This window comes from Rhinichthys klamathensis, unplaced genomic scaffold (assembly GCF_029890125.1).
Source record: "Rhinichthys klamathensis goyatoka isolate OS25496 unplaced genomic scaffold, OSU_Roscu_1.1 h1tg000223l_1, whole genome shotgun sequence".
In the NCBI taxonomy this organism is placed as follows: domain Eukaryota; kingdom Metazoa; phylum Chordata; class Actinopteri; order Cypriniformes; family Leuciscidae; genus Rhinichthys; species Rhinichthys klamathensis.
In genome coordinates, this window is record NW_026606747.1 from 4,914,088 (window position 1) to 4,986,176 (window position 72,089).

General features: G+C 41.5%; 1 protein-coding gene across 3 annotated transcripts; it reads left to right on the forward strand.

Annotated features, from left to right (window-relative positions):
- The first annotated feature begins 12,775 nt into the window (after nt 1–12,775).
- ppm1lb (protein phosphatase, Mg2+/Mn2+ dependent, 1Lb) lies at nt 12,776–53,964 on the forward strand. Of its 3 annotated transcripts, XM_056264701.1 has the most exons (5): nt 12,779–13,253; nt 13,302–13,490; nt 36,407–36,566; nt 37,506–37,667; nt 53,511–53,964. In XM_056264701.1, the coding sequence occupies exons 1-5, from the start codon at nt 13,071–13,073 to the stop codon at nt 53,858–53,860; spliced, it is 1,044 nt and encodes a 347-aa protein (XP_056120676.1). In that variant the 5' UTR covers nt 12,779–13,070; the 3' UTR covers nt 53,861–53,964. The 3 variants fall into 3 exon arrangements, with proteins under 3 accessions (XP_056120677.1, XP_056120675.1, XP_056120676.1); XM_056264702.1 differs by lacking the exon at nt 37,506–37,667 and having other exon boundaries at nt 12,776–13,253; XM_056264700.1 differs by having other exon boundaries at nt 12,778–13,490.
- Nucleotides 53,965–72,089: the final 18,125 nt, after the last annotated feature.

A 72,089-nucleotide genomic window follows, 5' to 3' on the forward strand; every position in this document is an offset into this window, starting at 1 on the left:
TAAAAAATGTGAGGGCTGCTTCTACACCCGAAAGTGAGTCTTACTGCGAAATAAAATTTTGAATTCCATCTGACGCCGAAAAGTGGCCAGTCTGAAGGATGAATTGGCATAGTCTTGAAAGCATCTGTAATGTCAGCTTTTGCTAACCAAGCACCCTGACCGGCTAGCTTAATTAAATGAATGGCATTGTCAACTGACGCGTAGTGAAGAGAAAAAGGTGGAAGAGGAATACATTCGTTTACGCTTGCTGTGTAAGAGAAATGCGGTGAAGACAATGCAAAAAAGAGGCGTTTTTTACCGGAGTATTTGCGTGTGGCTACACCGATAGAATTGATCCGGAAAGGAGAAAAAGGGGGAGAAGCAAAAGGGCCAATAACATATCCTTTATTAACTTCTCTCTCTAGCAAGGTGGAGACCACATCTGGTTCATTTGTGGCTGATTGAAAATTTTTTGCTAGGAAAATAGAAGTGAGTTGGGAAAGGATGCCCACCCGAAACCCTTGGGACAGACCGGAGATTAGGTAATCAACGAAAGTCGAATCGGGGTGAGAAGAGAGGTAGCGTGATAGAACTGCAACATTAATAGGAGTAGAAGGATGTGCGTTAATGAGAATTTTTTCCGATTTGGGGCTTTCCCGCGGGTAGTTGGTCTGTACCGGCGTGGGCAGACGGATTTCGGGTCCTTGCAGAAGCTACAAATATGAGTAAATCGACAGTTAGGAAATGAGCATACAGATTCATTAAAGTTCACACAAATAGGGACTCCGTTGAAATCAACGATTGCGGCCATCATGAAAGGGCCTTACTTTTTCAGCACCACGGACAGCGTTCGTCGTGTCGCTGGTGAAAGCTTTAGGGCAAAATGGAGCAGAATGTCCGTGAGAGCTACAAATAGAGCAAGCCAGATTTTTTTGACCGCCGAAATGGCGAATGAGCAGTTCGAAGTCAGTGACAGACCAGTCTAGTTTTGAATTGTACAGCGTGATAAAAGATGCAGATTTAGCGGAGAATGACTTGTGGTATTCATAGAAGAGGGTGCCCCCGTACCTTTAGTTAAAGTCAGCCATCATAGCTAAATAAAGGTCGAGCTCTTCCCTTCTATCGGGAAATGTCTGACACAGAATGTCTCTGAAGATGCTAAAAGCGATAACGAATTCAGAAAAAGAAAGATTGCGTTGCAATCTGGGATCGGATGTCTTGAGAAAGACTGCCACGTCACCGCAGTCAACCATTTTCCTGTCTGCTGCATTTCTGGATGTTCCTGCTCCTCTCTCAACTCCAGCTTTTAATCTCGCTACGGCATCACCAGCTCAATCATTTGGTAGGCGATGTGTTTCACCAGCCTTCTTCTAATGTCAGAACCAATATCATTCAAGGTAAGGACATTCATTTGGCTTCTCTACTACTTCATTCGCCTGCAGCAGACAGAAAAAGAAAGATTGCGTTGCAATCTGGGATCGGATGTCTTGAGAAAGACTGCCACGTCACCGCAGTCAACCATTTTCCTGTCTGCTGCAGGCGAATGAAGTAGTAGAGAAGCCAAATGAATGTCCTTACCTTGAATGATATTGGTTCTGACATTAGAAGAAGGCTGGTGAAACACATCGCCTACCAAATGATTGAGCTGGTGATGCCGTAGCGAGATTAAAAGCTGGAGTTGAGAGAGGAGCAGGAACATCCAGAAATGGATTTTGGTTCGTTGAAGGAAGGGCTTGCTCGCTGGATCCGGCAAAAGAAAGACCGGCCTGAGGAATGACTGAAACGTTTATGGCGGGGCTTGGGCTGATGAGAGGATTAACAAAAGTATTTTCAAACTTCGCCATCTTTGATTCTAATCTTTTGACGGTTTGTGAGAGGCTTTGTACTGCTTGGATGAGGAGATCGTTTGGATCTGCACGATCAGCGGTGTCAACAGGAGAAGAAGCCCGGGCTTGCTGCGAGGATCTTTTTGCTGGAGGGGTTGAAGAAGATTTCGCTGTTCTTTTCCGGCCTGCTTGTTTTGGCTGAGTTGACGGAGTACTTGTAGAAGAAGATTGATCCGTTGGATTAGGAGGATTGCCCAGAGTATTCTGGGCCAGGAGAACCAGATCCTCCCTTGACAAGTCGTGGTTAAAGGGAATACCAGCTGCTTCGAGGGAGTTGGTTATGATGTCCGAAGACGAGAGTGTCCATAGAGAGTTACGGCGCTGAATACGTGTACTGCGCCGTGCAGTAGTAGACGGTGGCTGGACGAATTCGTCGTCAGATTCGGAATAGTCACAGACAATTTGAGTTACCTGAGACATGGCGGTACGCAACTGATCGCGAGCAAATGAATGGCAGCGTCAGCATCTGCGAACTCAGACAAGTGCATACCTGCCAACATGTACGCATTTTTCGTACTCGGCACGCATTTTGACCCATAAGTACGCTTGTACGATTCGCTGCTCTCTAGGTACGCATTTTGTTGCTTCTCGCATTTCGCCGATTTCAGTTTCTATGCAATCTATGACGCTGATTCTGCCGCTGAGCCACAGCGTTTAAGTGGAGTGAAAAGCTTTCGGCCAATCAGAGCGCTGCATGTTAACCCGCCGCCCACCTACCCCTCCCATCCACATGCTTCGCGCTCAATTCAATTCAGTGCTTCATGCAAACCAGACTAGCCGGATAAGATACCTAGGCTTTCATGCCATGGCTGAACCGCCACAAAAAAAGGTTCGGAAAACACAAAGATTTTTAGACCGCTATCGTGAGAGATGGCCTTGCCTGCAGATGTCCAGGCTACCTCATCATGCGTTCTGCAGCGTCTACTAGACGGACGTTGACATCAGTCACCAAGGGGCAACAGGTAACGAACACACAGTCTCACAACACAAATAAGTTACTCCATATCCCCAGAAACATAGCCTAATTATTTTAAAAATAAAAGGATGATGACTTTATGAGTAAAACATTTTTATAGTGTCAATAGGCTAACGTTAGCTTATCACACCGGCCATCCTTTCCATTAGTTGGGGAAATTAGTTGGCAGTTAGAAAAGTGGCTAGAAATCTAGAAGGTTTTAGACAGGCCAGGTGCTGATTAACGTAAGATAAAGGTAACAGTTAGGCTATTTTTAGCCTAATTATGAACATTAAAAATGACCTTGACATCATAACGCAGTCCAGCTGTGACGAGCTCAGTTCAGTTCACGCGTTCATGTAGGCTAACATGTAAGGGTGGCGCTACCAATAACGCACATAAAAGATGTCGCAAAGAACCGGCAAAAGTAATGATTATAAATAATGTAAAATATAGAAAGGAGACATTTTACGTGTTTATTAATGAACAAGTGTTTCCTGGCTGTATCAGTGTCGTGAAATCATTAAATCGCTTGATGAAAATTGCTTGATGAAACATTGATTACAATTAAGATAAAATTTATACAAAACGAAATTCACTTTAAAGAAAGACTTTGTCTGTCCTTTCTGTTTGAGGTCTTTGTGAAAGTTTTAAAGCGGTTATTACCGCTTTCACAGCGCTCAAAACAACAGTAGAAAAAAAAACAATAAAGGAGCTAAGGTAAACAGAATCTGAGATAGCCCATACTTTTTCCACTTACAAAAAAAAAAAAAAAACGGAACTAGGCACCTCTTGCAACAGTGTTTATTAAATCAAACAACAATATTGTTTATGATCAATTCAAAGTAAAAAAAATTCTTTTCAAAACACCATAAATCCATCCATCCCCCCCCCCCCCCCCCCCAGACGCTATAAATCCATCCATTGTTTTCCCAAAAATTGATGGTTTGTCTTTTTAGAAAAGTATTTTGTCTTTTATTTTTCGTGTTTGCATTTATGAGGAAAAAACAATATTACGTGACACTTCTCCATTATGGACGCGAGCGCTCTGAAAGCGGCACTAAAATACTTTCAAACTTTCACAGAGACATCAAAACAGAAAAGCACAAAGCCTTTTTTTAAAACGAATTTCGTTTTGTATTAATTGTATCTTAATTTTAATAATTTTTTCATTAACCAATTTTCTGGATTTAATACATAAAAAGTAAATATAGGCTAGCAATCACATAAGGTGCTTGAACTGGAGATTATGAACCGAACCGTAGCTTACTCGCCTCACAGGCCTAAAAAATGTGAAACATATTTACAGAAAGATGGTTCTAAACAAAACCATCCAAAACAAAATAAAACTATGTAGCCTGATAAATGTGCATTTCTCCGGTGCTTCACTAGCCTACTGCGAAGATCGCGAGTCAATAGCCTATCGTCAACTTCATCTTTGCACCCGACACAGAAATGAATAAACAATTAAAATGTCTTATTGCAATGTGCGTTTTTGACGACACGGGACCATGGGCTGGGCCAGAATAGTACTGCCTTACAGTATTAAAATCGCTACATATAATTGTTTAGAAGGTTATAGTGTGCGTTATGTTTTCTCTTTAATAACTTTCAGCTCTTTTCAGGTTTGGGGGGTCGGATTTTACAAATAATGAAATATTTGATATCCCAATTTTGCATATCATCCAGACAACAATTTGGTAATTATCGCCCACCTCTATATGGGCACAAAATATTGGACAGGATATAAGACAACATTTGTGTAGTTTCAATACATGTACAGCCATTCATCCACTCCATTCCTCTACACAATAATAATAATTTATTGTAATCTAGAAGGTACAAGTGATGAGCCAAACAATGTATTTTAATGTAAATTACATGTATCCTTTGAATGAATTTTGCATGTTGATGTGTGTGTAATGTAATTCATAATATTTGTAACAACATGCAAGAATATAATCTCCCTCCTCTCCACCTACATTTTCAGATTGCAGACGCCATGTGGAAGGAACAAAGCACAAGAAACTGGAAAGTGCCATTACCTCAGTCCCTAAGATCACTACAAAGTTTTTTGGAGATCAAGATCTACGGACCATCAGGGCAGAAACACTTTTCTCAAACTTTATTGCTGAGCACAATGTGCCAGTGTCTATAGCTGACCATGCTGGACCATTATTTAAGAAGATGTTTCCAGATAGTCAAATTGCCCAGCAGTACGGCTGTGCCCGAACCAAGACAGCAGCTATATTGAACACACTTTCCTCAAATGATGAACAGGTCATCAGTGACCTAATGTGCCATTCCCCATTCAGCATTGCAACCGATGGTAGCACAGACATGGATGATGTCAAGCTTTATCCTTTGGTTGTCCGTGTCTATGATCCCAGTGTTGGAAAAATAGTTGTAGTACTCCTGAAAATTGTTGAGTGTAGAGAGTCTACTGGCGAAGGGATATACAATCTCATTGACCAGGAACTAAACAAAAGGAAAATACCATGGGGCAATTGTGTAAGCTTTTCTGCTGACAACGCCTCTGTCATGCAGGGGATAAGAAAAGGTGTCGCAGCATTCATTAAGTCACAGAATCCCCACATTTACATGGTCGGCTGTGCATGCCACCTAATGCATTTAGCTGCGGAAAAGGCTTCAAGAAGTCTATGTATTGACATTGAAGACATGCTCATCCTGATCTACTACTACCTTGACAAGAGTAGCAAGAGGAAAGCTTTGCTGCGTGACCTACAAATGCTGTGCGACACTGATGTGAGGAAGATTTTGAAATTATCCTCGACCAGATGGCTTGCTCTTGGCAAATGTGTCAATCGACTCCTCCAGCAGTGGGAACCTCTGACTCTGTTTTTTGCTGAAGAGGCAGCAGGGAAGAAGGCAGCTAAACCTCTCACATCCTCAGCTCATCCTTCTCTAAAGACCCCAGCTGCCCCTAAGCCCTCAACTCTCACACCTACCTCGGGTAAGCTTGCTGTCTCAAAGACTTTGTCCTCCAGCTTTTTGAAGACCAAAGTCCACCAGAGAAAGTCCAAGACCGGACCAAGCTCCACACAGCAACAGGCAGAGCCTACACCAAAACGGCAGCAGACAGGACCTACAACCAAACTGCTGCCGACAGGACCAAGCACTCCACGGCTGCAGACAGGACCTACAACCAAACAGCTGCCGGCAGGACCAAGCACTCCACGGCTGCAGACAGGACCTACAACCAAACAGCTGCCGGCAGGACCAAGCACTCCACGGCAGCAGACAGGACCTACAACCAAACTGCTGCCGGCAGGACCAAGCACTCCACGGCTGCAGACAGGACCTACAACCAAACAGCTGCCGGCAGGACCAAGCACTCCACGGCAGCAGACAGGACCTACAACCAAACTGCTGCCGGCAGGACCAAGCACTCCACGGCTGCAGACAGGACCTACAACCAAACAGCTGCCGGCAGGACCAAGCACTACACAGCAGTCAGCTCAACCACCTAAGGGGTTTGACTTAAACCAATTTGTTTTTAAACAAAAAGAAATGGGGAAAAAACAGAGGGATCTGTCCAAGAAGAAAACAGAAAAGGAAAAGGAGATAGAAAAAACAGAGGTCACAAAACCACAGAGGATGTATGCTTTCTTGACTGACCCACAGTCCAAGCTGTATGCTCTTTTTTTAAAGAGAGCTATACCTTTATTTGAAACGGCAAATCAGAACCTGCAGAAAGAAGAGCCATGTGTGCCCATATTGCTGCAGATCTTGGAGCTACAGTTGTAAAAAATGCTTTTGGCCTTCTGCAAACCTGACTGTGTTGTGGAAATGATGGAAGAAGTAAAGAGAGGATGCCAACCCACTCTGTACAAATCCAGTGAACACCAGCTGCCTGATGATGAGCTGTCAATTGGACATGACACAAAGACAATTATCAAAAGTCAAGCTAACTTACCTCTTGGAGCTTTCTTCAGGGATATAAGGAAATATTTCTCTGCAGCTGTTGAGTATATGCTCTCTAAATTCCCCTATGGGGATGAATTGCTGCGTCATGCTGCCGTAGATGATATAAGCAGACGGCAAACAGCTAAATTCTCCTCACTGACATACTTCATAGACAGGTTCCCCTGCATCTTGGGAAATGGTGTTACAGTGGATGAAGTGGAGGAGGAGTTTCGGCTCTTTCAGTCCTCCACCTTGAATGATGTTTTTCTTACCAAACGGGTGGATGAAGCTTGGAGAGAATTAGGTGTGATGGAATCAGGAGGGAAGAAACTTTTTGCAAATCTCTCCACTCTCCACTTCTCTGGTGACAAGAAAAGTCATGATTGCCTCCAAAGGCAGCATTTGTTACAAAGAGACTTTCACTGACGGACTACTTAAAAAAGCCAAATCTGCAACCTTTAACAAGTTAAACGATACAAAAGTTTAAACTATGCTTGTAAAATTATAAATTTTGTTGTTGTTTGCTTTTAGCAAACTGATTTTGATATTGATAACTACTGGTTTTGCACATATATTTAATGTTTTTATTTATTTAATTATAATTTAATTATATCGTCGTGGGTTGTCATACAATTTCTTCAAGGTTGGCAGGTATGCAAGTGTAAGTACCAATCTTATATACTGTGACTGTTAACACCTGATTGGATAGGGATGAGGTAATACATGGCGTGCTGATTGAGTCTTCCTGACAGAACTTAAGCTAAAGCTTCCATATACAGATTTTCCGCGGAAGGAATGTCTTATCTTTGTGAACTTCTTGAGCCGCCCATAACAAATATGACTCGTCGAAGCCATGCACTTACTGTACCGCAAATGGTATGTATTGCGTTGCGTTTTTTTGCAAGTGGTACATACTTGTATGCGGTCGGTGATGCAGAGAATCTAGGGAAAAACACGGTCTGTCGAACCATTCGCAAGGTGGTCCTCGCTCTGCAAGGGTACATAAATAGCTTCATTGTGTTCCCTGGACATTTATTGACCATGTCCATAAAAGAGGGCTTTTATAAAATTGCCGGTAAGATATCTTGATAGGGTGACATCACATGAACAAATTGAACCTTTCACACTAATTTTTTCTTCTTAAAAAAAGCATATTTCACACTTAGAAATCTATTATACAATAGTCTGCAGTAGCTACCTGTTAAGAATGATTTTAAATACATATTTTTAATTCCTATGATAGGATTCCCTAGAGTCATAGGAGCAATAGACTGCACACATGTTGCAATCTCCACAGCTCTAGGAGAACATGAGGCAGATTATGTGAACAGAAAGTCCTTTCACAGCCTTAATGTTCAGGTAGGGCTATTATATAGCCTATGTGAAATGATTTTTATTTGCATTGAGATCAATCTTTAAATAAATAGTAACTAACAGATAGGACAATTATTTACTGTACATTTCATCTGCAGATGACTTGTGATCATGTATGCATGATCACAAGTTTGGATGCCAAATGGCCTGGCTCAGTGCATGATTCAAGCATTTTCCGTGAGTCTATTTTGTGTCAGCGCTTCGAGGCAAGTTAAATTTGGAACAGTACATTTTAAAGTTTTAATTTTAATAGCAAAACTTACACAATTTTCCCCTTTTCTGTTCTATGACAGGGCTTTTTGATGGCCTGTTGGTATGAGATCGAGGTTATGGATGCCAGAGGTTTTTGCTAACCCCCTATCCTGACCCTCAGACAGGGCCACAAAACCGCTTCGATGTGGCCCTCAGTAAAACCAGGGTCAAGATCGAGATGACCTTTAGCATCCTAAAGGCACGTTTCAACTGCCTTAGGCGCTTAACTGTGCGTTCACACCGGACGCGAATAGCGCGTCAAATTCGCGTCTACCGCGTCTAGTTTGACGCTTGACCACTTTGTGTTAATTCGCGTGTCAATGGCGAAATTGACGCGCGTAAAAACAAAAGTTTGAAGCGAAATTTACGCGCGTCAGAGGCGAAATCCGGAGGCGAAAGTTTCGAAACCCGTTGGTGGCCATCTTTTTAGATGTTTATCGAGCATTAGCATTATTCGAGAGAGTCACCGCTCGTATATGCTCTGGAGAGCAGAAACAGCTCCGTAGGGGACATCGTCGCTGTACTCGGGTCCACCAGAACCTCCGGAGGGTTTCAGGAGTTTCACAATTTGCTCCAGGAGCTAGGTTTGGTGGACCTAATGGTGAGGACGCTGACGAGGACAGCGTAGGCTGTATAAGCCCTCGGCCTCGAGTGGTCTATGCCTGTCGAGCCCGCGCTCTACAGCCCGGCGCGAGGTTCACCCTCGCCCGCATCCACCTAATCTGTCATTTATTTTTGTTTTGATAATAAATGAAGCCAGCCTCCAAAACTGATTAATCTGTCCTGTGATTTTTCTCTCTCTCTCACACATCACTGTCCAGACACGAACTTATATGTTGGTTGTCTTTACATTATAATAATATTTCATATAATCTAGATATGGAATAAATAGCATTCAATGCAAAATGAATCTGTCTCATATATTGAAATCAAGTTTTATGTGATAAAATATTTGCTTTGTTGTGCATTAGAACCACAGTCATATATTACAAAATAATTTATTGAAGCATCCAGATACTTCACCACGTGACAGCAGCAAGCAGCTAGGCTCCTGATTGGTTAACGCGGCGCGAATTGACGCAGAAGTTCAGATTTTTCAACTCGGGCGGCAGACGCGAATTCGCGTCAAACGCGTGAATGCACAAATAGCACTAACTAAATCATTCGCGCGTAACGCACTTAACGCGCCAGACGCTCAATTCGCGCCATTCGCACGAATGAGGCGTATTCGCGTCTACCGCGCCGCGCTCTACGCCTCATTCGCGCCGCAGGAATTTTTTACGCGCGTAACGCGTCTTTGCATTGACTTAACATTGAAATCACTCGCGCCTGACGCGCTATTCGCGTCCGGTGTGAACGCACCATAAGAGTGTCACCAGAGCGGGCATCACAGATAGTGGCTGCATGTGCCATTCTGCACAATATAGCCACTATCAGAAAGGAGCGAGTACCACCACAAAACCAGCTTCTCCCTGATGAAATTGACCCCATCACACTTGACCACCCAGCTGGCGCAGCTGTCAGAGATGCAATCACAACACAATATTTTACTTAATGTAAGCACACTGACACTGCAGATCGGTCTCAAACTGTTTTATTGGTCATGTGGCTAGGGAGGAAGAAAGAGAGCAAGAAAAATTACATTAATAAACATTCATAGTGTTCATACTAAAGGGTTACTTGGTTAAAAAAAAGTTCACATACTGAGATGTGTTTTTTCCAGCTGTTTGATCTCCAATTTAATTTATTTAATTTGGAGCCTCCTCAGCTCACAGTCCAGCTCGTGTAGAGAACAGTCTAGTCCGAGACTCCTGTTGTAAAGGGCCCTGACTGAGTCTGTTTCCACCTGAAACAATTCCACCACAAATAATCATTACACGTTTTCTGGAGGTTGATCAAATCACAAAAAGTGGCATGACTTTTTACAAATGTAATTTATGTCAAGGGTTTAAAGGCTTGTTCACATTCCTTCTGTAGCCCATTGAGGTAGAGGCTTCAGTTTCTGGGGCAGGTTGTGAAAAATCCTACAATAAAAGAGATGTGTAAGCGCCAGTCACTTAATTATGACATTCAAAAGTGTGCCATAATAAAAAGCCCACTGCATTCACCTCAGCAACTGTCTCAGAACACACAGACAGAGTGTCTTCATCATTTGGGTTCACCCTAATAAATAAAAGGCCAATGTAAAGCATAACTGTTGTAAAACAGGTTATGTTCATAGTGTTCTGTCTGTTGCATACTGACCTCTGTGTGGGAGACTGTGTGCATGTGTGCTGGCAGGGACACTGTATTTCCCTCTACTGCAGAACAGAGTCAGCCATATTTAACTATTTTTAAAACATTAGTAATGCATTGCACACACATACCCAGTGTCACTTGCTTAGAGGAGCCAGCACCAGGGTCAGACTGTACAGCACTTGCAATCCCATCCATAATGGGCCGCCCCTTATTGTTACTCAGCGCCAACTCCTCCGCCACAGTGTATTCTGCAGGAGGTGGCCCTCCCCCAATTTTCCTCACTTCACACTTTTTTCTGTTTGCTGCAAACAAGTGTTTGTGATTAAATGTTCACAAAAATAATGAAAGGTTTTGGTAAATACTCACCACTTTGAATTATATTTTTATATTTTGTCTTGATCTGCTGCCAAGAACATTTGGAGTTGGGGTTGCATCTAAAAATCAATGAATATCAATCTTTCTTAGGGTGGAAGTAATAGCCTATACATTCACATTTTACATACATCTACACACACGCACTCATGTATATATCAGCACGAATAAACACATTTTCATTTTAGCATTTAATAAAAAATGTATATGATAGCCTACATAAATTTACATTTACAATTGTTTAACTTAGCCTACGCATTAACGCAATCAGCAATCTTCCTCCAAGATTGTTCTCTTGCTTTGGCAGCAGATACAGTGTTACTGCGTGCTTGAAAAACACTTCTATATTCTTCATATTTCTGAAGAATAATCTCTTGCTCCTGCGCGGAAAAATATATAGCTCTCGCTCTATCCATTTCGAACGCGATTGTTTGTTCAGTGTCGACGTCACTCTTTTATGTGCACACGCGCGTGGAGTAATCACAGCTTAAGGATCAAAGCCTGAGTTGACAGAGAAAGTTGATGAGCTGCGTCATGGTACCAATAAAGCCTGATTGCATCGGTTTGGTTTTGTCGACTCAAAACCAATCCTGTAACCCCGAGTTTGTTCAACTACCATCATGGTACAGGCCCCAGAAGCGACACACAAGCCTTGAGTTTCAGAGATACTCTGACCCAGTCACCTTGCCATAACAATCTGGCCCTTGTCAAAGTCACTCAAGGCTGCGTTTCCCAAAAGCATTGATCAACTTAGGCTTACGATGCTTTGGGGAAACGCAGCCCTGCTCTTTATTCCTGCCCATTTCTCCTGCATCCAACATTATGAGAACTGATTACCATCTAATCTACCCAAACATTATTATGTGGCCTTGTTAGGAGAGGAATAACATATTTGCTTCACCTGTGATTGGAAATAATGTTTTGGCTCATCAGTGTATCTGACATGGCTACTAGTGATTGAATAATCACTCAAGACACATAAACCAAATGGCAGTTGACTCCTAGTCCCAGGTTAGTGATTTCCTTAATAGTTCTACCAGAAAGACTCGGGAGATATAATGGTATAACAAAGCATACATTTATTGACAGCCCAGCAAGCAATTATTTATAAAGTTCTTTGGCGTAGGCCCCGTCCGTAGTTCATGATCCGAGGGTAGCGGATCTGCATTTCCTGCCTGAAGATGAAGGCAGGGGCGCAGCAGACCCCCCTGGGAGTTATGGACGGGACCATCCTGGTGGTGGTGGGGAGGATGGAGGTAGTTGTCGCGACAGCATCTGCGAACTCAAACGTGTGTAAGTACCAATCTTTTATACAGCGAGTATAAGGACGTGATTGGATAGATGTGAAGGTAATAAGTGACGTAATAATTAAGTCTTCCTGGCAGAACTTTATGCTGAAGCTTTCATTTCTTTCATGTCTCTTATTTGCACCCATTTCTCACATAGTTAAATAATTACAATTCAAAAAAATATTTTGTTCATTGCCTATTTATTTGGTAGGTAGGTGAATAATAATAGAGATGGAGTAATTTACAATCCATTTTTTTTACCACATGGCAATTTTAGGTAAACTTTGACAACTATTCTAGCACAAAGTTTGGACTTTTATTTTGACAGGCAGTTTGGTTTGGTTTAGTGTATTTTGTAAGAGTGCTGTAGCAGAATTAAAAATAAACATTGGAGAAACTGATCATCGTCGTGTCTGTCTCACAGACAACAACCAGCAGTAGTACTGATGAAGAAGGCCTGTCTGTCTGGCATCTGGTTGTCAAACACGGGCTGCAAGCACACAGTATACAGAACACCCGCACAGAGCCGGAGGACTAAACAAACACGCCATTTATTTACCATTTTTAAAGGAAAGAGCGTTGCATCTGCTTATTATTTTTTGCAAAGGGAAAGTCTTAAGATTAACAGATGTTTGATGTGTGCAGTCATTCTGCTGTCATTAGCGCAGAGTGAGTGTGTGCCGGAGGAGAGCATGAGTGTCTGATGTGCATAAGTTGAGTGTGTGTGCGCGTGCTCGCCGGAGGAGGAGAGCATGAGCCTCTGATGTGCATTAGTTGAGTGTGAGTGTGTGTGAGAGCATGAGTGTGGTGTCTCTGCTGGCCCGGATCATGCGCTCTCTGCTGCTGCGGCCCGAGACTCTCCTCCTCCTGCTCCTGCTGTGTGTGTCTCTGGCTCTCTGGAGCTTCTTCTTCTTCCACACGGAGGAGGTGAAGACCATCGTGCGGTCCAGCCGAGACGTGGTGCACATGATGAAGGGCAGGGTGAGGGAGATGATGCTGGATGAGCAGATGAACGTGATGAAGGGCAAGGTGAGGGAGATGATGCTGGAGGAGCAGATCTCCTTCTCCAGGACATGGCAGTTCAGGAGCAGCTCTGCTGCGGTGTACTCGATCCAGGGCAGGAGAGATCACATGGAGGACCGGTTCCTCATCCTCACAGACACACTCAACTATAGCCATCCGGACATCTTCGGCATCTTCGACGGGCATGGGGGAAAGGTAAACATCTCTCTCTGTGTGTGTGTGCATGCTTCTATTTGTATGTGTGTGTGTGTGCGCGCGCATGCATCTGTGTGTGCGTGTACATGCATCTGTATGTGTGTGTGCATGCATCTGTCTGCCTGTTTGTCTGTGCATCTCTCTCTCTCTCTCTCTCTCTCTCTCTCTGAGTTTGGGGTGTGTGAGTTTCTCACGGGTGAGAGGAGCGATTTAAATGTTTTTCCTTCTTTTCTTCTTTTTTTTTCTCTTCTAGTTTTTTTCTGATATTTATTATTTGGTTTTGTTTTTTTTTCCCTTTACTGTTTGCAAAGTGTTTTTCTTTCTGGTTTTCTTAAGAAAGCTTTAGGTGAGTGGTTTTTCTTGGTTTGATCGCGTGGCGGGTGTTTGAGATGGAGGCTCGCCCGAGAGGGTGTGACTCCTCTCTCTCACTCCGTCATGGCGTTAGATGTGTACCTGAGGCCGGCGTTTCAGTGGAAGAAGTGCTCGTGGCGATAGGCGAACAGGTGGGGTACGACAACGTTGTTTCAGCTTCACGGATGAATAAGGCCGTCGTGGTCTTTCTAAAGGAATGGAACCTTACTAGTCGGTTGGTTGAGAGCGGCATTTGGGTGAGTGGCGTTTATACTGTCATTTCCCCGCTGGCGTCTCAATCGAGCCGCATAACAATCTCGAACTGTCCCCCTTTCATACCAAATCATGACATAGAAAAGGAATTGTTGAGATTTGGGAAAATAGCTAGTGGAATTAAAACGGTTCCACTAGGATGTAAAAACGAGTCACTGAAACATGTCATGTCTTTTAGACGTCAAGTGTTTATGTTTTTAAATTCAGCGGTTCTTGACATTTCCTTTCGAGTTCTGTATGAAGGCAAGTCATACATGCTTTATGCAAGTACCGGGAGTTTAAAATGTTTTGAATGCGGTGAAATTGGACACAAAAAAAATGCGTGCCCTAATAAAACGAACACTGAAAACGAGTTAGACAATGAAGTAGCAGGACCGAGTGGGTCAAGTGGAATTGCTGGGCCGAGTGGGTCAAAAGAGAATGATGGTGAGAAGGACAGTGTAGGAAGGAATTTAGATGAAACGGAAAAGAAGGGAGATGAATCAGAAAGGAATGATACACAGAATAATCAGGATGTAAGTTGTGAAGAAACAATTGGAAAAAATCGTGCTGAGAGAGTTGAGGTGACTGAGGTGATTGCTTCTCAATGTGAAGATGAATCTGGACACAGGAATGATCATGAAGGTGCTGGTGAGGTTGTTGATATGGATGATGAAATGGAGGAGATGGGTGATGAAGACAGTCTTTCAGAAATGTCTGACTTTACTTCTCAGAGTGGTGATGATCAGTTATACACAGTGAATGAAATTAATGACTTCTTGGATGAAACTTTTGGAAAGACTTTTGATGTCAAGAGTTTTTTCCCTGATGTTGAAAGATTCGTGAGATCAGCAGTTAAAATACAGAAGAGTGTGGGATTTGAAGAACTGAGTCGAAGGAAAAGATTTAGACTGAAGAAAATTGTGACAAAATTACGGAAAGAGAAAGAATGGGTTAAAAAGCAAAATACGTAATGGTTAAGTCACAACGGGTGGTTTTCTCTTTTTGTTCTCTTCTGATTGTTTGTCTTTCTCTTTTTTCTCTTTTTATGGAGAGCATAAAAATAGGGACAATTAATATCAATGGAGGAAGGGATTATAGAAAAAGAGCCGCTTTGTTTGAATTGATTCAAAACAAACATATGGATATAATTTTTTTGCAAGAAACCCATAGCGATCTAGGTAATGAAGTAGAATGGAAAATGTGGTGGGAGGGTAAGATCTTTCTAAGTCATGGCTCTAATCTAAGTGGAGGTGTTGCAATTCTGTTTTCAAAGAATCTCAATATGACTAATGTATCTTCTTATGAGATAGATAAGGGCAGAATTTTGATTGTACAGGTGGAGCTAATGGGGTTTCCATTTCTTTTTATGAATGTTTACTCACCAAATAATGGAGCGGAAAGGGTAGAATTTTTTACAAAATTATCCAGTGAATTTAAAAAAATTGATAATGCATGTATGGTTCTTGGGGGTGACTGGAATTGTACTTTAGATTTTACATTAGACCGAAATGGTGAAGAACCATATCCTCAGTCTGCTAATTCATTAAGCAGTATCATAAGGAAACACGAATTATCTGATGTATGGAGGGAGAAACATCCAACAGTGAAACAATACACATGGGTTAAAGCCTCTCATGATCATATTAGTGCTGCGAGGTTGGATAGGTTTTATGTAAGTAAAAATAATTCTAATAGAGTTTTAAAAGCTAATATTTTTCCAAATGGTTTTACTGATCATCATTTGTGTATGATTGAAATGAGTTTAAAAAAGTCACAGCGTTGTAGTTATTATTGGCATTTTAATTTGAAGCTGCTACATGACTCTATATTTTGTGAAAAGTTTGGGTTATTTTGGTCTAAATGGCAAGAACAAAAAAATGACTATGAAGATTTAGTGCAATGGTGGGAGATTGGAAAAGCACAAATAAGAATTTTTTGCCAGAACTATACAGCCCACTCAAATAGACTTGTAAAGAACACTATTAAAATACTTGAGAAAGAGATAATTGAAATCGAAAAAGGAATTATTGAAGAAAATTCAGAAGAAGTGGAACAATTAAGAGAAAAAAAGACTGTTTTGGCTTCTTTGTTCAATGAGAGAGCAAAAGGGGCTTTAATAAGAGCCCGTTTCTCCTCATTACGAGAAATGGATGCTCCGAGCTCATATTTTTTCAACCTGGAGCGGAAAGAGGGAGAAAGAAAACTCATGTTACATTTGAAGCTACCAGATGGGACTTTAACAACTAATCCAAAAGAAATGAGAAATCATGCAAAGAACTTCTATACTGACTTATTCAAAGCAAGAGACTGTGACATTAATTGCATGGAAGACCTACTAAGAGACTTGCCAAAGCTCACAGATGATCAGAGACAATGGCTTGATGCTGATATTCAATTGGATGAAATATCAGAGGCGGTAAAGAAACTTTCTAATGGCCGGTCCCCTGGCATTGATGGACTTCCTTCTGAATTCTATAAGCAATTCTGGACTATTTTAAAAGATGATATACTTGATGTTTTTAGACTTTCTCATAGGAAAAATGAAATGCCAACTAGTTGTAGAAGAGCAGTTCTGTCTTTATTACCAAAAAAAGGTGACCTTGGACTGTTAAAGAACTGGAGACCAGTAGCCTTGCTGTGCACTGATTATAAAATTCTTGCTAAGTGTCTTGCAAATAGATTGAAACATTGTTTAGAGTATGTTATTAATGCTTTTCAAACGTATTGTGTGCCAGAGAGAACAATAATGGACAATCTTTTTCTTGTACGTGATATAATGAGTTTAGCAAATGCTGGTAATGAGGATGTGGGTTTTCTGTCAATTGATCAAGAGAAAGCTTTTGATAAAGTGGATCATTTTTATTTATTTGAAACTCTTAAAGCTTTTGGTTTTGGTGAGAATTTTATCTCTTGGATCAAACTGTTATACACTGGAGCTTCTGCATTGTTAAAGGTTGGAGGTGGGCTGAGTTATCCCGTATTGGTTCATAGAGGTATAAGACAAGGCTGTCCTTTGTCAGGACAGTTGTACTCTCTAGCAATTGAACCCTTGCTATATAAACTTAGGGAGAAATTGCAAGGTTTTCTAGTGAAAGGTTGTGAAAACAGGCCAATCACTCTTTCGGCCTATGCTGATGACATTACTGTTTTTATAAGAAGTGATAAAGATGTAATGATTTTAACAAATGCTTTAAATATTTACGAAAAAGCTTCGTCAGCTAAAGTAAATTGGGAGAAGAGTGAAGGATATTTATTAGGAGACTGGCAGGGAAGGAACCCTCCTCTGCTTCCAGGGGGAGTTAAATGGGGTAGAGCTGGTTTGAAGATGTTGGGAGTGTTTTTAGGAACAGATCAGTATAGGCAGAAGAACTGGGAGGGTATGGTGGAGAAGATGTGTGACCGGTTGTCTCGATGGGCGTGGGTGCTACCCCAGCTATCGTACAGGGGCAGGGTTTTGGTCACGAACAATCTGGCTGCATCTGCACTATGGCACAAAATGAATGTTTTGGATCCCCCGGAAAGTGTTGTTGAGGAGCTGCAAAGAAAGCTAATTGACTTTTTCTGGGATGGACAGCACTGGAAAAAATCTGCTGTACTTTTCCTACCTGTTCAAGAGGGAGGACAAGGCCTGATGGACATTAAGAACAGAGTAAAGACATTTCGACTGCAAGCAGCACAAAGATTGCTGTATGCTGAACCGTGCTGGGCTGATACAGCGCGTGCTGTGTTGAGGACAACTAATATTTTCAAGTATGATGTGCAATTGTTTTTGATCAAACTGGCCAATATGGACTTAAGGAATGTTTCCCCTTTCTACAAGGCAGTTTTGAGAGCATGGACTTCAACTTTTAAGGTCAAGAGGGTTCTTTCGAATATTGGACTCTGGAAAGAGAATGAACCTCTGTTTAACAACCCGCTGATACCAGCACCGGCACTGGAGCCCAGGAGCATTCAGAACGTGATGGCAAGAGCGGGGTGTACAAGAATTGCTGACCTAAAGACTGGTGAAAACTGGAAGAGTCCAGAGGAGATGTGCAGCAAGACAGGTATCAAGTCCATAAGGATAATAAAGAGAATAATGGATGGAATTGTTTCCGCATTGCCTTCTGTCTTCAGACAAAGCTCAGAGGAAAAAGAGGATCCTGAACAGAACGGAGAGAGTGTTTTTCCCCAAGTGGGAGTTTCAGCAGCGGTGGATGAAGAGCCAGAGGAAGGTTCTCTTCTGCATTTCAGGACTCCTGTGCTGGAGGGTTTTGAGACTGTCTCAAAAAAGGCACTGTACAATATTTGCGTGAAGGTGTCCCATTATAACGTGCTCAAAGACTGTAAAGAGACAAAGTGGTCAGATGTGTTGGGGCCAGACTCTTCCCCTAGAGGATGCTGGAGGTCCCTATACAAGCCTCCTATTGAGAAACGCACTGCGGATCTCCAATGGAGGCTTGTTCACTGGGCTGTAGCTACAAACAGGCACGTGGCACACATTGACCCCACTGTAGGGAAAGAATGTCCTTTTTGTGGCACTGAAGAGTCAGTAGATCATTTGTTTTTAAATTGTTTAAGGTTAAGAGGATTGTTTCAGATATTAGATGGGTGGGTCAGAGATTTGGGGCTAGTTTTTAATAATGAATTTTTTATTTTTGGACCGAAATATGTTGCATCAGACAGGAAAAAAATCTCGTTAATTAATTTTGTGGTTGGAGGAGCAAAGATGGCAATATGGTTAACAAGAAAAAGGAAACTGAAAGGAGAGGGGGAAGTAGGTCCTGAGGTGGTTTTCAAAGCACTTATAGCAACTAGAATCAAGGCAGAGTTTGCATATTTTAAACTAATGAATAATATGGACAGATTCATTGAAATTTGGGCTTTGAATGATGTTTTGTGCTCTGTGGATTATGAAAATGAGTTGGTGTTAAATTTATGAGTAAAAAAAAAAAAAAAAAAAAGAGTAATTTTTATTCTTTTTTTTTGCTACGTTTATGAGAATATATGAGTCTTGAGTGGATATATATGTGTATTTAACAATGTACATCTGAGAAAATAGATGTTTATGAGGATTGTCTATATAGTGTAAGTATAAATAAAGGTGTGTTAAAGGTCTCTCTCTCTCTCTCTCTCTCTCTCTCTCTCTCTCTCTCTCTCTCTCTCTCTCTCTCTCTCTCTCTCTCTCTCTCTCTCTGTGTATGTGTGCCTGTCTGTCTGTGCATGCATCTCTCTCTGTGTGTGTGTGTGTCTGTGCGTGTGTGTGCATGGATGCATATTTCTCCTTCTTTCTAGTGACATTTTGTTTTTTGTAAGTGTTAACTACAACCACAACTACAAACTTGCACAATATGTTTTTTTTGGACATGAGTGTTCAACAAAATATCATAGCCTTTGAAGCAGCTTGATACATGCAAATGTCTCATTCAGTAGCGTCTTATGATATTATAATTTCGTACCATCACTTTTGCCAAATTTGATTTGAATGGATTCAACGACAGCTTTGTTGCTGAATATTCTGTGTTTATTGGCAAATTAAAAGTCTGTTCACCCTAAAATAAAAATTCAGTCATCAATTACTTACCCTCATGTCGTTCCAAACCTATAAGACATTCGTTCATCTTCAGAACACAAATTTAGAGTTTTTTATGAAATCCGAGAGGAATACGCAAGAGATATTCAGAGGGAAATCCGCCTGGGGCCGTCGTCCTCTGCCGTCACCATGTTCACCGGTCCTTTTCGCGGACGTGTGAAAGTGAAGCGGAATCCACTATGCATTCCATGGCTATACTGCAGGTGTTTCAGGCAAAGCTTCTGCAGTCCCTGGACGTCGCAAAAGACCTGCCTGCGGGAACGGACTTCGCACTCATGGCTACTAAGAACTCTACACAGGCCATTAGCCGCTCCATGGGCTTCATGTTCGTCCTTAACAGGCACCTGTGGTTAACACTAGCTGACCTGAAGGACGCAGACCGCAAGGCGCTCCTTAATGCTCCAATCACACCCTCCGGCCTCTTTGGTGACGCCGTGGAGTCAGTCACGGAGCATTTCTTTGAAGCACAGAAGCACGCAAAGGCTATGAGTTATGTGATGACCCGTCGCTCGTTCCCAGCCCTCGTCGAGGTCTCGCTCTTTGTCGGCACCTCGCCCTGCCCAGAGACCGGCCAGACAGCCCGCCACGTCCCCCGCCCCAAGCCGTATTTTCGCCGCAGGCAGTGGATGGGACCTGGAAAGAAGCGTCAAGGACTGAGGAGAAGCTGTAGGCCCTGGCCCCAAGCGCCGTGTTCTGCATCATGTCCCCTCTGTTCCTGCAGGCGGCAATTGTAATGTTTGTGTGAGTTCCACAATAAAAACACATATCCCTTCACAAAAAGAGCTTTTTCCTCCTCATACACTCAACATTTTGTCACTCGTCTTGCCCCAGAGCAGCGCGGAGTCGCAGTCCATACCCATATTGGTCTCCCGAGGGCACGAGAGTGCCAATATTCCCCCCGCTGTGCACGACACCGCTCGTTTAGCCTCCCTGGGGCATGGCTCCAGTCTACACACATCGCCACTGGCGACAACGGCCATAGAATTAATGCGGCCGCTGTGTCATTTTCTAGACACGTGGAGGGCTATGACGCTGTGCTTATGTACATACTGATATGAGATTACTGCTGTTATGCTGTCCTGTATTATTCAATACAGCCTAAGATTCTAACTGATTTGCAAACTCTGGTGTACTTGAGCTGAGCAGCTCATTGGTCTGGCCCTGCCTATCAGCTGTGAGCACTCCTAGAGGAACGAAGCTTGGCTGTTGTTCTACTCTGTGTTTGGTGTAGCCTTAGCCCGGTATCTTCGGCCTGATCCTCACCTCTCGCACGACGGGATTGATTCTGTTCCCCCAGCGTCAAGCTGACGTGATACTGAATTGAAATGATTGCTAAATGGTGCTCTGGTGGTCAGATTTCTCAGGGGAGCGAGGAGATAAATGCCGTCAGTGCCGCCGTGGGATCTAGCTTTAGTTTTGAGGGCTCTCTCTCTACCGCCTTTCGAGCCCTTAGCTTTGATTGCTGTTAAGGAGCTCTCCCCTCTGCTCCTTGCCCTTGCTTCAGCTAAGCGCATTGGGGACTCACGCGCGTTCTCATTGACGGTGATATCTGTTTCAGACCCGATGACTTCAGTGTTACTCTCCGGCCGAGACAGGGTTATGTGCCTAAGTCACTCTCTCCACCGTTCAAAGCACAGGTCGTTTCTCTGCCCGCTTTATCTGCTGAGCCGTCTGCCTCGCATGACGCTCAGAGCGCTGTTTGCCCTGTCAGGGCTTTACGGATGTATGTGAATCGCTCGGCCTCCTTCCTTCAATCGGACCAGCTTTTCGTGTGCTTTCTCTGTCTCAAAACAGAGACTTTCTCACTGGATTGTGGACGCTGTCGCGCTGGCTTACGCGTGCAAGGGGAAGGATTGTCCCTGTAACATATGAGCTCATTCGACTAGGGCTGTTGCCTCTTTGTGGGCCTGGTCTAGAGGTATGTCTATTCAGGATATATGTTTTGCTGCTGTTTGGTCTTCTCTGACCACCTTCTCCAGATTTTAAACGCTGAATGTAGCAGTGTGTGAGTTTCTGAGGTGTGTGTTGTGTGTTTCAGCATCTCTAACCTGGGCATGTCTGTGGCGTCTCAAGTGTTCGGTGAGTTAATTTCCTCACTCATGTATTGTCAAACACTAGAACAATTCTCACAGTTGTTACCACTTTGCTGTTGGCTCTGTGTATACTTTGTTCCTCACTTACGTTGGGACCTGATGCTAGTGTTAACACAGTTGTCAATGCTACCACTGTTGACACTGTGAAATACTTTCATGCATTGAGAGCTTATTGTGTTGTGTCTGCCCTGGTTTCAGTGCAGCCTTCTCTTGCATTGTGTTGAATATGCAAAGTTTGATGGGGTTGGAGCTGATGTTTCATTGGTCTAGGTACACCTATCTGATGCGAGCACTCCTTGCGGCTCGGCTATTGGCTGACTGTCTGTCTCTTCCGTGGCTGGTGTAGCTTGGCCCCGTTTTCTTCACTTGTCTCACGGCGGGATTTAATACAGTTCCCGCAGCTTCATAGCTGACGCAATGTTGAAGTTACCACTCTTGAAAGGGAACTTCTCCGGTTATTATCGTAACTTCGGTTCCCTGAGAGACGGGAACGAGACATTGCATTTGCCGCCGTGTTTGCTGTTCGATCAGCTGTGCTAGCATTCAGTTGTGATTGTCGCAATAGTCGCACCCATGCATTTTATACTGCCTTGTTATACTGCCTGCGAGCCTGACAGTTTTTGCATACTTCGTGACAGTTGGCCAGCTGTTCCAAGCTGGTGTTAGCCTATAAGATTTCAACAAAAGTTTCCACAGCGTCATAGTTGACACAATGTTTCGTTCTCACCTCTCAGGGAACCGAGGTTACGATAGAAACCGAAGACGTTTTATGTGAGTGTATGTGGTGTTACTGAAGGTGCAGATGAGCTGATGAACTAGGGGTGTGCGATTATTAAGATTTTTGATTGTGGATGATTAAAATGTCCTGATTAAAACCTAACCCCAGCTGCTCCCGACGAGCTGGATGGCGCCTTGTATGGCTGATACCGCCGTCGGTGTATGAATGGGTGAATGTGAGGCAAAAATGTAAAGCGCTTTGGTGGCCATTGGGTCTGTGAAAGCGCTATATAAATGCAGTCCATTTACCATTTAAAGGTTTGGTGGGAGGAGTGATTTAAAGGGAATGGCAACACTGTCATTATAGATGTAATTACAGAAATGGAGGTATTTTTAAAAAATACAAGTACGATGTAAAGCATGTTGTGCATTGAATCAAATGATTAATTTAAATGTTAGTACATGGTAGTTAAAGACACTTAATATAGAGTGGGATTGAGAAGCACAACACAGGAGAGCATTAAAAATGATCCAGCTGAGAGAAGGATAACTTGCACAAAGGAAAAAGAGAGGTGATATTATATTTTGGCATGGCTCGTTTGTTCACATAGAACCGTTACACATCTCTTGTGAGTGTTTGAGCATGTGTGAGCATTTTTGTGAACTGTGTGTATGTGTGTTTGTGTGTGAGCCTTTGATTGATGTGTGGGCAAATGTGTGTGTATGTGAAAGTGTTGCATGGTATATTGGTGTGACAGTATTAAGCCGTTGCCAGAGTATTTTTCAAATGCTGTTGCACAGTATACCAATGCTATTGGGGAGGTTTCCCTATACCACTTTCTTCCAGAGCAAGTGTGATACCAATACTCGTATTTTTGGTGCTTGTTGATACCTGTACTGTTATTGCATTTGAGAATATCTGTGTTTCTGCTTTCAGGGAAAACAGTTGATATGCCTGATGTATATCAATATATTTTTGTCTGCAGTGTTTTTTTTTCTGCCTGTTGTCCGTTCGTGAACGCCATTCTGGTTCAGTGTTTTCATGATAGTTGATGCATGAACAAAGACCATCACAGTCTTCTGTATTCTTGTGTTCTTCCTCATCTGTTTCATGATTGTGTGTTGTGCTCCTATAGTGATCTCTGTATGATGCTCCCACGGAGAAACTCCAGAATCTCCTAAATCTGTAAATACTGTGGATTCATGAACTCCAGGTCTTGAGAAGTGCTTTTGTAGACTGTTCCAGCTCTGTAATGTGTTTTTAAGGTCCTGTGAATGCTTTTGGGTTTGAGGCATGCTTCACATATGTATCTGTGATTGTGAGTTAAATAAAGAATAGAACACATTTTATTATGGATAACCCATGGGTGCTTTGAGTGAGTCAGATGAAATTCACTGTCGAACCCCTGCAGGGATCGCATAAAGCCAGCGATGTATAAGAGTGGTTGCTCTAAGTTAAAGTTTTTAGGATGTAAGTATGTCAAGTTTACAGGCGAGCACCTTTTGCTAGCCCAAACACACACACATGCTTTAGTATGTGTAGTATACAACACTGAGAAGTCCAGAGTAAACGAGTGCCTCAAACTAAGACATGCACTGTTGTTCTGTCTTATTTTCCCTCCACACATCTGTGTTTCCCTGAAGATGAAGGTCTGTTTCTGCTGAACACATGTTTGGACGCTGCCGTCTGATGGAAAGGTGATGCACAGCTGGATTTCATCCATCTATGCAAACTTTTTTCCAACAGACTGTAAAATTAAACTTGAAATGAAAAATAATTAACTTTAAAGCTAATTTAAATTAAACGTGCATGTGCAAGCTAAGGGTTGTGCTAACTCAGATCAGAGGAGATTATTAAGCTTTTTCCAGTACAGGAAGATCTTGCCTGTAAGTGTGTGTGTGTGTGTGTGTGCGTGAGAGTGTGTGTGCGTGAGAGTGTGTGTGCGTGAGAGTGTGTGCGCGTGAGAGTAGAGAGTGTGTGTGAGAGAGTGTGTGTGAGAGAGTGTGTGAGAGTGTGTGCGCGTGAGAGTGTGTGAGAGTGCTTCTGATTACAGCTGAGATTTACAAAAAATTCTGTCAGTTTTCAGTCGGACTGTCAGACAGTGGCCACGTTTACATGCAACCAAAATAATCCGTTAGTAATCAGATTGACGGCTCAATCGGACTGAAAAGCCTTCATGTGAACAACTTAATCGATCCAATTGAGCTCGATCCCAATGAGATTTCGATCCAATTGAAAGGGGTGGTTTATTCCATTTCTAATCCGATCAAGAGAACATGTAAACACTTGATCAGACTGAAAACAGAAACTAAAAGGACTGCGCATGTGCAATGACGTAGAAATAGCGCAATGATGTTTGACACGCGGAACGAGCTCTTGTTCCTGTTGAATAAAGTGTCATATAAATAAATTCTCCTTTCACTCTTCAGTGTCTGTGAAGTGGAGCAGGACAACGTCCCACCAGTCCTTGTTTCAGACTCTCATCCACAGACGACGGTTTTGGGCATTTTTACTGCGTGATAAATATAAGTAGCGGCACAACAGTTCACATGCTCATTGTCTCCAAATTATGACCAGAAATGGATAAATATTAAGTCTGCAGTTTAAAACAAATAAAGAACCAATGTAGGAGAATGGTTATTATGCGCAAACAGTGGGAAACTCTGTATATTCGTGCAGTGTGCGCATGTCAAACAATATATTCCGTTTTGAAGCTTGTGACATATAAACGCGCACATCAACCACATGTTCAGCGTTCATGTAAACACTGAATTCAGTCAGATTAACACAAAAGTTGTGCATGTAAACATAGCTAGTGAAAGGAAAGCGGCAGCAGGAATTACTCCAGCGCGTCTTAGATGGATCTCATGTGCTGATAAATACAATCATATGGGCAGAATATTTTCAGTTCAGAGAGGATGGACATCCTTTGATCAAGATCAATAACATGTGAAGGGAGTTGAAGTGCTTTGAAATTCTTCAGATGGGTTGGGAAACATTTAAGGGAATAGTTCAGACTTCAGTCATCATCAACCTCATGAATCCTTCACTAATGTATGCTTCTGTTAGGTTAAAAAAGATTACAATGTTCACAGAATCTCTGTTTATAATGTTGACGAAGGTGTATAAGTTGCATTGACCTGTTGCACTCTTCAGGGTCAGGGTGAGCAATTTTATACCCCTCATATTTATGCTTTCATTAAACTCAATTCCTCTTGAAACTATTAGTAAACAAGTTAGTTGTAACGGTCATCAGCTGGAGTGCCCTTGAGAGCCACCTGAGGGCACTCCACATCATCCTATCATTATTCACTCACAACTACATTTCCCATAATTCACTGTTTAGTTCACCCCATATAAGCCTGGTTCACCTCATCTTTCCCTGCGAAGTCTTGTACGTTGTTCCACTGCATTTCTGAGCGTTTCCTATGTTGTCTTTGTTCCTGGTTCTTGATCTCTGCCTGTGTCCTGGTTTTCCCGGTCCTGCCTCACCCTCTGGATTTGTCTGTTTGTTTGGATTGCCTGCCGGTGTATGACCTTTGCCTTGATTCTGATTACGATTTTGATTTACTTTAATAAACTGCATTTGGATCCTCAACCTTCGTGTCTCGGAGCAGTTAATAACATTAGTGTTGTAATACATACAATACATACGATGTTGCAAATTAAAATTTTCTCCTTGAGGTAAAGTATATCTTTATTAGTGCATAATGCAAACAGAGAAATCAAACTTTAAAAGGTGCAGGCAACTGTCCAAACGAATAGAAAAGGTAAGTGTAATGTTTAAATCACTGCACAATGGAACAAGCTTATTATATACAATATAAAAGCAATACATGCAAACTATATAAATGATAAACCTTAAGTGATTTTTTTCCCATGGCCCTCTCATCTATTCCCTGTTCTCTAGTTTGTACTTCTTTGCGCTCAGTTCCTGGTCATTTCTCTGTCTGAGGGGCTGAGAGAGTGTTTGCTGTTTTGATGTTGCAAACGATGCAGTTTTGGCTTTAGGTCATGATTCTGGTTAAAGAGAAAGAATGCGTGGATGGATAGTAGTAGATGGAATGTGTTCGTAAGTATACTCATAGGTGTGAAATATGAGATATAATGAAGTAATTGTAGTCACATTGCAAACAAGATTTTTATCTTGTTTTATTATTGAGGGTTTGTTTGAATCAGGTCGGCTCTGTGATCGTCCGGCTGGAGTTATTCACCCGCTGGGTCACTCAGTCCTAAATGGACAAATCATCCACAAACACATCAACCTTCCCCGGATAATCAGTGTTTGGTAGGATCAGAGCATCCCTTAATCTCATTCAGGCTGAAGGTCATGGATGAAAAAGAGCAGCGCAGAATTAAAAAGCAGTTAATGAATAGTTTTGTTGGTTCTATCATTTTAACAGGCTGGCAACCAGTGACATGCAGCAGTGACGTGTTCAAAAATAAGAGAGATAAATCCATTACAAGCCTCAGTGAGCAGCATTGATACAGTCATTAGAATCAACAGTCAAGTTTCCATACTCCGATCTGTTATCAACGAAGTGAAAATGTGAAAAAGTTAGCAAAATTGCTTTCTTTAGCCTGTTTTCATCCAACTGGCCTTTCACCTATAAAAATGTGAGCGTGACGTCATCCTCAAAAAACAGAATTTTTTAGATCAAGCAATATTTAGAAATGGGTGCCGCTTTTTTTCTTCAATTTAACTATTATTGGACTGTAGATTGAAATAAAAGATTGGTAATGTTATAAATATTAATATCATTATCAGCTGTTAGAGCTGTCTGTCTTTCATAAAAAATGTATTGGTTATTACAGATTTTTAAAATAATGTTTTCACTCAGGAACAACTAAAACTAAAAAGATTAGTTATTATTCCAGTTTAAGATAAATAACGTACAATCGGGGAAATAATTTTTTGATCCCCTGCTAATTTTATAAGTTCGCTCACTTACAAAGAAATTAAGGGAATATAATTTTTATGGTAGGTTTATTTTAATGCTTAGAGACAGAATATCAACCAAAAAAATCCAGAATAAACATCTTATATAAAGGCTATGAATTGATTTGCATTTCAGTGAATGAAATAAGTATTTGATCCCCAAGCAAAACATGCCTTAGAACTTGGTGGAGACACCCTTGTTGGCAAGCACAGAGGTAAGATGTTTCTTGTAGTTGGTCACCAGGTTTGCACACATCTCACAGGGATTTTGGTCCACTCCTCTTTACAGATTCTCTCTAAATCCTTAAGGTTTCTTGGCTGTCACTTGGCAACTCGAAGTTTCAGCTCCCTCCACAGATTTTCTATAGGATTAAGATCTGGAGACTGGCTAGGCCACTCCAAGACCTTAACCCTCTGGGGACCAGAAACGCGCGGGCGCGTTTTGCTCGTTTTTTTTCACATAGCAGAAAAATAGACTTAAAATACTCTGTTGATTTTGGTCGTACATATAAGTGTTATACATCAATCGATCCTGTTAATTGTCTATTATTTTTCTGTATACTCACAATAAAAACAAAGTTTTGTGCTTTTTGTCAAATAAAGAAAAATAAACATGATGCGAGTTTTGCCTTCTCTCTGTCAGTGCAGTCCATTCTGAAACACGTCCGAAAAATTAACTCTAACTCTGCAAATACTTGTCATATAGGCACGAGAGATTTTTCTTTATGAAGCTTGAATTCTCTTCTTTTCAATGAAGTAATTTATATAAAAAAAACAAATATTCTCAGTTTATGTAATCTGTAAGAAAAGAGAGTGCTGTCAGTATTTTTTCCCCCAGCTCATTACACTTCATTACGCGTTAATCTGACACGCCCATGGAGGACGCGCGCTATTCAAACGCAAATGTCGAGGCAAGCCATGACAATGCCCACATCAGCCGTTCCACCGCGGCGGTAAAATGTGGGGTGTATTTTCTGCCTTTTACCGCCAAGAGGCGCTACAATCATAGACTCTGAAAAGTGTTTGTTTATTCTCTCTAATGCGTAATCTGCCGCCGCACCGCGGCTCATTCAGAGCGATTGAAAGCTGGTAGCAGATGAATTCAACAAGTGAAACGTAGTTAAAATAATTCATAATCACAATACTGAAATTAGGCTACTGAAATGAAATTTAATAAATAATGAAAAAATAAAACATTGGAATAAAAAAATTTACAGACGTAGGCTACAGACGATAGCTCAGTGGTTAACGCAACAACACGAGCTTCGAAGAGCTTCAATCGACCCGAGATCGAATCTCAATGTAGCATTCATGTTTATATTTTACCTTCTTGATGCTTAAATAGCTAACTGTTTATAACTGTTTACTTATTTAAAGTCAAGAGTTTTGTTTAATTATTATTACAACATAAATTTGCTACATTCCTGGAACCGCAGCGCTGCACAAAGGACAAAAACTGATGAAGGAAGATTGTCAGCCGATTGCATCAGAAAATGAAAATGAAGAAGCACGTCTTTAGTCTGCTAAATTATTGTGTAATGTAAAAGAACACTAAAATTACTTAAGTTTGAAACCAAGTTCGAACATTTCAAGGTTTAAATAAAGTGTCGGGACAGTTTTTTTTTAATTTAAAACAGGGTTGCATCGGGTTTAGAGTTTATTTCTTTTGCGATGCAAAATAAGAAACACTAGGCTAATCTTATTCTTGCGACATTTTAAATTTGTATTGCCAAAGAAATGACAGCTATATTAAACAATTAAAACAGTAGGCCTACAAAACGAAAATTGTCCAAAGCAACATAATTAAATTAAAACATGCGTTTTTCTTTGCCTCTCTCGCGCTGAATCTCTTTTTAACAAGTTTATTTAGTCTCCCTCGCTCTCCATATGAAAGAGGAACATTAACACCTAGGCCTATTGTCCTGCGCGCTGGATACAGCACTGAACTGTCCCTCCAACCCCCCACCGGCTATCGGAGTCTGAGGCTGATTTAACACAAAGAGAAGTCGCAATTTACACTTAAATCGCTATTCTAGACAGTGTTGATAATGAAGGAATTAAATGATTTAAGTTACATGTAGCCTAGTGATATTTCTGTCATAAAAGTTTATTACTAAATATTTCATTATTTCAGTAATTGATGAAATAAAACTGGTTTGGGCCAGCTTTTTCCAAGCAAAACTAAATATAATATGAAAAAACGCATGTTAATTTGTTGTCATGAACAAAATGTTCAACTCAATATTAAATTCTACAGGGATCTTTGGATCCTTACAACCAGGCATGCAATTTGTGAATTAAGTTTTTTTTTTCTTTATTATTCAAATAAATATCGAACCACGGTGCTTTGTGGTAATGCTGCTAAATTAAATAACATGTATAGAATAATTATGAACTTAAATGAAACAATATCGCAACATTTCGACAAATACATTATTTGATCTGTTTTTACATTTTAATTCAGGGCGATTTAGCCTGCTAATTAGAGCAAGATTTTCACTCTTGTCATTTTCTCATTGGGAAGCGCTTACATAGGCTACATGTTTGAGTAGATCCTCTGTACCTCTCGTTTTCATTATGGATTACATAATCAGATAACATTTATTAGCCTGAATATTTAGACATTTAAAGGCTTTAGACATAGCCGATTTCTTATAGTGACTGAGCTGAAGTGGCTTTCGGTTCATTTTTGTGATGCGCAGTTCCCGGAGACAGAGACGACAGATAAACTTTTGTCGTTAGCAAAAGTTCGAATAAAACCCGACTTTAGAAAAATGCACAGGGCCACTCGGCATGGTCTGCCAAAAAACTTAATTATAAACTTCAATATTTCATTCAAAATAATCTCAAAACGCTTTGTGAAATTTTGAAAAGCCGTGCATGCATTAAGGCCACTGGAACTAATGAACAACTGAAACGCTGGTTTTGATTTTATTGTTTGTCGTTTAAACGTGCTTGTTGCATATCTCTATTTTATATATGATATGGTCTATTGGTGAAGTAGCCTATAGCATTGATTACTGTGGAGGGAGGGTGTGGGGATTAAAATAATTCAGCAAAAGCAGGGATGTTTAGACCAGAAGGAAATCCCCGTCCCCCCTGGCAAATCACACTTTACTTAAAACCATGTTTTTAAAAACTCTAGGTTGTAGGGAATCAAAAAAAAAATAATAATAGGCCTAATAAAAAAAAAAAATATATATATATAGGCTATATATATAAAATTACTTTTTTTACAGAACTGCTTTTGAAATTACGATTGGTACCCGATTGGTACAGATGCAAAGTCGTTCTGTTGGATACTATTGTTCCTAGTGTAAAATGGAAATGCATGGTAATTTTATTTTATAAATATAAGCAAAAAACTGTATGGTGTAACAGAGTTTTAGAGCTAGACAAATCTCTCTGCATTAATAAATATAAAATTTACAGTACACAATGTTTGTTTGAGATTCGAACCCGTGTCATCTTGATGATCGAACCGTCAGTTCTACCGCTCGGCTATTAATTTCCTCACTGAGAAATGCCCAAACGTTTGTTTCTCACATGAGCGAGAAAACGTTTTGTCGTTAGCCTGTGAGTGTAGGCCTACTTTAGCCTACATGAATAAAAGTAGACCTTTTACAGTTTTAAAAGATGATATCTTATCTGTATGACCAACAATTACGCAGTAAGTTCTTTTAGCTGTTATGAGAAAAATATATCCAAATGAACGCGCCGCCGCGTTTGTCAAACTCTAATTCAACATGCCAGAATAAAGCCAGATTTTAGAATAATGCATAGCCACTCGGCGTGGTGTGCCAAAATACCCTAATTATAAACTTCAATATTTCATTCAAAACCATCTCAAAACGCTTTGTGACATTTTAAAAAGCCGTGAATGTATTAAGGCCACTGGAACCAGGATCGTAACTGAAACGCGCTGCATGTCTCAATACAGGAGCAGAAGCGCTGGTTCAGATTGTATTGTTTGTTGTTTAAACGTGCATGTTGCATATTTAAAAATATTTGTTTAAAAATAAATGTTTGTTGTGTTCTTATTTGTAAATTACCATAACTTGTAGAATTTCATCCTTACTGTTAATTGACATTAGCCCCACTTACGTTTTGATAAATGTCCCTTTGCGCCACCTGGCGGTCATTTCGCGAGCGACTTTGAAATGCGACTGGTTTATTTTTATTGTATTGGTCTACTTTAAAAAATAATACTTTATAAGACATTTATGGGAAAAGACTATTTTCTTTTCAAGATGTTTCCAACTGTAACTTTGAACCAATTCTGTAGAATGGCCCATATAGCATTTGACCAGGATTTGTTTCCAGGTATGACTAAAAATGTGCTTTTGGCTTTCATTTATATTTTGATTGTTTGTATATATATATATACACTCACCGGCCACTTTATTAGGTACACCTGTCCAACTGCTCGTTAACACTTAATTTCTAAGCAGCCAATCACATGGCGGCAACTACGTGCATTTAGGCATGTAGACATGGTCAAGACAATCTCCTGCAGTTCAAACCGAGCATCAGTATGGGGAAGAAAGGTGATTTGAGTGACTTTGAACGTGGCATGATTGTTGGTGCCAGAAGGGCTGGTCTGAGTATTTCAGAAACTGCTAATCTACTGGGATTTTCACGCACAACCATCTCTAGGGTTTACAGAGAATGGTCCGAAAAAGAAAAAACATCCAGTGAGCGGCAGTTCTGTGGGCGGAAATGCCTTGTTGATGCCAGAGGTCAGAGGAGAATGGCCAGACTGGTTCGAGCTGATAGAAGGGCAACAGTGACTGAAATAACCACTCGTTACAACCGAGGTATGCAGCAAAGCATTTGTGAAGCCACAACACGCACAACCTTGAGGCGGATGGGCTACAACAGCAGAAGACTCCACCGGGTACCAATCATCTCCACTACAAATAGGAAAAAGAGGCTACAATTTGCAAGAGCTCACCAAAATTGAACAGTTGAAGACTGGAAAAATGTTGCCTGGTCTGATGAGTCTCGATTTCTGTTGAGACATTCAGATGTTAGAGTCAGAATTTGGCGTAAACAGAATGAGAACATGGAACCATCATGCCTTGTTACCACTGTGCAGGCTGGTGGTGGTGGTGTAATGGTGTGGGGGATGTTTTCCTGGCACACTTTAGGCCCCTTAGTGCCAATTGGGCATTGTTTAAATGCCACGGCCTACCTGAGCATTGTTTCTGACCATGTCCATCCCTTTATGGCCACCATGTACCCATCCTCTGATGGCTACTTCCACCATGTCACAAAGCTCTAATCATTTCAAATTGGTTTCTTGAACATGACAATGAGTTCACTGTACTAAAATGGCCTCCACAGTCACCAGATCTCAACCCAATAGAGCATCTTTCGGATGTGGTGGAACGGGAGATTCGCATCATGGATGTGCAGCCGACAAATCTGCGGCAACTGTGTGATGCCATCATGTCAATATGGACCAAACTCCCTGAGGAATGCTTCCAGCACCTTGTTGAATCTATGCCACGAAGAATTGAGGCAGTTATGAAGGCAAAAGGGGGTCCAACCCGTTACTAGCATGGGGTACCTAATAAAGTGGCCGGTGAGTGTATATATATATATATATATATATGTGTGTGTGTGTGTGTGTGTATATATATATATGTAGGCTATATATATACAAGAAAGAATGCAATGACAATATATATATATATATATATATATATATATTGTCCTTGCATTCTTTCTTGTGTGACACCCCTGAATGAAAGGCTCATTATTATGCAGGGTCACTGTCTGAGAACCACTTAATTATTCATGATAGGGGTTGGGCCGTTCCGCCCATCCGCATATTGCCTTGGCAAACAAAAAAATGTTTTTCACAATTTAAAACAATCTATTGTTTTATGTGAATGATTAGGAAGGATGATTTTCAGATCATTTTGAAGCAAAAACTCTAGGCGACAACGTACATTAGTCAAAAGTCTTGTGGACACATATTTAGTATGTTTTTTGTGTCCTTATTTCAAAAACTAAATTTTTTAGTTTTTTCAATAACCATGCATAAACAATATTCCCTCAAAAATACAAACATGTACATACATGTTGCTCACACATTATGGTAGACCTGTTTGTGCTAAATAGAGTGTAATTTCACCTGTGCCATTAATATGTTTATAAGCAACTGAAAAAAGCACAAATGTCAGAGCATGTCAAAACATCTCAAGGACCCCAAAAACACCTTGGTCCCCAGAGGGTTAATGTGCTTTTTCTTGAGCCACTCCTTTGTTGCCTGGGCGGTATGTTCTGGGTCATTGTCATGCTTGAAGACCCATCCACGACCCATCTTCAGTGTTTTGGCTGAGGGAAGTATGTTCTTGTCCAAGATTTGACGGTACATGCCCCGTCCATCGGCCCCTCAATACAGTGAAGTCATCCTGTACCCTTAGCAAAGAAACAGCCCCAGAGCATGATGTTTCCACCTCCGTGCTTGACTGTAGGGATGGTGTTCTTAGGGTCATAGTCAGCATTTCTCTTCCTCCAAACACGACGAGTTGAGTCGATGCCAAAGAGCTCGATTTTGGTCTCATCTGACCACAGCACTTTCTCCCAAGCCTTCTCTGAATCATTAGATGTTCATTGGAAAACTTCAGACGGGCTTGTACATGTGCAGGGGGACCTTGCGGGCGCTGCAGGACTTCAATCCACTGCGATGTAGTGTGTTACCAATGGTTTGCTTGGTGACTGTGATCCCATTGCCTTGAGGTCATTAACAAGCTCCTCCTGTGTAGTTCTGGGCTGATCCCTCACCTTTCTCATGAACATCCTTACCTCATGAGACGGGATCTTGCATGGAGCTACAGACCGAGGGCTGTTGATTTTTCATTTTGTATTTCTTCCATTTCCGAATAATCACACCAATAAAAGTCTCCTTCTCACCAAGCTTCTTGCAGATGGTCTTGTAGCCCATTCCAGCCTTGTGCAGGTCTACAATCTTGTCCCTGACGTTTGACAGCTCTTTGGAATTGCCTGTGATGTTGGAGAGGTTGGAATGGAAGACACAGATTCTGTGGACAGGTGTCCACTGACATTAGGAGTACTTTCTTAAAGTGACAGGAATAATCTGTGTTCCACATGGGCACATAACCAATCTGTGGGAGGCAGAATTCTTGCTGGTTGGTTGAGGATCAAATACTTTTTTTATTTGGATGGTCCCTTTAACACATTCAGTTGACCATAAGTAATGTTGCACCCACATCTCTACTAACTCTCACTAAAGTGTTAGTAGAGTATTAGTAGACTGGTAGGGTTAGGGATAGAATAAGTTGACATGTAGTTGCAAAGTTACTTATAGTCTGTAGAATGTCTGTTGGAGGAGCATCACAATAAAGAGTTAGCAGATATTAAGCAGACAGTCTACTAATACTCTAATGAGAGTTAGTTGACATGTAGTTGCAAAGTTACTTCAAAATAAAGTGTTACGACTTTTTTCACTCGATCAAATGCTAATCAATTTACAACTTTTATATAATGTGTTTTTTGGTTGATATTCTTGTCTCTATTCGTTAAAATAAACCTACAATAAAAATTATAGACCCTTCATTTCTTTGTACTTGGGCGAATAATTATTTCCCCCACTGTAATTTACTAGAGGTTAATTGCTGCAGTCTATTTAAAAATAACTAATTAATATATATTTTTTAAATGGTTTGAATGAATGATTCAATGACTCACTAATTAATGCTTCACTTGTTTCATTACTGAATGAATCAGTGTTTTTGAATGAATCTCTTGAATGATTCAATGACAAATACATTTTTAACAGTCACTTGTCCTTTTAACCTACTGGTGTAAGGATGTAATTGATACAACATTTATTTGAAGGGTCAAGTTTCCATAGACATCAGTGTTTATATCCGAGCTATAAACTTTTATCCCAGTACTTCTGTAAAAAATGTGTCTCTGTACATTTCTGCATTCATCTTTCCCTCGATCCTGAATAGTCTCCCAGTTCCTGTCGCTGAAAAACATCCCCACAGCATCATGCTATTGGCCAGGTGATGAGCAGTGCCTGGTTTCCTCCAGACATGACGCTGGCCATTCAGGCCAAAGAGTTAAATCTTTGTTTCTCATGGTCTGAGTCATTCAACTCTAGGCGGGCTGTCATGTGCCTTTTACTGAGGAGTGGCTTCCAGCTGGCCACTCGACCATACAGGCCTGATTGGTAGAGTGCTGCAGAGATGGTTGTTCTTCTGGAAGGTTCTCCGCTCTCCACAGAGAAACGCTGGAACTCTGTCTGAGTGACCATCGGGTTCTTGGTCACCTCCCTGACTAAGGCTCTTCTCCCCCGGTTGCTCAGTTTGGCCGGGTGGCCAGCTCTAGGAAGAGTCCTGGTGGTTCCAAACTTTTTCCAATTTGATGTAGGCCACTGTGCTCATTGGGAGCTTCAATGCTGGAGAAATATTTTTGTACCCTTCCCCAGCTCTGTGCCTCAGCAATCTTATCTCGGAGGTCTAAAGACAATTCCTTGGAATTCATGGCTTGCTTTGTGCTCTGACATGCACTGTTAAATGTGGGACCTTATACAGTCAAATGTGTGCCTTTCCAAATCATGTCCAATCAACTGAATTTACCACAGGTGAACTCTTATCAAGTTGTAAAAACATCTCAAGGATGATCAGTGGAAACAGGATGCATCTTAGCTCAATTTTGAGTGTCACTTATGTACATGTGATATTTTTGTCACATGTACACAAGATTTCAAACAAACTTCTTTCACGTTGTCATTATGGGGTATTGTTTGTAGAATTTTGAGGAAAATAATTTAATCCATTTTGGAATAAGGCTGTAACATAACAAAATGTGGAAAAGTGAAGAGCTGTGAATACTTCCCAGATGCACTGTATGATGAACACAAAATGACCACAGTGTGTTCATAAATTGATGTGAATCCCCTGAAGTATTGCTCAAGAATGAGAAATGTTATCTGTGTTTGTCTCTCAGGCAGCTGCAGAGTACGCCAAGTCTCATCTTCCCGTCATGTTGCGCCAGCAGCTTCAGAAAGAAAACAGTGCTCGTACTCCTCAGTCCGTCCTCAGGCAGCAGATACTCAACATGGACAAAGAGATGCTGGAGAAACTGTCGGCCTCCTATGATGAAGCAGGTGAGAGCTGGATGGCTCAGAATCACGATATACTAAGTGCAAGTCCACGACCTGAGAATCAAACATGACATGTGATGAGGTCATTGTGCACTGTCATGTCATACTCTGTGCTGCTTTGGAAAAAGGTACCTGACAGTATTCAGTAGAGCTGCATGATTCTGGATAAATTGAGATTAAAATTCAGTTAAAGATATATATATATATATATATATATATATATATACGTATATATATATTTTCTTATGGAATCTCAATTCTGAATAGACTACTAAACAAAATATCATGTGATTTACTAAAGGTTCAGCCAAAATGTTAATTGCTGCAGTCTGTTAAAAAATAATAATAATTTGAACAATTTCTTTTTTTTTTACATTGGTTAAATGAATGATTCAATGACTCTCTCATAAATACTTCACTTGTTCCATTACTGGACAAATTAGTTGTTGTTTCTCAGATCTTATTTGAGTTTAGGACATTATATATAGTAGTTTAATGTACTACTGACATTAAAACTCTGAAAAGTTGTTTATTATAATTACAATAGAGGTAGAAGGCTAACGCAAATACAAAGTTCAACTGTAAATCAGGCCAAGAGCTGGATCGCTTCAGTAAAGAGGAGAGAGGCGGTAAAGGATCTCGCATGAGGCGAACAAGACCAGACTAACAGAGAGAGAGAGAGACACCATTAATGCCATTGGTGCTTTTATAGTAGACATCCCAGATGATGTCACTCCACTTTAGAGGATCGGGGAATCCACTTCTGGCAACACCATGAAATACATGCTGACCAGCACTGAGAATAATTCCAGACATGCATGAAACCAGCCTGGGCTTCCATTGATAACTGGCTCAGAGTTCCCCTTCGTTAGGTTTTTCAGTCTTATAAACAGGTAAGTTCAGCCTAGAGCCTCACTCACGTCCAGTTTGTGTCTCGGTCAGGTACCACGTGTCTGGTGGATCTGCTGTCTGAGAAGGACTTGACTGTAGCTAATGTTGGCGATTCCAGGGCAGTGCTGTGCGATAAAGACGGTAATGCCGTCCCACTGTCACATGACCACAAACCCTACCAGGTCAAAGAGCGAAAGAGAATCAAGAAAGCTGGTGAGTAGCAGCCCACTGCAGTCATGCGTGTATATATATTAAATAATGTTTAGGATTGTTTTTTGCATCGTCACATTGATGTCCTGTCAATTAAAAACATTTTACCCTAAAAATCTCATTACTGTAATGTGATAATTGTAAAGTATTTATACATTAGGGTAGTAGTTATACTTCCTTTACACTGATTTAAAGGGGATCTATAATGCAAATTCACTTTTATATTGTTTCCCCAAATTCAACTGAAAATACAACTTTTAACGACTTCTGCAGTCTCAAAATTATTCAACCCCCTGAATATAATCCCGCAAAACAGGTGTTGTCTCACTAATCAAGGGATTCATTAGTTGCACCAGGTGTGCTTGAGCTAGAACACATGAAATATCTGAACTGGCTAGGTTTGTTAAGTGTCACGTTTGCATCCTCTGGCATTGGAAACCTACTGCGTGTGGAAGGCAAGATGGATTCATTGAAGTATCAGGAAATCCTAGGAGAAAACGTCATGCCGTCAGTGAGGAAGCTGAAGCTTGGACCTTTCAACAGGACAGTGATCCCAAGCATACCTCAAATTCCACCAAGGCTTGGTTGCAGAAGAAGTCATGGAAGAGTGTACAGTGGCATCACAGTCACCTGACTTGAACCCCATAGAAAATCTCTGGTGGGATTTGAAGAAGGTGGTTGAAGGACGCAAACCCAAGAATCTTACTGAACTGGAGGCCATTGCTCATGAGGAATGGGCTCAGATTCCTCAGAAACGCTGCCAGAAGCTGCTGTCTGGTTATACATCTCGTTTGCAGCAGGGCAGAACAGCAAAAGGGTTCCCTTTTAGAAAGGAAACTCGCACTACGTTGATGACGCTATGGGGAACGCCTCCACGTGAACTGGTGCCTGAAAGCTTATTCAATCACACCAATCGTTATTGACCGGCGACAGCTTATGACGTCACTACTGGTGCGACTCAGAAGTATAAAAGGGGCGCCTAGAGAACATGTCATCATTTTCTTATCAGTGCAAAAGAGACTCAAAATACTCTGTTGATTTTGATCTTACATATAAGTGTTGTACAGCATTAGATCCTGTTAAGTGTCTATTTTTTGTGGATATTCACAATAACAACAAAGTGTTGTGCTTTTCGCCAAATAAAGAAAAATAAACATGATGCGAGTTCTGTGTTCTCTCTGTCAGTGAAGTCTATTCTGAAACGCGTCCGAAAATGAACTGTAACTCAGCGAACACTCAGGCTGCGTTCGGAATCGCATACTCAATGAGTAGGTACTTAATTTCAATGAGTACTTACTTAACGAGCGCTAAAAGAGTAGGTACTTTATAGCCAGGTTTTTCGAAGGTTGTTAAACCGGGGGTGGTAGTGGGGATAAGCTCCCACTTCCTATAAAATGCCCTCAATGGTGTGCGTCTCAAACAGCCTCTGACAACCCAGTCCAGCTCCTGGCCTTCCTGTGTGGCTTAGCTACTAAGTCCGGCGAAACCGTTCCCACTAACAGGAGAAGGGGCAAAGGCGGTCCTCTGGCGCCTCAAAACCAGTCGCTTCGGGCAGATGGGGCTCGTCAACCTTGGATGGTAGCTCAGATTCCAAACCTCCGCTGCCTTGCGGCATACCCCTTCAGGGGAAAGGCTAAGGGAGTAAACCCTGCTAGAAAATCCGGAGCTGGAGTCCCTAAGGCGGCCTGACATAGTATCGTCTTCACCGGCAACTCCTGCGGCGCAGCTGGAGCCAAGCTGTATCGACTCTGTCTTTCCCTTGGATTCTTCAGCTTCGCGGAGAGGGGGGGCCTGCTGCATGGGCAACAGCTGGCCCTCCATATAACCCTGCCCAGGCTCTGTAGCTCCACTGGAGAGGACACTCCAGCGCCATCGCAAGATGTCGACTCAACACGGGAGGGGGCAGTTACCGGTTATAAGCTCATCCGATTGGCGAAGGAAGCGAGCGCCAGGGGTCCCCTTCGACGGTGGGAGAGGTCATCGCGCCTCATTGGACAGCTACCGCCCGCCTCAAGCTGGGCAGCCCCCAGCCAGTAAGGTGCCGCCATGGCTCACCTGCCCCACTGGGTGCGTGGGGATTAGAGAGGCATCTCACGAAAAGTGGGCCACTAAACACTCGCACCAGGCAAGTCAAAGGAAGAACCATTGGTCTGCACAGCCATTCCCGGCGGTGCAGATAGACACACCGAGCTACACCATCGTCTCCCGAGACGGACGGCTGCCGACGACGACGACTTTATAGCCAAATCTCGTTGAGTATGAATGCGATCCGGACATCATCCGCCATGTTGACGTTATCATGTGACCTACGACGCGTTATCACCATGGTTATCACAAGCGCAACAACTTAAAAGATGAACGACACGTTTAAATCATCTATCTGTAAATATCTTGATATTGATGAAACTTGCTCATTTTGTGGTATTTTTTTATTTTATACCCAAAGTTTCTCCTTTAAGTTTTCCTCTTTTCTTGATGAATTTACCTCTCGTTTCATCCCTCAGACTTAGAACAACAAAACAATTTTTAATGTATTATGAAGAACTATTTAAAGATATTTAGCCTTATTGTTCTTTTTTCCTGTGTATAAATATCATATTATGATGTACACAAAGCAATGATCTTTATGTTTTCTGTTTTGTCATTATGATTGTTCATTGTTAGATACAACTATGGTATCTTTCCATGATCTTTATGTAAAAAGTTTATAAGTTTAAATTATATGAGCGACAGGTGCACTAACACTTCATAACATCAGTAACTCGACAGCACAACCTAGAACAGTTTTCCTCTGCGTTTGTAATGTCTGCACAAGGAGACGGGCCGCTGCTCGAAGATCTCCTTTGGAGAAAACTGTTGACTTTATACTCGAAAAAAGTAAGGATAACTCCTTAAAAATTAATATTACCTCAGAATGAATTGCATTGTTAGCCCACCCCAAAACTTAAACAAAATAATATTAAATGCTGACCAATACTTAATTATATAACTTTTTTATATATACTAAAAATGATCTAATTTAATAAAACAAGCAAAATGTAATTTGTTTTGTCATATGAGTTATGCATGAATACACGTGAACATCTCAATTGTCAGTCAAGCAATGAATTAATGCATACATTAAATAATTATATTTTATATACTGACAACAACAAGAAACATGAATAAATGAGTAAAAGAACAAATAAAAGTAACCATCATACAATAAACAAATGCATATACAAATGAGTAAAAGAACAAATAAAAGTAACCATCATACAATAAACAAATGCATATACAATTCAACAACACATGAAACAAATCTTTATTCAAACTACAAGCATGTATTTACAGGCACTGAACCCCACATACTGCCATCTCAACACAGCGGTTCCCATTCTGCGGCTTTACTCTGATGAATTCACCAGAGGTGACCGTGCCTTCGTGCTGGAGCTTGTTGCTGCGCTGCGCTTCACAATCTGAGGCGATAAGGGCCGGTGGAGAGATGGAGCGTCTCATCCACGGCACCGTTTCCAGGATTCAGCTCTGGGCTCCTCATCCTCAGTGCTCACACCAGTCTGAATAAAAACATGTTTAGTTACTTTATAGATTTGTTTATTTACCTTATTTACAGCACATTTGTCTAATGTCAACAGTGTTGGCAACAGTGAATTAACGTTATCCTATAATAATGCCACACATACATCACTCAGATGTCTTTTTCATGTTGTGATGTGCTCATCTGCAATATGTCAATACTTACAATATTTTCCTTTCAGATGTAAATAGACATTTTAAATAAGCGTGTTTAAGATGTTATGTAAATCCACTTTAGAGACGTTGCGTGTGCTTAGAGCTCCCCTGTTAGCTAGCTATACAAAACATGTTTTTACAGCAAAATCACAACTATACTATACTGTCTAACTACTTTACACCTTCAACAGTTAAAATGTTTACCCTGTAGTAGTTTAACACATAAGGAACCGTGTTTACTCACATTTGATAACCCCCGGCGTCGCTGATCTCCGTGATGTTTGATAATGACGTATGCTCTCGCGTGGCCTCCTGGGATAGAAGAGTATCCATCGGTTGAGCACTCAAAAATCGGGCCGGAAGCAGTAAGCCATCCGGGAACTTCTCCCCTACTCTTTTATGAATACTGATGTTTCGAACGTACTGCTTCCTTCACGTTCTGTTTTCGCCTACTATATAGTAGGAAAGTAGGCATATTCGAACGCACTTAAGTCCGAATCTCGCGATAATTAGCACGTCACCCAGGTAATTCTCGCCTACTCTTTTATGATTCGTACATACTTTTTGCTCGCCTACTCTTTTTCCCATACTGTATAGTAGGGAAGTATGCGATTCCGAACGCAGCCTCAGTCAAGCAGGAATACAGGCACACAGGCATGAAGCTTGAATTCTCTTCTTTTAACCCTCTGGGGACCAGAAACGCGCCGGCGCGTTTTGCTTGTTTTTTTCACATAGCACAAAAATAGACTTAAAGTACTACCATAATTTCTGTTCATATAGAGTTAAGAAATATGAGAAAATAATCTGTTAAATGTCTACTTTTTTATGTGCCCACATACAATCGAAATAAAAGATTGTGCTTTTGTAAAATAAAGAAAATAAACAGGGTGTGCGTTCTGCCTCTCCATCACCGTGAACTTTTTTTCTGGAGCACGTCTCTAATCTTCCACACAACTCAGCTAATACTATTAACCCAGCCATAAGCAATATATCTTTTAAATCATTTGAGTTTGTACTTTTAAATGATCCGATTCAAAACTAAAATAAATATTCTCCGTTTATGTCATCTATATAAAAAGAGAGACGTGTCAGCCGTTCTAATTATCTTTCTCTCAGCTCATTATCTCTGGTAATGTGACACGCCCACGGAGAGCACGCGCTATTCAAACGCAAATATGTGAAGCAACACATTGAGACACGTTAACGCCCATAAACTCTGAAAACACACATTATTTTTTTGTCAGATTAATCTACTGTCGTCTTGCGCGGCTATATGAGGAACAATCCTGGGACATTTACCACAGAACAAGTGCTGGTTTATTTTCACTTCGAAGATGAGCAACATATTCATGCGGAGAAATAAGTGTTTTATGCAAGTGCTTTGTTCTAATCGCGATATAGAATAACGTTAGTGTCTGTAAACGGAAAAATAGCGCGTGTGTGTGTGTGAATGAATTAATGAATGAACGCACAGATACGCACTGTTACAGACTAAATAAAAGACAACATTTCGACTAGTTTTGGATAAAGTTTTTACTCTAAAATAGACATCAAATAAGCTTTATTAACATCAAATAAGTTTCTGCTCATATGTTACATATATAGTATGTTTTGTCAATAAACGAATCAACTAAGATGTTAAAGTGTTACAGTGCAAACTATATCAAAATAATGAATCCTCAACTTTGAAATATGTTTGATCAAACTAAGACATTTATGGAAAAAGACAATTTTCTTTTCAAGATGTTTCCAACTCTAACTTTGAACTGAAATAAAACCATGTCTATATGGTGAAGGGTGTGTGATAGAAGTGTCCAGACGTATGCACCCTGTATTTTAAAGAAGAACATTTAATTATTTGCGATACATTATTCATTCACAAAGAATTCAAGGACATTATTCATGTCCCTAAAGGTTGGAGTTTTCCTCATTTTTTTAATTAAGGCATTAAGATTTTGTATTCCTCTTTTTAGTCAACTTTAGCATGGGTCTGTTCACTTATTCTAAGCAGTGTGTATGTGTGTGTGTGTGTGTGTGTGTGTGTTGTAAATAAATCCAAACAATCTAAAAGCCATTCTTTTTTAAATCTCCTCATTCTTTGTGCAAGGCTCCTCGTAATAGGGCCTGATAGCACCTAATAGGGCCATTATGGGAGGGTCTTTGTCTTTCTCAGGTGTGGAATGCCACACATATTAATGAGAGATCACGCCTCCTCGCATAAAGCTTTCTCAAACAAAACACGTCATTAAAAATGTAAAAGACTTTATTGACTTATCTGAATGATTAGTCAGGATGATTCTCACATAGTTTTGGAGCAAATATTCTAGACTATGTGATACAATTTTCAAAAATCTTGTGAATAAATAATCAATATGTGTTTTGTGGTCTTATTTCAGCAACTTTCATTTTTATTTTTTTCAATAACCACGCATAAACATTAATCTCTTAAAAATACAAACATGTACATTAGGGGTGTGCAAAGCAGCCGGTATTTGTATCTGTATTTGTATTTGTTGAGGGGGGGGAAGTATTTGGGGGGGGGGGGGGTTGACTAGCTTTCATAACGCACACACGCAAGGTCTCTCGCTCTCTTCCGTGCAACAGTTTGGAGCACAGTATGTTCTGTCTCGCATGCGCGTTAGATTCCGGGAGATTTGAACTAATTTCAGGGAGCCGCTATCAATAAAGATCTGCGTGCCATATAACTCCCACAAGTGCATACAATTCAACACAACTACACAAGCATTTTTTAACCGAACGTTAACGTTACTCTGTCTAAATTACCGAGCTAACAGAGCTACGTAAACAGAGCGAACATGACAGCATCCGACTGCAGACGTCAATAATGCAGCGTAATTGATCTCTCGATCAAACTCCGCTTCCCGAAAGTTATAACCTTCCTCCGGGACCCAGTTAAGGTACAAAAATCTATTCAACAAAAATAGTGATGCAGTTAAGTGTTTTTTCGCTCAGCCGAGCCCTCTCTGTTGCTGTGTGGAGCAGCGTGTGTCAGTCACCTCTTCCTGAACGTCACTCACTCACTCACTCACTCTAACTCACTCATCCGTGCATGCACTGCGGTCTCGTGAGGAAACGCAGCTTTTTGATATAAAGTTTTTCTTGTTCCCGAATACAAATATTTTTTTAAGTATTTGTTCGAAATAATTATTCGTAAAAAACATGTTATTTGTACCTTTCCGAATACCGTATTCGGGTTCGGCTCCACCCCTAATGTACATACATGTTGCTCACATATCATGGTAGCCCCGTTTGTGCTATGTAGAGTGAATTTACACCTTTGCCATTAACATCTTTATAAATAACTGAAAAAAGCACAAATGTCAGTGCATGTAAAAACATCCCAAGGGCCCCAAAAAAACTCTGGTCCCCAGAGGGTTAAATGAAGTATTTTATATAAAAAACAAATATGCTCAGTTTATGTAATCTGTATGAAAAGAGAGAGATGTCAGTCGTTTTCTTTTCAGCTCATTATAGCTCATTGAGTTTTAAAGTGACCACGCCCACTGAGAGCGCGCGCTACTCAAGCGCAAATCAACTGCATAAAACACATCCAGTTTAATAAGAAGCATTTACTTTATATTGTCTTGCTACGCTGTGAGGAATAATACTATCTAATAATCCTGGAAAAATTTACCTCTGAAGTGCTGGTAGTTTCATTTCGAGGAGCAACGGATCAAGCTGATGTAGTAAGTTATTTATTCTTAAATGCTTTGTTCTAATCGCGATATGGAATAGTGTATGTAAACCGCAAAAAGACTGTTTAAATATGAATCGCATGTCTGTGAGTGAATGAATGAATGGCACACACGCGCTCTGTTGTTTACTACAGCTGTACAGTGCCGTTCATTCACACTCGCACCTACATTACTAAACATGTTATTTTTACATGAACACATCTGCTAGTTTAGCTTTGACCAAACTATATTGCTATAGCCTACTGAGATGAGTAAAAATAGACTGAAATATGTTGAAATAAAATGTCTTTGTATAAGCAACAAACTGCAAATTAACATTTATATGCTAATCATAAAATCTTGTGATGCTTTGTTCTAATCGCGATAGTTCTAATCGCGATAGATAGATTATAAAGTTTTTACTGTAAAAAAAAAGACTACTGCCACATCAAATAAGCTTTTGTTAGTCAATTTCTGCTCATAAGTTAAATATATAGCTTGGGATGTTTTGTCAAAAATAAAGTAGGTATAGTGAATTATCAACTAAGATGTTATTATATGGGGGACGGAGGGGGGGGGGGACTCTGGGACGCCAGAGTCACTGTCGAGCCCTCTTGAGGTGTCGTGGGCTAGTCGACGAAACACTGAGGACGGAAGGTGCCCACTTGAAGACCCTAGAGATGTCCCCTACTCGGCTCAATCCAGACGGTTGTCGTGCTGGTCCACTGGGGAGACCACACTGTAGTTGCAGCCGTTGTGTGTGCTGACGCGCCAAATACACTGCAGCCGTTAACGCCGGACAGAAGGAGATTCACATCACCATATGGAAGGAAGCGTAAATGGATGGAGAAGCATAGGTTACTGTAAAGCTACGTCTTAGTTCATGCTGATTTGTACTCGGCTTTCGCCAAGATAAGCACAAAGTTTTAACATCTACTCTCGTGTAATGGAAATCATGAAGATCTGGATACGTCCAGTGACTGGGGTGAATAGTGCTGCTGGCAACAAGGGAAAGACCTTGTGACAGCCTGGAGAGACAGCTGACAGGAGGAAAGAGACCCCAATGGGGCTGGTAAGGGTTAGCTACCCTTGTCGGCAGTATCCAGCTCCGTGTTTAGAGGATGCTGGAAACACCCGCCCAAGGCTTCTGAGAAATTAAAGAGAAAAATACCCCTAGAGTCTGCGAGAGCGGGGGCGGAAGATGACTCAATGTTGGACAACATGGTTAACGACTTAGGAATGGAAATGGATATGAGTATGGAGAGTAAGACTAGTTCAAGATCTGCAGTTAGTAAAGTCATTGAACTCCAAGCTTGTGTCTGTGGCTGGAGCAAGGCGACAACGGTTAGGGGCATGAAGATTCATCCAGGGAAAATGAAATGCTTGAGGGAGAAGGGACAAGGGCCTTGCATTGATCAGTACTTCTTACGAAGTCAGTCAAGTCAGTCGAATGAAATCCAGCGACAGGAAGCAAACCACAGCTCGCAGGATATCAGCACCCCTGTCATAGAGGAGAGGAGGGTTTCCACAGTTAGTGATGAACATATTGATACTTGTGAACCCTGTCAGACTAACCAGCATAAGAGAGAAAAGAACCTCAACGGGCATAGGCCTGGAGTTAGGTAATTCTATAGAATACCTAACCAATTCTATAGAATATATACATATACATATATATATATATATATATATATATATATATATACTACAGAATTGGTTCAAAGTTAGATTTGGAAACATCTTGAAAAAATGTGTCTTTTTCTTCTGAGTACCACAAGAAATCATGCGAGAACAAAAGAAATATATATATATATATATATATATATATATATATAAATAATTTCTTTTGTCTTAACATTCTTTGGTACCCAGTGACACACCTGTGTGAAAGGCTCATTATGCGGCTCATTGTCTTCTCAGGTGTGAATCAGGGCATTATTCAGGATCCTCACAATCATTCACGCCCCCTCGCATATTGCCTTTCCAAACAAAAAGTGTCTTACAAAATTTAAATCAATCTATTGTTTTATGTGAATGATTAGGCAGGATGATTTTCAGATCATTTTGAAGCAAAAATTCTAGGCGACAACATCCATTAGTCAAAAGTCTTGTGGACAAATATTTAGTATGTGTTTTGTGGCCTTATTTCAGAAACTTTAAGTTTTCGTTTTTTCAATAACCATGCATAAACAATATTCTCTCAAAAATACAAACATGTACATACATGTTGCTCATATATTATGGTAGCCCTGTTTGTGCTAAATAGAGTATAATTAAACCTTTGCCATTAATATGTTTATAAGCAACTGAAAAAAGCACAAATGTCAGTGCATGTCAAAACATTTTAAGGACCCCAAAAACATCTTAGACCCCAGAGGGTTAGAGAGGCCTCCGAAACAATGAAGGCCAACCAAGGCCGTTTAAAGGCTTGGAATTAACAGCTTCCATGGAAGGGGTTCCTTTAAAGGGATACTCCACCAGTTTTTCTTATTAAACTATGTTATTCCCTTAACTAAGACGAGTTGATACATACCTCTCTCGTCTCAGTGCGTGCACTATATCGCTCTGTATTGCCGCAAAACTATGTTAGCACTTAGCTTAGCCCATGCATTAAATATGGGCCTAGCAGAGAAGCGACCAAACACTTCCACGTTTTCCCTATGTAAACACAGTTACTCGAGTAGTGTAACTTGACCTGGGCTGGTGACACAAAATAAACCGTTGCGCTTTTCTAAGCGTTTAAAATTGATGACTATATTGTATGGCGGAATACCATAACAAGTGCTTTTGAGCAGTTCGACTTGGCGCAATAATATCTTCACTAGTGAAAAGTCCTCTTACCGGCTCCCGCTTCCTCTCCCCCTCCCTCTGACATTTCCGTCAATACAACCAACGTGACATGCGCCGGTAGTAGTAGTTCGAGCGGAGTTGACGAAGTAACAGGTTGTTGGAAGCTAGTTAGCATTCTAAACAGCACAGGCTCTCAATTTCGGTCGGCATCTGTTCGCAACAGTCACACTTGCACCACCAATTGCTGTTTGCCCGTGGTCTTTCGCCAGCTCCGGTCTGTTCTGGATCATATCTTTCTTTCCTCTCACGGTCCATAAGAGCTAATTCCTCCTCCGTGTACTCGGGTTCAAACAGATATGGCTCTGGGTCTTCTACAAAGAAGTCATAATCATCTACAAAGTCCGCCATTGCAAATGATCTGCAGTTTGCTAATAGCACAGGTAGTAAAAGCCACGTTGGTTGTATTGACGGAAATGTCAGAGGGAGGGGGAGAGGAAGCGGGAGCCGGTAAGAGGACTTTTCACTAGTGAAGATATTATTGCGCCAAGTCGAACTGCTCAAAAGCACTTGTTATGGTATTCCGCCATACAATATAGTCATCAATTTTAAACGCTTAGAAAAGCGCAATGGTTTATTTTGTGTCACCAGCCCAGGTCAAGTTACACTACTCGAGTAACTGTGTTTACATAGGGAAAACGTGGAAGTGTTTGGTCGCTTCTCTGCTTGGTCCATATTTAATGCATGGGCTAAGCTAAGTGCTAACATAGTTTTGCGGCAATACAGAGCGATATAGTGCACGCACTGAGACGAGAGAGGTATGTATCAACTCGTCTTAGTTAAGGGAATAACATAGTTTAATAAGAAAAACTGGTGGAGTATCCCTTTAAGGGAATGTGGCCAGGGGGTCCGAAAGGAGTCCCGTCCAGTCACTTTCTGAGAGGAACAAAAATCAACCCTTGTTGAACCCGTGTCAACCCTGACCTTGTCAAATTTACTGACCTATCTTGGCAACAACCAGTCTGTTTCCTAAACCTAACCTAAACCTGTTTCCTGTTATCTGCCTAACCTGTGGAGGCATCCGATAGGGAGGACTGCAGATAGTGGCAGTAGTCACTCACAGACCGGATCATAGAGACAGGAATCCTGGAGAGTAGAACTCATCATAGCACTTTATAACCCTTGCAAATTAGGGGAGTAACTCTACAGAGTGCTTCAAAGCCCTGTGGATGCTGGACACTCTAAAAAAGGGACCCTAATAAGGGGAGCGCCTCCAGCTCTAGGGCTGATCTAACAGGGAGGCCTTGTGAGAGTCCTTTGACCTTCCGACCAGACATTAGGGAGCTACGTATTCATACAGAGCGAATCTCAGATAATATCTGAAATACTATGCTCAACCTGATATATATTGACCAGGCTCTGGGCTAGAATCAGGGAGGCTCCAAGGGAGCCTGCGACGTGATAATTAATGCTAAACATCCAACTCATTAGGGAGGTGCCTTCAAGGACGCCTGTGAAGGCCTAACTACTTGATAGCGATACTTGTTAGCAGAGCTAGCCTCAGACGTCTTAGGTGCTCTCAGGTGCTCTCACAGACATTTCTGTGGGCCTATCGACCCTTTAAACAAGGGGAGTACAATCTTACGCAACAGGACTATAGAGTAGGCCTACTGAAAGGCCTACAGCTTTGAATGTCAAGAGTGTCAGCCCACTCCAGTGCTTAGGCTCTAAGGAAGTGTACTCAAAACCGACCCAAATGGGAGGGAGTACTCGATGTGTCTCTACCTGAGCCCCAGTAGTGAAGGGTGAATAAACTAGAGCTGTGGGTAGCAAAGCACTCTAACAATGACCCTAACAAAGGGAGTTCTATCAGCATGACCCTGAGAAAAAACTTTTTTGGGGTCGAGGCCTATTTATCTTGTATTACAAGACAAGTTTACTTGTTTCTCTGCTAAGCCCGAGGGAAATGGAGGCCTCACTCACTTTCCCGATCTGCCGTGTGCGCGCGCGATACGCAGTTTGGAGCACAATCTCTGTCTCGCGTGCGCGCTCGCTCTAGATTCCGGGAGATTTTAACTAATTTGAGGGATAACTAGTCGATCACGAGTGGTTCAACGGGTAGATATATAGATAAACTCATCTTCCAGGCATTTGACCGACCAGGGGTGTGTTTCCCAAAGCCAACTATGGTTGCAAGTTCCGTCGTTACCAATAGAGAGTTCAATGGAAATTGCGATCATAGTTGGATAACGATGCTTTCGGGAAACGCACTCCAGGTTGCCACTTTAGCGTGAGAAATCGGGGGTGTGGCGTGTGAGCGTGTGAAACCAATCAAATGCGTGTCTCACGGCCAATGCGTGAGAGTTGGCAGCTCTGACAGTCATCCCTCCCCTCCATCAACCTGTGAATCACATGAGATTGTGTCAATCAAGCCCCGCCCTTCATGTTTTTTTTTACTTTTCATGAAGCAGTTTCACTCTAATGTACATCACAATAGGGAGGAAATACAATCAACATTTCTGGTTCTGACATGAAACAAATGACAATTTTTTAATTTAGGTGTTAAATATGACCTGTATCAAGCGTAGCATCAGTTCTGGCAGGTCACGTTAGTCAAGCTCGCATCAGCTGACTCTCAGCTGATCCACGTCTACCTATAGGAATACGACGCCTATCTCTGTATACATATAAGCTCCTTCAGTATTATCAGCAGCTATCGCGTTTCTCAGGAGCTAATTACCCTCCTCCCTCCCCAGCTCCTCCTCTCACCCAGTCAGGATTTGGCATTCTGATTCCCCTTGAATCAGAATAAATTCTCGAATTATGTTGTACTTTAAAATCTGATGATAATATCTGCATGTTGGTTCTGTTCTGTTTACCCTAAGGTGGGTTATTGCTGCTCTTATCCATGCTAGGCTGACTGGATGCGCAGGGAGTTCTCGCCCAGAAAGGAACCATATCGCCAATCCAAATTGTATGCTAATTGTCAATCCTATTTGACGATAGCGGTCCTGACAGAAACACATTTTCATGACATTCTGCCAAACATCTCTGAAGCTGACATTAAATTGTAGTTTAACTCTTTCCTCGCCAGCGTTTTCTAAAGAAGTTGCCTGCCACCGCCAGCATTTCTGATCATTTTCACAAACGTTTCATGGCCCTCAGAATATTTTGTTGAATGAATATCTGAACATGTAATATGGCAAAAGAAAGAACAGAGCTTCATGCGTTTTATTATCAACCCTTGAATGTGGGTTAGTTTCATAAAAAAAAGTAACATTTTGAGCAAAAGGCTGAGAAAATCATGTTTTTGTCAAAGATTACATCTGGATCAGATTCAGAGCGATGATGAAAACACAGATGGAGTAGATCGAGTCCATCAACACCCTCAAAGCTTCACAGTCCTGTAGCTCGTCCTGGGTCGACATTTCATTCAGTAACATTAGTTTTGATTCATATGCTGTTTATTGTTGATGATCGTGTTAACCCTCTGGGGACGGATTGGGCGGTACCGCCCAAAATGGCATAATTTTTACAAATGTGTAATTATCTTAAAAACTATTTATGATAGAGAGGTGCGGTCTTTTTTGCCGTCTTCCTCAGATTCCGCTGAAAACAATGGTATATGGTGTACACACTTCCTTGTTGCGTAATACCACTGCGTGTAAGGCCAATGAAATCGATGTTGTTAGGAATATTGCACGCGCAAAGACCAATGGAAAAATTGCCGCTGGGAGGAATATTTTTCTTACCCAATCTGAGGAAGGTTACCATGACGTATTCTAGCTAATCAGAGGACTCTGTAGCCGTGCAAGGGGTGGGATTATAGTAAGGGATATGACGCAATTTCACGCAAACAGCGTCGAGTGGAGAAGGAGACAGAGAGCGAACGGAGCGGAGTATTACAGCACGCACAGAGATTTATATGAGAGAGAAAGACAGAACGATTATATATATACAGTGAGGAAAATAAGTATTTGAACACCCTGCTATTTTGCAAGTTCTCCCACTTAGAAATCATGGAGGGGTCTGAAATTGTCATCGTAGGTGCATGTCCACTGTGAGAGACATAATCTAAAAAAAAATATCCAGAAATCACAATATATGATTTTTTAACTATTTATTTGTATGATACAGCTGCAAATAAGTATTTGAACACCTGTCTATCAGCTAGAATTCTGACCCTCAAAGACCTGTTAGTCTGCCTTTAAAATGTCCACCTCCACTCCATTTATTATCCTAAATTAGATGCACCTGTTTGAGGTCGTTAGCTGCATAAAGACACCTGTCCACCCCATACAATCAGTAAGAATCCAACTACTAACATGGCCAAGACCAAAGAGCTGTCCAAAGACACTAGAGACAAAATTGTACACCTCCACAAGGCTGGAAAGGGCTACATGGAAATTGCCAAGCAGCTTGGTGAAAAAAAGTCCACTGTTGGAGCAATCATTAGAAAATGGAAGAAGCTAAACATGACTGTCAATCTCCCTCGGACTGGGGCTCCATGCAAGATCTCACCTCGTGGGGTCTCAATGATCCTAAGAAAGGTGAGAAATCAGCCCAGAACTACACGGGAGGAGCTGGTCAATGCCCTGAAAAGAGCTGGGACCACCGTTTCCAAGGTTACTGTTGGTAATACACTAAGACGTCATGGTTTGAAATCATGCATGGCACGGAAGGTTCCCCTGCTTAAACCAGCACATGTCAAGTCCCATCTTAAGTTTGCAAATGACCATTTGGATGATCCAGAGGAGTCATGGGAGAAAGTCATGTGGTCAGATGAGACCAAAATAGAACTTTTTGGTCATAATTCCACTCGCCGTGTTTGGAGGAAGAAAAATGATGAGTACCATCCCAAGAACACCATCCCTACTGTGAAGCATGGGGTGGCAGCATCATGCTTTGGGGGTGTTTTTCTGCACATGGGACAGGGCGACTGCACTGTATTAAGGAGAGGATGACCGGGGCCATGTATTGCGAGATTTAGGGGAACAACCTCCTTCCCTCAGTTAGAGCATTGAAGATGGGTCGAGGCTGGGTCTTCCAACATGACCCGAAGCACACAGCCAGGATAACCAAGGAGTGGCTCTGTAAGAAGCATTTCAATGTTCTGGCGTGGCCTAGCCAGTCTCCAGACCTAAACCCAATAGAGAATCTTTGGAGGGAGCTCAAACTCCCGTGTTTCTCAGCGACGGCCCAGAAACCTGACTGATCTAGAGAAGATCTGTGTGGAGGAGTGGGCCAAAATCCCTCCTGCAGTGTGTGCAAACCTGGTGAAAAACTACAGGAAACGTTTGACCTCTGTAATTGCAAACAAAGGCTACGGTACCAAATATTAACATTGATTTTCTCAGGTGTTCAAATACTTATTTGCAGCTGTACCCGCTACTGTATAACAGTGGAAACACTGAAAGCTGGAAAATTTCGTCAATGGCAGGGAAAGAGTTAAATATGTTCTGCAACTGTTATAGATTTATTAGCAGAACTGTCATTGTGTGTGCGTCTGAAATACATGTCATCATGACTTCCTACAAAACATAACAAAATTTTATTTTTTGAAACACCTTGAATTATCTTATTGAATGACTTGCCTGCTTTAATCCTGCAGTAATCAGCTTCTCTGATTTAGGTGGCTTCATCAGTTTTAATGGCTCCTGGCGTGTGCAAGGTGTTCTTGCCATGTCCCGTTCACTTGGCGACTATCCTCTAAAGAAGCTGAAGGTGCTGATCCCTGACCCTGATGTGCTGAACTTTGACCTGGACAAACTACAGCCTCAGTTCATGATTCTGGCCTCAGATGGACTCTGGGACGCCTTCAGCAGCGAGGAAGCCGTGCACTTCATCAAAGAGCGTCTGGATGAGCCGCACTTCGGTGCAAAGAGCATCGTCCTGCAGTCCTTCTACCGCGGCTGTCCAGACAACATCACCGTGATGGTGGTCAAGTTCAGAAAGAGAGGCTCCAAAGCTGCTGGCCAGTGAAGACGGATCTGCTCTCACATGTGATCATGGAATGCAAACCAATATCTGAATGAATGAGTGACTGGATGAGCAATTATCATTATGCATAACTTAAACGTTAGATATGCATAACTTAAACGTTAGATAAAAATGTTAAAAGGCTGTATTTTTGGAGAAGCAACGATTTCTATTTAAATTGAATGGTACGGATTTAAGCAATCACTTCTTCATTAAAGGTATAGCTCCCCCGAGGAACATAAAATAGGATTTTTGAAGAAAATTTCTTTCATAAAAATCTGTTCAAATATCATCATTATCCCTCACTTTGATCTGTTTTTTATCTGTCATGTTGGTTTTAATTTAATATTTTTAATAATTAACAGTAGGTTGCCTTATATAACCCAGCGAACACGTACAGTGTGTAAATCATGAATCATGGAGAAACAGGTAAATTCTGATAGTGATCATGTCTGTCATCAAGTAACTGCCTAAAAACCTCCGCTGCAGCTCTCAAATGCATGCAAATATATGCTCACTTCATTTCTGTGCTAATGCAAACTTTTCTGCTGAATGCATTCTTTGCCCCATATTATGAAAGCTTGTTTCCACAAAAAAAAGAAAGAAAACTTGTTCTGACTATAACACGCAATTCTGAGAAATAAAGTCGCAATTATCTTTTAAAATGTTTTATTCTGTGCCGGAAACAAGCTTCCATACCATAGCAAATCCATGTACACTTGAATATATAATAATACACACGCATATAAAGAAGAATAAATGTTCATTCCTCTTCTTTGAACTGGTGCAGCACATTCAGTGCACAAACTAACCTTGTCCGAATCTGACCATTTTCTGAAGTTTCCCTTTGGCGGAGGGGGGAATAAAGACGTGAAAGTGGGTCTGTGTCTCACACAAAGCAACATGTGACTTCATATGTTGACCTCATGTCATCAGTCGATTCTTCATTCCAAACTCAAAAGTTACAGAAATGGTCTTATTTAACAGGCGCTGAAGTGTCGTTTGCCTAGTTCTGTTGAAAGGCGTTTTCTGTTAATATCAAGACATTTATACCAAGCAAAGCTTTCACTTATTTATGGCTATAACTGTCAGTTGTGGACAAGATGATTGTTTCAAAAACACATCAGCACACTACTGTTACACTTTATTTAAAGGTGTCTTTATTACAGTGTAATTATAGTCATTGATTAATGAGTCATTTTAATTAACAACATGTACTTACTATACGGTTAGTGTAGGATTAGGGTTTTGGTTAATTGCATGTAATTATGCATAATTTATAGTCGTTACTACAGTGACTACATGTGATAAGGACACTGTAAAATAAAGTGTTACCAAACTACTTTACTAAAACATATTTCAGGTATATCTGACTTTCACAGCCTTGACTTGACTCAGTATGATCATTGGAAGATTTTAATTTAAATATGTTGCCTTATTTTAATGAACAAACTTATTTTATTTCTCTTTCTATCATGAATTTATTTGCCAGAAGTGTTGTGTTGTCCAGAATTTGTGTTTACAGTGTCCGGAGGTTCATGTCAATTGTCAATGTATCATTTTACATGTTGATGTCTCTCTGAGACGAAGAATAACAAAATGAATGTTTATATTAAATATTAACACAAGGTGATGCAATATCAGTCAATGGAGCCCGACTTTCAGAAGCTTCAAAAGCATCATCAAATAATGTTACGAAGCTTCTGAAAATCAGGCTCCTTTGACTGATGTTATTCCTGTGCATGTGTTTATCAATTATGACAATTGGTGAGACATGCTTATTTAATAAAAATAAAAAATTACTCTAAATCATTTGTTGTGTTTAAGATTGTTTAATTTACTGTGTAATGGGTATTTTAAATATATATAAAAAATCATGGATAATAAATATTTTATTAAAAATGGTTAAAGGTTGTATTTTATCATTTGTACACAGTAAACAATGTACCGGTAAGTTCACAGTAAAATTCTGGCAGCTGTGGTTCCAGCCATTTACCGTCATTACGGTTTCAACACTGTTTTTCCACTTTACAGCTGTGCTGTAATTTCACAGTAAAATACTGCATACCTGCAAACTCAGAAGGTCAGTGGTTAACACCACTGAACATAAAACAACCTTAAAACTGGTCTAGTTTTATCTCTGTTTTGCCATGTGCCTCTTTTGGGCCACACTTTCTTCCTCCACCACTTCTGCCCTATTTACAGCAGCACTAGTGGATGGCTGGCAGCCGAACTCCGCCCTCCTTTAGCTGAGTTTTAGATGCTTTTGCTGCCGCTGGGCTTTGTCCCTGGTTCCAGCCGAAATGATGTTCCCACACAGTCTTCGATCTACTGGCTCAAATTTTGAATCATCTCGGCTGAACATGTCCACAGCACTCAGCTTTCTGCTCTTTCGAGTATATTTGACAGTCTGGATAGCGCTGAATGTGGTGATGTTAATACTTTTATGGTCAACGATGTTGCCCATTATATTAAAAGAAGATTCAACTAATGGGCCATGGAATATTGACATTGCAGGTTTTACTGCTTGACACGGGCCTGGATATTTTCCAGTATCGTGTACACAGGCCCACCACCTCACAACATCATCTCCATCTTGGAAGCTCGGCAGGGACTGATCTACATTGTACTGGAGAATTTCCTGGTGTGCGTCAACATCAGGCAGCAGGTGATCCATCATTGCAGTGAGTTTCCTCAGTTCAGACCCAGTTTGAGAGTGCCCTCTCAGTATTGGGTCCATGGCCGACAAACACTGGAGGGTCTTGCTCTGCAGTGGCAGCTTTTTTCTTGCAAGTATCTGGCACACGTGATGTATGCCCGGGAGACTTCCTCCAGGAATGGCTTTAGCAGCTGAAATGGATCAGCAACACTTACTATACTATTGTTATCATACAAACTCTGCAGAGGCTCCATAATCAATCATTCTAATTGCAGTACACAATTTAAATTACTCACAGGGTGTTGTGGATGTGCCACTCTGAATTGATTAGCCTCCTGCCCCACATACATCTCCCTCACAGGCAGCAGTTTGTTGTCCAATTCCATAGGAGACAGAGTTTTGGGCATCGGGTTCAGGTGTTTAGATTTGACGAAGCAGGCAAGGAAGTTGGTAAAGAAGCTTGTTTGTCATGCAGTTTATGAACAAGTGTCTGACTGCCCTTTAAAGACAATAACATTAGCATACATTGAACATTGTGGTCCAATTTACAAAAACACACACAAGAAATGCATACCAATTTTAACTCAGGACTCCTGAAAGTTAAATACAAGGATTCACTTGGATCACCTCACTATGAAAAAGCTATGGTAAATGGACTGCATTTATATAGCGCTTTCACAGACCCAATGGCCACCAAAGCGCTTTACAATTTGCCTCACATTCACCCATTCACTCACTCATTCATACACCGACGGGCGACGGCAGCCATGCAAGGCGCCATCGAGCTCGTCGGGAGCAGCCGGGGTTAGGTGTCTTGCTCATGGACACCTCGACACTTGGTCAGGTGGAACCGAGGATTGAACCACCGACCTTCCGGTTTGTAGACAACCCACATGAACCACTGCCGCCCATGAATCACCTCACTACACCCTGTGGTCAAAGAAAATGTCAGTAATTATTAGACATGGGATCACAATAATTTATTTTCTAGACCCAGGCACCACAGAATCCTGTAACATTTTTATAATCATAATCTAATTCTCATAATTTGTGATATTTTTTCTTATTTGGAAAAACCTGATGAGAAATGTAGCATTCACATGAGTAGAAATGGGAGCCATAAGCAGAGGACTCAACTCACCTGGAACACCATGACACTGATATAAACTCCTGTATAAACACTGAGGAGCAGCTCAGTTATGGTGGCTTCATGCCACACCTTTCTAACCACCCTCTTCTTCCGGTCTTTTCCCAGCTGTGTCATTCCTGGAAAAATAAAAGGCTCTATAACAAAGCTCTGTACAAATGCTAAAACTCCTTTGGTTACCATAGTGCAGGTAGGCAATCACAGATCTAAGGAGAAATAACTGTGATGAGTTACCATTTTTGCTGAGGTCCTCATGAAATTACCAAATCTGTGTCTGTGCCTTTTCGCTCACTTTGTAATTGGCAAAAAGCTGCCTCAGGGGGTCCTTGTAGAGGGCCTTGTCTTCCCTGTCCATAAAGCCGTAGTACAGAACCTTGTTGTCACGTTTGTATTAAGGACAGGAAGCAATAGCGAGTCAACAAGTTTAATGTAGAAATTCGGACAGTACAAGTAGATGGTGAGCAGGTGACGCAGGGACTCAGGTCAGAGCTGGTGCAGACAAACAGTGCAGCAGTGACGATGGTGAGACTAACAATCCAGTAGACGAACACGATGAAGACGATGAACCGAAACACCAGGCAGGGAGACAGAACCGGAACCAACAAGACACACATCCAACAACAACGATCTGACAAGGAAGATGAAACAGCGGTTAGTATATATAGAGAGGTGAAATGGACTGCAGCTGGTGATGATACTGATCATCAGCTGGAGTGATTTGGTAATGACATACATTCACGCCCACTACACACATGCATTCACACAACAACATAAACACAAGACTAAAAGGAAGTAGAGAATACATCTACTGCGACACTTGTAGGCAGGAAGCAGCCTCTGGGTGCTAATGGCAACATTATAAGCCGATAGCCAGCGATGCTGAATGAACCTTTTGAAATCAGTTTTTTTTCCTCAAAGAGCTCAGGTAGCCTAAATATGTCAGTTAAGGAAAAAACATTTTTTGAATCTAGATTTCATCTAGAAAATACAGTCTCCCAACAGTTAAGTATAGCAGCAGGTGAGTATATTGTAAAGATAAAAGGTTTAGTGTTTAGTGTTGCAGTCAGTAGCTTGAAGTCAGTAGAATGAATCATTCTGAACTAAAAAATATCTCTATAATGGGAATTTAATATTATTAACTAACCTGCTCTGTAGCCCATTGATGATCTGCATGTAGGTCACCAAACATCTGTTCAAGATGAATGCTGAAAGGAGATGCAAAAACCTTTGCAGCATTGTGGATATGGTGGCAACTATCAACGTCAACATCAAGTAGGCTTGGGCAGTGGTTCTGGCGCACTCTTGTTTCCAACCCCATTTTACTTCCTCGCATAACACCGCAGGAGTCCATCAGCATGCTTACATCCATGAGATGTTGTTATCCTTAAAGACCTTAACTATCAACTTTTCCAGCTTAACCCTCTGGGGTCTAAGGTGTTTTTAGGGTCCTTGAGATGTTTTTTGACATGCACTGACATTTGTGCTTTTTTCAGTTGCTTATAAACATATTAATGGCACAGGTGAAATTACACTCTATTTAGCACAAACAGGGCTACCATAATATGCACCCGGCACCCATCTGTGCCGTTAATTCATTCACACACAGAGATTCGAATCTCCGTGATTCAAATTTAAACAGTATTTTTGCGTTTACATACACTATTCTACATCGCGATTAGAAAGAAGCACAAGAATAAAAAACATACTCAATTCTCAGCTGGATCCTTTGGATAAAGCAGCACTTGTTCTGAGGTAAATGTCCCAGGATTATTCCTCACAGCCTCGCAAGACGACATAGTAAATTAATCTGATTATACTTGATGTGTTTTACCGAGTTTATGTGGGCGTTTACACGTCTGCATGTGTTGCTTCAGATCATTTGCGTTTGAATAGCGCTCGCTCTCTGTGGGTGTGTCACATTAGCAGAATAATAAGCTGTGAGAACGATAATGAGAACGGCTGACATCTCTTTTTATATAGATTACATAAACAGAGAATATTCATTTTAGTTTTGAATGAGATAATTTAAAAGTACACAGTTAAATGATTATAAAGATATATTGCTCATGCCTGGGTGAATAGTATTCGCTGAGTTTTGTTTAAGTTTAGAAACGTGCTCCAGAAAAAAAGTTCACGGAGAGGCAGAAAGCATACCCTGTTTATTTTCTTTATTTTACAAAAGCACAATGTTTTATTTCAATTGAAAGTGGACACATAAAATAATAGACATTTAACAGTTTATTTTGTCATATTTCTTAAGTCTGTATGACCAGAAATGATGGAGTATTTTAAGTCTATTTTTCTGCTATGTGAAAATTTTTTTTGCCTTTTGCCGACCCCAGAGGGTTAAGAGCGCTAACCTTCAAAACCTCTAAAGAGCCAAGGTGTTCCACATCAACCGTCTTCCTGTCTGGGTTGAAGTAGCTGACCAGGATGGAAAGCAATTTTTTACCACGATTGTTAGTACTCTTGTCGAGGTTGATGGAAAATGGATACTTCCGTGTATTGCTGAAGATCCTCTCTGAAAATGTAAATCCCAATCCATGCACCATTTTGTAAGCTGCTGCTGTGCGTGACAGCTTCAACCCACTCAGAGCTTCTTTGTCTGTAGCCAGCGTTTGTTCGGCAAGAGTAGCGAGAACCATCGCCTAGACAAAGAAAACATTATTAGATTTTCATAAGTAAAACTTTTGCAAATAGCCTGCCTTTTATTATAACCCTGTGACTGGGTTATTGAGTCTAGTTCAACTCTAGTACAATTGACTAAACACACCATGTACACTACATAAAAATTGTCCTGGTAATGTAGCCTAGTTCTCTGTAGTCTGACAATAGCTTACAAATAGGCACATTTCAAGTAACCTGTCAACAGTGAAATAGTAGTTATTTAGTGACACAAAAAACTACAAGCCCATTTAATGTATAATACACATCTCTGCATTAGCAACCTGCTGACATGTAGGTACAGGCACCCTAGTCTCAGCCTCAGACGTCATGCCCACAGAACGTTGGCTAAACGTCTGATGCATATGGTACACTTAACTGGAAACACTTCAGGAATGTCGAAGTCGTCATCTGATTGGTTGAATTTTATCGGATTTCCGGGGGGGGGGGGGGTGTCGCGTTTATTTTCGGTCCGCCGGGAAACAAAGTGCAGACGTGTGATTGCGGAAGAAAAACTGTTGTGTTTACATGAGTGACAATGAGCATTTATCAAGATCAGCTAAACGTAGGATTCTCAAAAGTATGCAAGGTTCACGGCATAGACTCTTTAAGAGATGTCCAGGAGTTTTGTTTGAGGCACTTAGTGGAGACAAAAAGAGATATTTTAGCCTGTTTGCCGACGGGATTTGGGAAGAGTATTATTTTCCAAGCCTGGCCGACCCTTTGTCAGCATTTAGAAGGATTCCCAGCAGATCCAATTTTACTAGTTGTGGGCCCCCTACTATCTATTATGGAAGATTAACAAGTGAAGTACCTAACTGCGAAGGGGATATCAGCCGCGTTTGCGGGCAAACATGAAACAACAGACGCTGACATCGCAGCTGGCTGATTCAGTATTGTGTTCGGTTCTCCAGAATTGCTTGTGGGTGTTAAAAAGTGGAGAGATATGCTTCAAACAGATGTTTACCGCGAGCGTCTCATCGGTATGGCTGTTGATGAAGTGCACACCATTGTTCTATGGTAAGTAATGGTATGTCTTGTCTTACTGCACATGTCATTAATATGCAACTTCAGTCGTACAACTTCTTTGGAAACACTATTGTACCACATTAGTACACTTCGGCAAGATGTGCAGATTGCCAAACTTGTGTCATGAAGAACGCCAACAAACTCCTCCAGCACAATAGTAAATTCAGCTTTGTCTTTAGAGTCGTGTCCACGAATTAATCTGTGTTTGTTAGTTTTAGATGCTTTGAAGGTCTCTGAACAATGTCTGGATACGTTTCCTACTGATTTACTCTGTGTTTTGATCAGATGTGGTAATGCAGACGCCATTGTTGTTATACGTGCACAAACAGATCAATGACTTACTGCTTGTTTTCTTCTCCTTCTTTGATTTTCTATGCTGACTGACTTGTTGCACGCCGGTCTGTTGTTGTAGTGACATTTCCACGCCCCGAAACGTGACGCTGAACGAAACGAACTGTAATTGGTTGTTTGACATGTCGGTCAAACGGCCTTATGGGCGGGCCTTGGCCAAAGAAAGCTGCTATGAATTCCAGACCTTCAGCTGTCAGTCTGAAGGTCTGGCTACGCGAGACTACAGGCACCCTAATGCCGAGTTCAGACTGCACGATTTTAGCCCCGATTTTGGCTCGCCGACAGGTTTTGAGAAATCGCCGACAAATGCCCGAAATCACAGGCAAATCGGTGCTCGTTCACGCGAGTGACAATCACGCAGTGTGAATGAGCAAAGACACGATCTGAGAGAATCGCCGACGAGTCGCCGACGCCCGTGAGACATTTGGCATGCTAAATATCTGGACCTGTCGGCGATTCACAATCCTGCTGTATGAATGTGTTCTGACTGAAAACTACATCGGCGATGACCGACAGCCAACGAGAGAGCAAGATACAGGACAGCAGGATGTTCGGGGAGGAGTTATACACCAGAATATCAGTATTTTAATAGAATAGGCCTATATCTACAATTATATCAAACAGAAACAAAGCACAAACATTTGCGTGACCAGCAGCAACAGCAGGACATTTGCAAAATTATTTATTTACCCCCAACTCTCTTTGCAAAACACAGTCCTTGCTCCCCTCGTCTTCCCAACCATTTCCTGCATAAACTGTTTTTTTTTTTTTTTTTCGCTAATCAGTGCACAGACAATTTGGATCGCAATCTTCTAGAAGGCTATCATTTTTAATAACAAATTCAGTGTCGCGCGAGAACTCCGGTCTCACGCACGCGTGATCTTCCGTTATTTCCTTATCACTTCTCACGTTTGTTTGGTTGTGAAACGTAGTTTGCGGACCAGGCAGAAGTTGTCGGCGATTCTTTCTTTTGTAAAGTCATGCAGTGTGAAACCTCCAGTCGCCGATCCATCGTGCAGTGTGAACACAGCAGCAACTGAATGTTACCCCAGATAATCATGCAATGTGAAAACAACAGTGACCCGATTATTTTGAAAATCGTGCAGTCTGAACTCGGCATTACTCGCACTCTCATGGCTTCAGGCCCAGCCTTGGGAGCACTTTGACTTAAGACTGGAAGGACACTGGCTGTATTACAGTGCACACTTTTTGAAGGTGTACCTCTGTTTGGTAGTGTGCCGAAAGAGCATGAGCCCTTGTTGCTGTAGTTTATGTCTTTAGAGCAAAGGCCAGGGCTCCTTTTTCATGATCATAAATGTTTGTTAAGGCTAATTCCCACTGCATTAGTCAACGTTAAAAGATCTGCCAGAGCAGGTGTTTCGATCACTCATTAACGTTAAACCAGACACCAATGGGTCTTGTTTCATTACGTGTTCGTTTTCATTTCGTTCATCTCTTAAAACAAAATATACATAAAAAAATCAGATAACAATACTAATGCAGTGGAGGAAATAGCCTTGCCAAAATCCTTCACATTGAACAGACATTGTAGGCTAACAACACAATTCGCTGATCTTACGTTAGCTGACTATCCGACAAGCTTACTTTCCATTAGTGATGGCCGGTTCGTGAACGAATCTTTCTTTTGAACCGGTTCTTTTTAGTGAACTGGTCGAACCAGTACACTAAATCGGACTGAATCGTTCGAAACAGTTCGCGTCTTGCGTCAGCGCTGATCCACAAGTTAAAGTTACTCACTTTCAGACAAGCCTGACAGTCCCTCCGAATCGAAATAACCCATATATTTATATATATAACCGGTATATTTTACTCCAGTAAATCCAACAGTTCACTGAACTGAGACATGTTGTGCTGAGAGAAATGATGAGATTGAGCACGAGCAGCTGATACCGCGCATGCGCGTTCTACTAAACGCACAGGTACACAGCGGATTATCACTGTATTATTTTAAAGTTTGGAAACACAACGAATGGATTGTAAAACTGTCAAACTAAACATTTATTATTATACTAAAATAACATTTTCAGGAACAGCTCATTTAATTTTTAAGTAAGTTGATATAAATCTTTGATGTAAACTCTTGCCAAGGTTTTAATGGTGCACTGCTTAGTAAATGTTTATAATGTGTTAAAAACGTAACGTATTAAACAGGAGACATGCATCGATTTTTTAGTTTTGTCGACTGTATTCAGGTTTCAGCAGTTCTCAGCTCAGCACACACAGGCCTATGACGGTTCTCTAGTCAAGAACTGGTTGTTGCAGTTCTTGAATCACCAGTACAGAACCGAGAACTGTTTCTTTCGGACACGTTCGATACGGAGAACCGATGAGCTGGAGATACTGCGCATGCGTGATAACACCGTCTCTAAACAAAACTTTATTTCGGCCAACTGATGCTGTGCTGATACATGAGCACGCAGCACGGGTGAACCGAGGACTTAAATGAGGGGCCGAATTCGGCAAAATGTAAGTTTATTTAATAACAAATAGAATGATGAAGACCATTTATGCACTTTATATCTTTAAGACATGTAAAACATCCGCGTTTGCACATCGCCTGTAGGCTGGGTTCGTTTGCAAAACGTAAATTTAAGAAACTTATCCAATATGATTATGACGATGAGTACTATTATTTATACTATGAGTTATGATTACAAATGCCTTTAATTTAAAGTATTTTTATCCGCCGGGATGATAGAATTGACGTCATTACGTGATGACGTAAAAGAACTGGTGAACCGGTTTTTTGAACCGGTTCATTGAAACGAACTGTCCGAAAGAACCGGTTCGCGGAAAAGAACCGGACTTCCCATCACTACTTTCCATTATAACGTTAACGTCATTGTATTTGCGAGACATCAAACTCGTTAGATTTAAATAGTCAGTAACAGCCACCGCAGTAGCACCTGTTTTAAAACTACTTGCTTGAAGAAAATAGATTGTGGTGATGGCGCAGTGAGTAAGGCACATGCCTTTGGTGTGAAAGACCCGGCTTCGAATCCACTGTGAGACACCAATGTGTCCCTGAGAAAGACACTTAACCCCTAGTTGCTCCAGAGGCGTGCGCCCTCTGAAATATAGCAATTGTAAGTCGCTTTGGATAAAAGCGTCAGCTAAATGAATAAATGTAAAATGTAAATGTAAGAAGGAAAAAACTTCCTAAAAAGAAATGGCAAACGTTCATCTCGTTGGTTGCCGAGGAGCGGATAAACTATAACGATCAGTCTAATCCCACCCACTTTGAATCAGTACTAACTGCAGTGGAAAAGCAAACCGAGCCAAGCCGTGCCGAGTCGTACAAAGCAGTGGAAAATCAAGCGAACCGAACCGTACTGAGCCCTACCGAGCCATACCATGCAGTGGAAAAGCGCCATAAGGTGCTCTAAGAGCATTAGCATGTGTATGAGTAGGGATGCAGTACTATAAGAAAGTGTGCCACTAATGCCCATAGAGCAGCCAATTAATGCTGTATGTAGATATTATAAGGTGCCCTGAGAGCAGTACTAGTATGCTTGCAGCGAAAATGTCCTTAGAGCAGCCAATTCATGTTTCATGCAGATACTACAAGGTGTCCTGAGAAATGTGAGTGAGTAAGGATGCAGAAAAATGTCCTTAGAGCAGCCAATTGTAGATCTAATGTCATAAGGTGCCCTCAGAGCAGCATTAGAATATCTGCAACAAAAATGCGCTAAGAGCAGCAAATGAATGTTGCATGAAGATACGGTAAGGTGCCATGAGAGCAGCATTAGAATTTATGCTGCAAAAATGTTCTTAGAGCAGCCAATTGTAGATCTAATGTCATAAGGTGCCCTCTGAGCAGCATTATTATGTAGCGGGCCTCACTCTTCCACGTGAGGAGAAACTATAGAAACGCCACCGCTAGCTTAGGCATGACTACGCCACCCTGTTTACCAGGGAAATATTAATCCTACGGATTTAATATTTTACACAAAAGACACACAGGAATGTGATTATCAAAGGAGGGCCAGAGACGTGGATACAAAATTTACAAAAGTTTTATTTCAATACTCGCAACAATTTTAAAAGACAATAAAAAAACTGGGTCATCAGCATTCACAACACCAAAGCGATAAAGGAGGCCGAGGCTTAACGGCAGATACATGAATTTCAGTGAGCACAAGGCTTCTATATCACTCTCAGCACCCCGTGTACAAGTATCAGCACACACACTGCAATCAAGTCCAGCAATCACCTCACAGCACTCTGTAACGAGCCCCCCACCACTGCACGTAAGGGCCTACTAGTGGCCTGCCCTGAAGCCTCGGCTCCTGTAACGAGAGCACAAATTATTACAGGTCTCAATACACAGTAAAGACACTTACTCCAAACATACACACATAATAAACATGTAGACTAGTAAACCCAAAAAAAAAACATTCTACAAAAGATGGAAGTCAGGGTATCTATTACCCTCACTGACCTTCTACCAGCACATTTAAAGTAAATCAGACATCAAACAAATACAATACTGCAAAACACTGACAAAGCAAACCAATCAAAACATTCAGTTAAGCAACCAATGACAAAAGAATATCCTAACAAAACTAGAAAAAAATAACTATACCAAAGCAATCAAAAAAAGACAAATAATTTGAAAGACTAATGGAAGACGCCCAGCGATCACGGTGACACGTACTAGAGTGGTACATAGTTCATAGACAATTGGAAAAGTTTTTGGGGCAAGCCTGACCTGTTGAAAAGAGATGGTATTCATCCCTACTGGGATGGTGCTGCTCTTCTCTCTAGGAATTTGGCTCATAGTCTTAGAGCTGAAATGTGACAATCTGGGGCTCAGGTCAGGAAGCAGACAGACTGGCTAAACCAACCGTCTGCTAGCGGCCTCACGTCACCAAGGTCAGATAAATCCCATCACGTAGAGCCTCTTTCACCTAGATATCATCATATCATACAAAGCGACTTACATCATATATATATATCATCATTTCACCTAGATATCATCATATAGAAATCCAAAAAACGTCAGGTTAAAATTGAATTGATGTTCAACAAATAAAAAACAGATATAATACAGATGAGCAAATGATAAAGCTTGGGTTGCTGAATATTCGATCCCTTACTCCAAAATCACTCAAAGTTAATGCTATGATTTCAGATTATAATCTAGATGTGCTGTGTTTGACAGAAACCTGGTTAAAACCAAACGATTATATTACTTTAAATGAGTCAACCCCACAAGTTTACAGTTATAAACATGAACCTCGTCTGAAAGGCAAAGGGGGAGGTGTTGCTGTAATTTATAGTAATATTTTCAAAACCACTAAGAAATCTAGTTTTAAATATACTTCTTTTGAAGTGTTGGTTCTTAATGTAAAAATATATAGTGTAAACGATAAATCACATTTGAGAATTATGCAGGCTACTGTATACAGGCCACCAGGGCACCATAAAGATTTTATCAAAGAATTTGCGGACTTTCTATCAGAATTAGTATTGGCTGCAGATAAAGTACTAATTGTTGGTGATTTTAATATACATGTAGATAATGAAAAAGATGCATTGGGATTGGCATTTAAAGACATTGTAAACTCAATTGGAGTTACACAACACGTGTCAGGACCTACTCATTGTCGTAATCATACTCTAGATCTAATACTATCACATGGAATAGATGTTGATGCCGTTGAAATTCTGCAGCAGAGCGATGACATCTCAGATCATTATCTAGTCTCATGTAAATTACATTTAGCCAAGGCTGCAAAGCCGACTCCGTGTTATAAATACGTTAGACCTATAACTTCTGCCACTAAAGATTGCTTTATCAATAATCTTCCTAATCAGTTTCATCATCTCAGCATCCCAGATAGCTTAGAAGTACTTGATATTGCAACAGAAACTTTTAACTCTCTCTTTTCCAGCACTTTCCGTTGCGCTTAAAGAAGATTAAAGAAAATAGTCCAACGCCGTGGTACAACGAGCACACTCAGGCCCTTAAGAGAGCAGCCAGAAAAATGGAACGTAGCTGGAAGAAAACTAAACTAGAGGTATTTCGGATTTCATGGAAAGAGAGCTCGATTGCTTACAGAGAGGCTTTAAAAGCTGCTAGATCTGCTTATTTTTCAACCCTATTAGAAGAAAATAAACATAATCCTAGGTATTTATTTGAAACAGTGGCTAAACTAACGAAAAAGAAAGTTTCAAGCCCAGAAGTGTCCAAGCAACACAGCAGTAATGACTTTATGAACTTCTTCACTTATAAGATCGATAATATCAGGGACAAAATTATAACTATGCAACCGTCTACCACAGTATCGCATCAGGAAGTGCATTGTAGTCTCCCTGAGGAAAAATTTGATTCATTTGTTGCCATAGGAGAGGAAGAATTTTCTTTTTGAATTTACTTGTATGTTAGACCCTATTCCAACTAAGCTACCGAAAGAGATGCTTCCAGATATCATAGATCCTCTTCTTTTTTTTTTTTATACTTTTTTTTTTGTTTGTTTTTTAACAAGAAAAAAGAAAAAGAAAAACAGACAGACAGACCAAGGGACATCAGGCAAAATCCTCATAAATTAACAGAAGTGCTCAACATCATGTAAACAGAAAAAGAAAAAGAAATTAATAAAAATAAATAAATAAAATAAAGGCATATACATCTCAGTTTGTATTTGTCACAGTCTTCGTCTGCACCTGTCTGTCTTAGTCATCTTCACTACACTTCCCAGAATCCTCCTCGTCTCCACACCTGTATTCACTCCCTCACTTACCAGCCTGTCCCTCGTTATCATCATCAGTGTCACCTGTTTTCACCTTGTTATGTCTGATTCATGCTTGTATTTAGTTTGCTTCTGTTCAGTCTGTCCTTGTCGGTCGTTGAACATGTTACGTGTTTATGTTACGTGTTAATGTGAGAGTTACCTTTTGCCTGTCAACCTGCCTGTACCTGTTTGTTGTTTTGGGAGATCTTAGTAAATGTTGGAATTGGAGATTTCTGTCTCAGCCTCTTCTTCATCCTGCACCATAACCCGTGACAGAACGACCGACCAAAACAACATGAACCCCGCAACACTTCTGGGGAATCTCCAGCCGAGTAGGCGGCCTCGTCTGATCCTCGTTCCCAGGAAGCCTGCACTTAACGCCAGTTCTGCCGAGCCCGCACTTTACGCCAGATCTGCCGAGCCCAAGGCAGTATGCGTCATGCCCGCCGCGTCTGAGACATTAAGTGTCATGCCTGCCCAGCCAGAGACGATTTACGTCCGGCCTGCCCAGCCAGAGACGATTCACGTCCAGCCTGCCCAGCCAGAGACGATTCACGTCCGGCCTGCCCAGCCAGAGACGATTCACGTCCGGCCTGCCCAGCCAGAGACGATTCACGTCCAGCCTGCCCAGCCAGAGACGATTCACGTCATGCCTGCCCAGCCTGAGACAGATCCGTCCTGCATCAAGCCTTCGCCGCTGGTTCCGTCCAGCCCAGAGACCCCTTCGCCGCTGGTTCCGTCCAGCCCAGAGACCCCTTCGCCACTGGTTCCGTCCAGCCCAGAGACCCCTTCGCCGCTGGTTCCGTCCAGCCCAGAGACCCCTTCGCCGCTGGTTCCGTCCAGCCCAGAGATCCCTTTGCCGCTGGTACCGTCCAGCCCAGAGACCCCTTCGCCGCTGGTTCCGTCCAGCCCAGAGACCCCTTCACCGCTGGTTCCGTCCAGCCCAGAGACCCCTTCACCGCTGGTTCCGTCCAGCCCAGAGACCCCTTCACCGTTGGTTCCGTCCAGCCCAGAGACAAGTAATGACTCTGTCACTCTCCCCATTAAATTTTTTGGGGGGGGCCATAGGGCTCCGCCATGGCCGCCCGAAGGGCCTCCATCGCCATGGCCGCCCGAAGGGTCCGCACCGCCATGGCCGCCCGAAGGGTCCGCACCGCCATGGCCGCCCGAAGGGTCCGCACCGCCATGGCCGCCCGAAGGGTCCGCACCGCCATGGCCGCCCGAAGGGTCCGCACCGCCATGGCCGCCCGAAGGGTCCGCACCGCCATGGCCGCCCGAAGGGTCCGCACCGCCATGGCCGCCCGAAGGGTCCGCACCGCCATGGCCGCCCGAAGGGTCCGCACCGCCATGGCCGCCCGAAGGGTCCGCACCGCCATGGCCGCCCGAAGGGTCTCCACCGCCCTGGCCACGCCCATGTCCTGCTCCGCCCTGGCCACGTCCTGCCCCGCCCTGGCCGCCTTCACGTCCTGCCCCGCCCTGGCCGCCTTCACGTCCTGCCCCGCCCTGGCCGCCTTCACGTCCTGCCCCGCCCTGGCCGCCTGCACGTCCTGCCCCGCCCTGGCCGCCTGCACTTCCTGATCCGCCCTGGAGGCTTCCCGTCCCAGTTTGGCCACGCCCTGGCCAGCCTTCAGGGCGCCCGCCCCCCCACCCACCCCATTGATGTTCTACGGCGCGAGGTCGCGCCTTGTTGAAGGGGGGCGTTCTGTCACAGTCTTCGTCTGCACCTGTCTGTCTTAGTCATCTTCACTACACTTCCCAGAATCCTCCTCGTCTCCACACCTCTTCTTCATCCTGCACCATAACCTGTGACAGTATTCAGATAAGATATCCATTTTTCCCAATATGCTTCACATTTCTTTCGGGCATGTCTCAGAGAGAAAGTCAAATGTTCCATAACGTAAATTTCTCTATTTCTATCCATTCAGTAATTGTCGGGGAATCTTTACTTAGCCATTTCCTAGTTATTGCTTTCTTGCCACCTGCTATAAGTATTTGTAACAAATATCTATCTGCCTTTCTCAGCCCTGTTGGAAGATTTCCTAAATATATAACACTGAAATTAGACTCAAGATCTGAACCGACTATTGACCTAATTGCCTTCACCACCTCTATCCAATACAGAGAAATAATAGGGCATTCCCAAAAAATATGAAAATGACCAGCAGACATATTACCACACATTCTCCAACACTGACCATGATCAGGATTATTACTCTGTGACTTTTTTATATTAGGGGTTATAAAGAATCTTAAAGTGTTTTTCCAGGTGAATTCCCTCCACAGACCTGAGCTAGAAGTGGTAGATTGTGTCCTACATATATTCGACCATTCATTTTCGCTTATCTTTATTTTAGCTTCTTTCTCCCACCTCTTTTTTACATACATTGTTGAAAGTCCCCTGTCCAATTGTAAACATGAATATAACCTGGAAATCAATTTCCTGTTAGTATTACCCTTATATGCATCAATGAATACTTTAATCAGGTCCTTTCCCTTCTCTCCAGTAGTTTTAATATGTTTATCAAAGTGGTGTCTCAGTTGAAGGTATCTGAAAAAATCTTCCTTCCCTAAATAGTATGTCTCTATGAGTTTTTTGAAAGTATCCAAACCATCAGTGGAGGATATTAAACAGTATGAAGTGATACCTGAATTAGTCCAGTGTTTGAATCTACCGTCCAGTCCAGCTGGTACGAATTCTGTATCGTATTTCACCCAACGTAATATTCGTGCATTTCTTTCAAATTCCTTATTTTTAAGTAGTTTGTGCCAGATGTTAAGAGGGACTGCCATCCACTTACTTAATTTATCCAGATGCTTTTTCAGGACAGTTTTTTCACCTAGTATAGATTGGAGAGGTATGTTTATTTGACTTTGCTCTAGTTCCTTCCATTTTGCATCACACACGGGGTCACACCAACAGACCAAAGAACGTAACTGTGCTGCTCTATAATAATCTTCCAAGCACGGTAGGGCCATACCACCTTTGTCCTTGGGGAGTTGTAATGTTTGAAATCTAATCCTTGGTTTTTGTTTTCCCCAAATAAAAGATGAGATAGTTCTATTCCAATCACCGAATTGTTTGGGAGGCACTTCAACAGGCAATGATTGAAAAAGAAAAAGCAGCCTGGGTAGTATATTCATCTTTATAGCATCTATTCTATTGTACAAATTCATTGGTAATAATGACCAACGGTTTAAGTCTGCTTTAATATCAGCTGTTATAGGAATGTAATTGTGGTCATAAATGGCCGAGACCTCTTTAGGTATTTGTACCCCTAAATATTTAATTGTATTACCTTTCCATTTAAATTGGCAGATTTTATAAATATTTTCTTGTGGTTCGTAGTTGAAAGTAAGCGTTTGAGTTTTATGCAGGTTTAGTTTATAGCCGGAATATGAACCAAATTGTTTAAGAAGAGATAATAGTTTAGGCAAACTTGCATTGGGACTGGTGAGTGTCACGAGTATGTCATCCGCATATGCGCATATCTTATGTTGTGTGTCTCCTATTACTACTCCCTTTATATCATTGTCTTCTCTAATTGCCTGTGCCAGAGGCTCTATGAAGAGGGCGAAAAGAGTGGGACTGAGGGGGCAACCCTGTCGGCATCCCCTTTCCAGACA

Coding starts and splice junctions, on each gene's coding strand:
- ppm1lb (XM_056264700.1), top strand. CDS start 13,071: ATGAGTGTGGTGTCTCTGCTGGCCCGGATCATGCGCTCTCTGCTGCTG. Junction 13,491..36,406: donor TCGACGGGCATGGGGGAAAG/GTAAACATCTCT, acceptor TTTGTCTCTCAG/GCAGCTGCAGAGTACGCCAA. Junction 36,567..37,505: donor GGCCTCCTATGATGAAGCAG/GTGAGAGCTGGA, acceptor TGTCTCGGTCAG/GTACCACGTGTCTGGTGGAT.